Source organism: Talpa occidentalis, unplaced genomic scaffold, assembly GCF_014898055.3.
Source record: "Talpa occidentalis isolate TD23 unplaced genomic scaffold, MPIMG_talOcc4v2.1 talOcc4.12, whole genome shotgun sequence".
NCBI lineage: Eukaryota > Metazoa > Chordata > Mammalia > Eulipotyphla > Talpidae > Talpa > Talpa occidentalis.
In genome coordinates this window covers 44,772,988-44,845,076 of record NW_023601212.1, presented here as the reverse complement: position 1 = coordinate 44,845,076, position 72,089 = coordinate 44,772,988, and the positions used below count along the sequence as shown (strand labels likewise).

The 72,089-nt window shown below is 37.4% G+C and overlaps 2 protein-coding genes and 1 pseudogene across 2 annotated transcripts in view; all 3 read right to left on the bottom strand.

Annotated features, from left to right (window-relative positions):
- Nucleotides 1–1,497, bottom strand: part of LOC119240030 (olfactory receptor 7A10-like) — a 1,896-nt gene extending 399 nt beyond the window's left edge. The window contains exons 1-3 of the mRNA XM_037504399.1: nucleotides 1,457–1,497; nucleotides 1,071–1,079; nucleotides 1–526 (exon numbers count right to left, since the gene is read on the bottom strand). The exon at nucleotides 1–526 is cut by the window's left edge and continues 399 nt beyond it. Coding sequence (XP_037360296.1) covers nucleotides 1–526; nucleotides 1,071–1,079; nucleotides 1,457–1,497 — 576 coding nt within the window. The remainder of the gene's footprint in view (nucleotides 527–1,070; nucleotides 1,080–1,456) is intronic.
- Nucleotides 1,498–21,060: 19,563 nt separating this feature from the next.
- LOC119242221 (olfactory receptor 7A5-like) lies at nucleotides 21,061–21,999 on the bottom strand. The gene has a single exon (XM_037507966.2). The coding sequence runs from the start codon at nucleotides 21,997–21,999 to the stop codon at nucleotides 21,061–21,063; it is 939 nt and encodes a 312-aa protein (XP_037363863.1).
- Nucleotides 22,000–46,454: 24,455 nt separating this feature from the next.
- On the bottom strand, nucleotides 46,455–66,419 carry LOC119242220 (olfactory receptor 1571-like; annotated as a pseudogene).
- Between the last annotated feature and the right edge of the window lie 5,670 nt (nucleotides 66,420–72,089).

Here is a 72,089-nt window from a genome sequence, read left to right as displayed (position 1 = left end):
GATTTCCAGTTGTGTACAAAAAGACAGTTGTAAAACCATTAAGGTATGCAGTAGAGAATCTAGAATAATCAACAACCAGGAGGCAAAAAGCAAGACACCACAGAACTTGGGGTTCATGATGACCATGTAGTGCAGTGGGTGGCAGATGGCCACAAACCTATCATAGGCCATCACGGTCAAGAGGAAGTTGTCTAATCCTCCAAAAACTATGAAAAAGTATATCTGGGAGATGCAGCCTTCATAGGTTATGACTTTGCTCTGCATCTGGATGTTCAACAGCATCTTTGGGACAGTGGTAGAGGTGAAACAGATGTCAGTGAAAGACAGGTTGGAGAGAAAGAAATACATGGGGGTGTGGAGGTGGGAGTCAGTGATTATGGCCAGGATGATGAGAAGATTTCCAATGAGTGTAATCAGGTACATGGACAGGAACAACCAAAAGAGGAGAGGCTGGAGCACTGCTTCTTCTGAAAGTCCCAGTAGGATAAATTCTGATATACGAGTTTGGTTTCCAGATTCCATGTAGCTGATGAAATCGCTGGAATATAAACAATAATTGTATAAATTTAGACATAGACATTGATGACTGAATTTACACAAATTAGCTGGCTTTATTTAAGCGTATTTCATTAATAAATCACTCAATATTGTACATGAGACTAGTGTCTGCAATCTAAATTTTTTTTAATTATATATAAATTTTGCAACCTCTCTAGATACTGAAAATATTAGATCCTTAGATCTAATCCAAACATTTTTTAAGGCAAATTTTGACTATAAATATGCTAAGGCATTTTTGTTGTTGTTGTTCAACAATTGTTTAATGTTTTTCCCCTAGTATTGCTTAATGCACTGGAAATGGCAGTGAAATTAATTTTCAAAATATTATCCTTAACACGGTTTTCTTCTGGTTAAGTGTCTAGTAAGGTGACAATAAAATATCAACAAATAAGTAAACAATAGTTATTATATTAATTAAAACAATACAGCTTGATGAAGATGTGGAGTGACAAGGAACTGTTGTTTAAGCAGTTTTTCTAGGTCTGGACCAGGAGATATATCAGATGAGCCTGGGACATCTTGCAGTGCCAGAAAGCAACAAGCACACAACCCTGCATGATAAGAATAGACCAAAGGGACACAGAAGGTATCTGCAAGAACTTCCAAGGCCCAGAACTGGAACAATTTGAGCAATGAAATAAGAACAGCAAAATAAGGGGATGCACAAAAAAATAAAATAAAAATTGACTGAAAAAAGATATAAAAATATCCATGATTCCTTGCTTATATAAACAAAAGATAGTAAATCAATTAACTAAAAAATATTAAATAATCAAATAAATGCATACAAAATAGAGACAAATCTCAGGCTAAGAAATCCAATTTATGTAGATATTCCATTTTGAAAGAGGTGGAAATATTTGCCTTTCCATGAAGTGTGGGTTTACATGATAACTTCCTCACAAAGAACACAGTTTGAATGGGGAAAAATGCCATAAATAAATCTGACAGAGATTCAGTGAGGTAATATATGTCACAGTGAACAGTAATAAGTCATATTGATAGCATGCACACATCATATTAAGGGAGGATACAATACAATGCTTTAGTGGATTATTGTCTTCTCCCCAAAAGCCATAATTTCAGTAAACTCTGAATAAAGCATTAGGCAAATCCAATTACAGGGACATTTTACAAAAATGCCTGACCATTTCTCAAATCTTTTCATTCTCACTGTACAAGGGAATTTTAATGAACTTGACAGCCTAACGAAGCCTAAGGAGAAATATGATAAATGTAATGTGTATCCTGGTTGGGAGAAATTCAGTAGGTTAAACTGGGTATGGACTTTATGGAAACTTTGTACTATCTGAAAATTTTAAAATTTATTCCTAAAAACTTTTAAATAATTTATTGTCCGAGCCCGCGGACTGGTCAACGAGGTTCTCGAGGGGAGAGCAGCGACCTGAAGAACAGGGGTACACCACGGAGGGAGACACGTGCACTCTTCCTTTAGCTATCGCAGGTCTCGTTTACTTTCGGTTTCGGCAGGGCTTTATAGCTGGGGACCGGAAGCGGAAGAAGCAGGCCAACAGTGCCTAGCCAATGATCAAACACATATACGGATCGCCAGAGGCCGTCATGCGCACTGGGCCAAAAGAAGCTAATCCCGGAAGGGCACATGCCCTTATTTGGTGCGCCGGAGGTCGTCATGCGCACTGGGCCAAAAGAAGCACAGCCAATCACAGAAAGGGGGAGTATCCTGATGCCACGAGGTAAGGCGCCAACAATTTATTGCTATGTTTAATATATTTTAATAATATTAGAATCTAAACCCTTTGGAAACAACAGGTCCTGTGCTTAACTCCAGATTCACTGCATGCCTTGGACATGAACATCATAGCTGTAAGTCTCACACTCTTTATCCATAAAATAGGAATTACAACAAAAAACCCATCGATTTATCAAAATAATTAAATAGAATAATGTAAAAAGGCTCACCTGTGCCTAGCATTGATTAGCTAATTTTGCACATACAGAGTCTCCACTGCTCATAGAGTCATTCCTCATCTCCCACCAACCTAGACTGTGATTTCTGCTACTCCTCTCTCTAGGGCATGGACACAGGCAACACTCTGTCGGTCACACTGAGCTAGGTGATCTTTCAGTGGATCTGATCAGGAGTCCCATTTGCTACGCGTCCTACACTAACTCCACTAATTGCAAAATTAAGTAGCAATGCAATAACCAAGACATACATCTCTGTTCTCTGCCTTGTTGCCTCCCTGGTCCAACTCATATTTAACTCTTTATGCCCTGCCCTCATTATTTCTCACATAACAAGAACTACTTGTCATTTCCTATGCACACCTTACTCTATCTTTAATAAATATAATCTCTATATAACTTAATAAGTCCTACATTTATTTCTCTGCTGCCCCTTACCTTTTTTTTTATTTTTTACAGGAATAATTCCACATCTGCATCAAGTCTCAGTCCTTGATAATTATTTTAAGGTTGTCTGTAAAGACTTCAGCTAATCTCCCCAAGGTGAGTCAACTTCTTTTGCATCCACAACACCAGGATTTCAGTGCCTTATGAGGAACGTGTCACTATTTCCATGACCCTTCCCCTGGTTTAAATCTGTTTCCCTTGAGAAAATATGTAATATCTTACCTTCCATGCATTAAGTAGTCAATTTTTTTTAAATCAACTACAAGGGTGAAAGATGGGATGTTAAATATTTTCATCAGTGGGAAAAAGGAGAAGCAGTAAGGAAATGTTTTTAATGGATGGAGGGAAGTCTCTTAATTGAGAGTCAACACCAGAGGAGACTGATTAAAAAAAGAAAAAAAAACCCAAGGTATCTAAGTATATTCAGCATCTCCTACCAGAATCACAGATGGTATTTGGCACATTTTATATCATTAAATTTACCTTTACTGGCTGTTGTCGATTTACTCCACCAAAGTCAATACTGAAAAAGAATCTGTTGTGCCATTCCACATCCCCCAGCACCCGTGAAGATGCTGTGCTCACCCAGAAGCTGTCAGGGAGCAGGGCCTCCCTGGTGGCATAAGGGGTTAAGATGTAACCTACAAAGCTATCCGCAGCCACTGCAGCACAAGTTCAATTCCCGGCCAGGGAGCTACCCACATGGCGCAGCAGACCTCTCTTGACTCACCTGCTGCTCCCCTCAGCAATGTATTTCAGTCAATCTGCTTGTTCTGTCCCCTACTCTGTCTCTGGTGAATCCTCTCCCCCTCCACTCCTCTGGCTTGTACCCCAGATCTTGTATGTATAAATAAATAAATTTTTGGAAAAAAAATAAAAGAAGTTGTCAAGAAATAGTCTGAACTCACTAACCCACATTCTTTCTTGGCTGATGGATGAAGTGGGAAGTTCTGTCTCCAGGAAGGTCAGGCAGATGGGTCCACTCATGACCCTTGGATGTCACTGTGGTGCTTTCTTTTCACCCGTAATTATTAAAGCAGACTTAAGAGGGCACCGTATGTGCATTAAATTTAAAGCATTAAATTTCCCCTTACTCTCTCTTGTCTATTTACTCCACCAAATTTCTGTGACTTTAGAGGCTGGATTCCCATGAGCCTCATTAATCAGGTTTTTTTTTTGTCTCTTTAATCCCAGAGAGATTCAGTTCTCTGGGGATAAGCGAGAAAAACAATACAGATGTGCCATTTTTGACCCTTGGGTGATATGTTGCTTATTTATTTATTTGTATTGAGGTAGCATTGGCTTACAAGACTGCATATGCTTCAGAAATACATGATCCCACCCAGCACCAAGTCACCCACAGTCCTCCTTCATAGTCCATTGGGCCTCCTCCCCCTTGAGAGAGAGCCTCTAATCGTCTAGTCCAATGGACCCCTTCCTCTGAGAAGGAGGTCATGTGTGGTCTCTGGCATACAGGGGGCTCCACAGTGATCTCTCCTTGCATTTCTGAAGTGAGTTTCCTTGTCTAAAGAGTCATAGAAACAATTGAATATTTTTCATTGACATTTTAGGGTTTATTCAAATATTCCTGACCATAGCAATCACATATAGGCTCACTGCCATATTTTAATCATGGCTTCTATGTTGGCTAATTAACAATATTTCTATAATAAAGGGAATGCCTCTTCTGTCAAAAGGGCATAGGCAAAGGTGATTGAGAATGACCTCACAAGAATGGGTCCGGGAATGTGTACCCACATTGGAGTTGAGCGATGCAGGAACTGGCCAACACACATCAACTTGTATGTTTTTCTATCCAAGGCAATGATTTTCTTACAAGACTGAAACACTCATGGTGCTCAAAATATTTTTCATAAAAGTGTTTAATATAACATATATGTAAGTATGTATCATTTATATATCAACTATATGACATCTGTATATATATCACATATATATTTAAAGAACTCATACAACTCAATAGCAAATACATAATAGCAAAAATATATTGAGTCACTTAAGCTCTTTAAATATGTTGAACATGACCCCTTGTCAGATATATTTTGTAAATGTTTTATCTAACTGTATAGATTGCCTTCTCAATTTGATGATGTTTTCTTTTGCTCTTCAGAGGCTTTTAAATTTGTTGTCCCATTTGTTTGTTTATGCTTTTTTTGTCTTTGCTATAGAAAGCAAATAAAAAATTATTGTTAAGACCAGTAGTTAAAAGCTTACCTCTTATTATTCTGCAGAAGTTTTATGGTTTCAGATCTTATGGCATCCTTAACCCATTTTAAATTGATTTTTGTGTAATGTCAATTAGTGGCACAGCTCACTCTTTTGAAGGTGGTGCTCAGTTTTCCTAATAATATTTATTGAAGAAACTATCCTTTCCTCTTTGAATATCTTTGGTAATTTTTGTCATAAATTAGTCAATTATAATTGGGTGAGTTTATTTCTGGGTTCTAATTCTGTCCCAGTGATTGATGTGTCTGTTTTTATGCTAATATTATACTGTTTTGACTAATATAACTCTATAATATAGTTTGAATTCTGAATGTGTGATGTCAGTCATTTTTCTAAAGATGCTTGAGTATTTTTTGTTCCATACAAATTTTAGGATTAAAAAAATTTCTGTGAAAAATACAACTGAGGAGAGAGGGTTTTGGTGGGAATAGAAAGGTCAGGGGTCCCAGTGGTATATGGTGCAGGACTATTGTGCAGAGGGTTCTAGAAACCTCCAAGTTCTGATGGTGAAGCTTGCCTCCATAGGTAGGCTTGAATAACCCTGGTGTAAAGCCCTGGAATCCTGAAGAAGAGGAAGTCTCATGGGAAGCCTGGTGAGACAGTGGCCTTGATTCTGAAGACTGTCTGACTGGCTAAGTATTGCACACTTATGGAGAGTTCAACAAAGCCAACCATATTCCACCTGGTTATTCTGCCCTATGAGATTATGCAAATAGATAAAAAAGATCTGAAATTACATTTAGTTTATGATTGGATAAACTAGAGGGATGAAAGTAGAGGCAAATTATGTCTCCATAACTTTTTAATATTAGTCTCTGGGCCTCTTCAGTCAGGACTGGATCCTAACTATTTTGCATAGATTTGCTCACTATCAGACAAATGTCTACTAGTGATCCAAATGCTTCAAAAAATTTGTAAATGTCATCATTTTGAGAAAGGGACTTCCATAAAAATGAAAGGTCATATCTGCCAGTGGGATATATGATGCAGCAATGAAGGGCTGTTGTATTACCATACAATCAATCCTTCCATAATAAAATCCCCAACAGCCCAGGTCAGCAGGAAGTAGGCATATGATTACACCACCTCTTTCTCCCACAGACATGGAAGGTCAAACTGCCAGGAGGGGAATGATACATTAATTAAACATTTGTCTCTATTTTTGCCCCTCCCATTTCCTTTATTTATCCTCTAGCTTAACAACCTTATTTTCTTACATTCCAGGAAAAAAGAACATGCTGGGAAAATAGCACCAGAATTGCTCTCACCACCAGTTGAGCAAAAGCATGTGGATGCCAACCTACTTCTCTTCCAAAATCTCCAGATGCTTGTGTCGTAAGGATGAGATGGTAACTTTTGCCCATTCCCCTTCCCTGCTTTACTTCCTATAACTCTGAAAAAATACCCCTGCACTCTGTCAAAAAGCAGGACGGTGGTCTTTCAGACACTAGTCTGCTGCTGGTCTCACTTTGTCAACAAGTTAAACTACTTTCCTCTCCTCGAACTTTGTTTCTTTTTATTGATCAAGGGAACTAAACTGGCATTCATTATCAAAAATTCTCCATAATCCAACTCTGGCCTGTGCCTATGAATTTTTCCATAGTTGGTTTAATGACTTATTAATCATTTCTACCTCACCTCTCCTGTGTGGCTTTGTGAAGCATCTGTTCTAAATTTTCTACTCTAAGCTTCCATCACCAGCACGTAGCCCAACACAGAACAGCTGTGATGCTCCTCTCCTCCACTGGGCCTATAGACTTACCCTTTAAATATCTCCTAACTCTGAATTCTTCTTTCTGGCACTTGTCCCTTGGAAACAAGTCTCTAATAAAGCCTCCCATTTCAACTATACCCAGTGCTCACTGGTGAGTTCTTTCTCCAGAAGGCAAAGGACCCATTATTTGGCTGGTGGCCAATAAGAGAAATATAATAGAAACTAGCTGAAAATGTGATGGTTTAATTTGAAACAAACAAGTGTTTAAGAATATTGAAAGGGATAATATTTTAATTTTAGTTGTGCTTCCTGATAAGAATTAACTCATGCTAGCTAACAAGAATAATGGTTGACTCGGTATCAGGAGGTTTTGTCACTATTATCAAGAAATAATAGGCCAAAGACTTGCATTAAACTCAAGTCACCACACCAAGTTTTGACCCAGAAAAGTTAGCTTGTAGTTCCCTGGTCAGGTAGAACTGAGATAGGTCGCGTCCCCAGACAAAGAGAGGGACTTCAGGAGAAACTTTGCTGTTTCTCTTGCTTTTATTAGGCTGATAAGCAACATGTTAAATAAAGCCAACACCAAGGACTGACACCTTCTTCCATAAATGTCCTGGCCATAGTGTTTTTTGTTTAAACTAATTTCTTCCCCAACTCCTCCCCTGCCCTCAACCAGTGCCTTTCTGAGCTATTGTTCTACAGACCTTGATCCTTGACCAGTTCAAACCGAACTGCATAAATCCAGTCTCCCTGTGTTACTCACCCAGGTGGTGAAATGGGCCCTAAAGTTGCTGAGCTACAGCTGATTGGTGCTCACATTAATGGGAAAAATGAACCACACTTGGATGGACAAATGGACATTTGCCAAATCCACTGTCCCGACTTCCTCAGTCAATAAAATTTAATTTCTTTGTTATCAACCCCTAGCTCTAAACCGTATATAGACTCCTAGTCCTGGGACTTAAGAAATCTCTCTTACGTCTGGAGAAGTCACCTCAGAGCCTCTTTCCTTGTTCCTTCTAATAATAGACATAGGCTCCCTGCCTGTCCTCATCAGTGTCAGAGCAGCCAGTCCTCTTTTGCCTCTTGACCAGAGGGTCTCAAGAGCCCAACTTGGGAGCAGGTGTTCCCCTACCCCTTGTGCATCCTTCTTATTTCCAATAAGCAGAGCAGTGGACAGAAGCTACCTTACTCCCAGCTTATCCACTAGTGGTGTTGGAGGTTGGGACCAGACTGAGAAACCAGAGACTGCTCCCTTGTCTGGGCACAGAACCACTTAAAAAAGTAGATGGATGCAGATGCGATAAACCCTTTCAGCAGGAAAAAAAATTGAAAAGTGAATGGGATAAACAAGGGAAATAAAGAGAGGATGATTCAGGAAAAATTCCCTTTTTGTTTATTTGAGAATGATTGGATTGGAATTTCTACCCCTAGGATACACTGAAATTACAAACTCTTAGACAATGAGTTCTGTTGAAAGTTTAGCAAAGGTAACTATATTCTGAATTTTTTTTAACACAACTTATGTAATTTCCAACATCTTTTTTGGAAAATTGAATGTTTTACTAAGTTTAACAATGGGAATTCATTGAATATATAGCTCATTCTAATGAAATTAGTTTTGCCCCTTTCTAGGAAGGGAACTCAAGATATTTGGATCTATGAATCAAATGTATTTTGCCAACTAGAAAAATTGAAGTGCATATTCTAAAATGATGAAGTTATTTGTAAGTTTTCTAATCTAGTGGAATAATGGTGTTACAATTTTTACACTAGTCTACAGTTTAGAAACACTACATGACATGCACCTCAAAGACATCTTTACAGACATATCACCCAAAGCAGTGATAGTGAAGGCAAAGATAAACAGCCGAGATTACATCAAATTAAAGAGCGTCTGCACAGCAAAAGAGACAATAACCAAAACAAAGAGAAACCCCGCCAACTGGAAGAACATTTTTGCATCCAATACTAATGATAAAGGACTGATAACAAAAATCTACAAAGAGCTAATGAGACTCAACAAAAACAACGAAAATAATCCAGTCAAAAAATGGGCAGAAGAGCTAAAAAGAAACTTCTCTGAAGAGGAAATATGGCCACCAGGCATATGAAATGGCCACCAGGCATATGAAAAAATGTTGAATGTCACTTGCAATCAGGGAAATGCAATTCAAATCTACAATAAGAGGGCCTCCCCAATGGCGCAGCGGTTGAGTGCTGGGTTGCGAAGCTGCCCGTGGCCTCTGCGGCTCCGGTTCGATCCCCGGCTGCTCCCCGGCCACCTGAGGAGGGTCCCACATGGCACACAGACCTCTCCTGCCGCCCGCTGCTCCCCTCAGCAGTGTACTTCTGTCCTTCTGCCTGCTCTGCTCCCCGCTCTGGCTCTGGTGAATTCTCTCACCCTCCTGCGCTTCTGACTGTACCCAGTGCATGTATAAACAAAACAAACAAACAAACAAAAAAAAAATAAATAAAACATGCCTCTATTAAAAAAAATGTTTAAAAAAAAAAACTACAATAAGATATCATCTCACACCAGTGAGAATGGCACATATTAAAAAAACTAGCAACAACAAATGTTGGCGAGGATGTGGAGAGAAAGGAACTCTCCTGCACGGCTGGTGGGAGTGCAAACTGGTCCAACCGCTATGGAAAGTTGTGTGGAGATTCCTCAACCTACTAAAGATAGAGCTTCCATGTGATCCAGCAATTGCACTCCTAGGTATTTACCCAAAGGACACAGAAATATTAATTCCAAAGAGCACCTGCACCCCTATGTTTATAGCAGCACAATTTACAATATCTAAGCTTTGGAAACAACCCAAATGCCCAAAAATAGATGACTGGATCAAGAAGATGTGGTACATATACACCATGGAATATTACTCAGCATTCAAAAAGGATAAACACATGCAATTTGCAGCAACATGGATGGAGCTGGAAGAGATCATGCTCAGCAAAATAAGCCAGAAAGAAAAAGAAAAATACCGGATGGTCTCACTCATAGCAGGAATCTAGAAAACTTAAATAAGGGACCTGGAAAAAGAATAACTATAAGAAAGAAAATATCAAAATCAACAACTATGAACCAGAGACACTCTGTGGGGGCTGGGGGATGGGGAAAGGAGGGATTGGGGTCAAAATAAGGGTGTTGTAATTGTATGGGGAATATGAAAATACAATTTAAATAAAAAATAAAATAAAATAATTCAAAAAATAAATAAATCTTAAAAAAAGAAATTAAAAAGTTAATATTTTAAGGCTTAAGAATTCATATGAATGTATGAATTTAAAGCTAGTGAAAATAGGCAGGAAAACAACTCTCTGTCAGAGAAGTTTATGTGGTGAAGCTGGATGAAATCAAATGGCTTGCTGTAGAATTTAGAAATAAAAGAAGGTGTAATATGCATGGTATATTTGTAGGAAGACAAACTAATTTCTTTCATCTGCTAAAATGACAGTTATTCACTTTTTATATAGATTGTAATTGCTTAGATAATCTAAAGAAAGATCTGTCTCTTTACTCTCAGGCTTCCTTGTCTGGTGGGAACAATACAATGGTTTCCACAGAGACCCAATGGCCCAAGGAGAAACTACACATTTTGGACAATGAATGCAGTTATGTTCTCCAGAGAGCAGCAGAAACTTATTACTAGGTCCAATCCTTGAAGGAAGAAAGTTTCAAATGACAAAAGAAAAACTGAAATAATTCAACAAGATCAAGAATACGCTGGATATTTTTGGTTGATTGGGTTATCTTTTAAACTCTATACCTTTCTGTCACACATAGGGAAAGTGATTAATTTATTGTTCTTTTGTTGTTTAGGGACTCTTTCCTATTTTATAAAAACAATGTAGCTTAAAAATAAAGATGGTCAGATACGCACTTTGTGACAGTGAAACTCATGGAGTTGCTGCAACAATGACAGCTAAAATCTAAGTTTAGCTTTATATTTTCCAGATGTGTTGCTAGGTGCTAAGGAGGGCACTACAGGTCGGCAGTGACTGTCCAACAACCACCTTCTCCCAGACAGTAGATGGAAGGCGCAACCCTGATCACAAATGCTACAAATAAATGATGATTATACTCCAGAGAAGGGAGATGCTGAAAGTGTTGTGAATGTTTTTGGGTGTCTCCCACCCTGACCTAGCAGGGAAAGGAGCAAAACCTATAGCACATCAGCTTTTCAGTAAGAATTAGCTTACTTTCTGTCCTGGGAAGCAGTCATGCAGGGATCTGCTGCCTGGATGACCCAGCATTTCAAACTTACCAGAGACAGATTCCATGAAAGAAGTCTTAAGTCATTGGTACCTAACCTTTGTATCTCCAGGGTCCATTTAGTCGAATCAGGGAAGTGATTAAACAACATCATTTTATCTCCTCTGTGCATAGAGTATCGATATTTCTTTAGGTCAAGATAACTTAGAAAATTGAAAGGTCTAAGTCTCAGGAGCAATAACAGATACCAGAAGCAACCTAGCACAGTTCAGAATAATAGAATATGTATGTGTGAATATTTATAAACACACACACATAATATATGTATGAACTGATAGGAAATATTTATTTAACTATGTTTGAATTATATATATATATATATATATATATGTAAAGAAATCAAGAGATCAGAGTTCAAGTGAACTGGAGAAAATTAAAGCATATATATTACAGGTGAGACTACAAACTGGTTCAGTCATCTTGAAAAATAGTATAGAGATTACACACACAAAAATATACAACTGCTACGTGATCCAGAAATCCCATTTCTGTATATAGTCAAAGGTAATAAGAAGAGGATATTGAAAATATATGTACATTCCTATGTTTATTGCAGCACCACTATCCATAACCAAGCTATCATGCAAATCTAAGTGTTCCATATGTGCATGAATGGGTAAATAAGATACAAGAGTGTACCCATGAAATATATACAGTAGATGGAAGTAGTCCTCAGCCATGACAAACAGGGACATCCTGCCATTTAAGACAACAGACTGTGTGGATGGATCCCCTAGGCATTATGCTGAGTGACGTAAGTCAGACATGCAATAACAGAGTGGAGAGGGGATGCTTAAGGGTGCAAACGCACATGTCAAGTTGGTCAGTAAGTACTGGAAAGAGAAGAGCATCACAGCACTGGTGGTGAACAATATTTCATGATAAACTTTGAGTTGCTAAGAGGCTAATTCTTAATTGCTCTGGTTATAAAAAACAAATATTAATTCTGTAAGGCAAACATAGAAGATGTTGACAAACACTACAATAGCAATCAGTATAATATTTAAATGTGTCAAATCAAAACTTCATAACCTCAAATTTACACAATGTTTTGTGTCAATTTTAGCTCAGTTATAGAATGGGTACAATCACAAAGTAAAAAAGTGCCAGATGAAATAAGAAGACATAGGTATAAGAGGAGATAATTAATCGATAGATAAAGAAAAAATTCTATTTCTAAAATATTCAGGGACACTCTGAATACCTGAGAGATGAAGACACAAAATTTATAAACTATCAAACATTTCCCCCTAAAAATTTGTGCATATTTAAAATAATTAAAAATACACAACACTGGTAGGAATAATTCCTATTTTTGTTTGAAAGAATGCAATCAAAATAGTAAAACTCAAGCAGTAGGATAAACTGTGCGAAGAACTCGTACACTTTACAATAGAGAAAGATGGAAGCAAATTAAAAATTAAAAATTAAGTTTCAGAGAATAAAATAATTGCAAAGTCAAACTCTTCAATGCTCCCAGTTGACCTATTAAATAAAATTTATTTTTTATTTTAGAGGGTGAGGGAAGTACCATGAAATGTGTGTCTCATGAATTGCTTTGCTAGGTAACCTCTACCTCTATTATCATGGATTTTTCTGAGTTACAGTTCATGTTCAAATACACACAATAATATTCTCACACCAATATACACCTTTCCACACCTCATACACTATTTTCCTACTTCCCTTAATTGCAAAAACTGCCTGGATATGTTCTAATTGTACTGGAACCACTTTGAACTTCCCATTCCTATCACACTCACATCCAAGGGAATGTCTTACCATTACTTGTCAATAATGAACCTTGTATAGTTGAGTTCAGTGGACAGTTCTTTTTGTTTTTAAAACAAATTAAAATACTTAATTTAATTGATTAACTTACTTATAAGTCTATCATTTAACCAAGCAAACAAAATGGCAATCTCTAATTTCATTAATATCTCTATGATCTCACCGCAGCTGACCTCTCCTGCCTCACCCGCTGCTCGCCTCAGTAGTGTCTTTGGTCTGTCTGCCTGTTCTGTTCCCTGCTCTGGCTCTGGTGAATTCTCTCACCCTCCCTCACTTCTGAACTGTACCCCAGTTCTTGTATAAAATAAAAAAAAATAAGTTTTTAAAAAAAGTCTCTATGATCTCAAGTAAAATTTCTATTTCCATTCTCTGACACTTTGCTAAAGTGTCTCCTGGGCTTTCAGACTCACCAGGATGGTGTCTCTGAGTTCAGACTCCTAATTAGAGGGTTGACGATGGAGACTGAGTCTGTCTTTCCAGATAGCAGGACAGGAAGTTGTGAAGTGTTGGTGCCTGAGCCAGATGACCGACTCCAAAAGCAACAACCATGTCCATCATACCTCGGGCCGTGGAAGCTGAGGGCCTGCAGCATAGGAGCTATTTATAATCCTTCATGTCTGCTCATTAGGCACATTTTCTTATTGCAAGCCAGTCTCTTGTACATGATTTCCCTATAGGTCAGACAGGAATAACAGTTTTTCCTAATGACTGTCTGATGCCTAGAAACTGGAAGTCAAGCAAATCCAGCTTTTATTATTCTTTCTTTATGATCTCTCTGGCTTCCAGAATTTAAACCTCTCAGGACTGATCCTAACCCAGAGTTCAAGGTGTTTTTTTGCAAATAAATAATACTGAGAACTGTGCCTTGACTAGATCCCTTAGATCATCAAAGCATTGAAAATGGTGGATCAAACCGTGAGCCAATAACAACTTTGAACTGAATAAAAAGTGTAGAAATGCTCTTGTCAAATGCATGTTTTTGATTTATATTTAATTTTGTTTAAGACTTATTCAACCATAGTATTTCTTCACTGGACATTATACTTGAAAAGCCTAACACTTCCATATATGTATACACATGCATGATTTCTTTAGATTGTTTTCTTTAAATAAAATATTTCATTTTGAAGAAAAGAAAGTGGAAGAGACACAGACATTGATATCTCCAAGAAATTGTTCTTCTGCTCTTTAAGAGAGATGAGTACCTTTTTTATTAATTATTTAATTGATATATTTTGTTCATTGGTCATTTTTGTATGTTTGATTTGTCCTCACAGATGTAATCTCCATAAAATTTCTACCACCAAGACACCGGTAAATCATTGCCATAGTCTCTTGTGTTCTTCCCTTCCCTGTTTTTTTTTTTTTTTTTAAGATTTATTTATTTATTTATACAAGCACTGGGTACAGTCAGAAGCACGGGAGGGTGAGAGAATTCACCAGAGCCAGAGCGGGGAGCAGAGCAGGCAGAAGGACCGAGGTACACTGCTGAGGGGAGCAGCAGGCGGCAGGAGAGGTCTGCACGCCATGTGGGACCCTCCTCTGGTGGCCGGGGAGCAGCCGGGGATCGAACCGGCGCTGCAGAGGCTGCGGGCAGCTTTGCAACCCAGCGCTCAACCGCTGCGCCACCGGGGAGGCCCCCTTCCCTGTTTTGATACCTCTCCTTCCCTTTCTGAATGTCTCAGCAAGTTTTTTTCTTTTTTTCCCCCCGATACTTTGTTTTTCCTCCTCCCCACCCCCCCATTCCTTGTTTGGTCTCTCTATCTTCTTCCTACATACCATACAATATTAATCTTTTTCCTTCTGACTTATTTCACTGAGTATAATCCCTACTAGCTGCATCCATGTTGCTGCAAATGACATGAGTTTATCATTTTTGATCTCTGAGTTTTTTTCCAGTGTGTAAATATACCACATCTTCCCAAATCATTCATCTGTGTTTGGGCATTAGGTTATTTTCATATCTTACCTATTGTGAATAGTGCTGCAATAAACATAGGCATTCAGGTTTCCTTTAAAATTATTATTTTTGTGTCCGTAGGAATAAATTTTTAGGAGTGAAATTGCTAGATTGTATGGTAGATCCATTGTTAGTATTTTAGAGTCCTCGATACAGCTTTTAGAAATGTTTTAGACAAACATCAATGACAGCTATCAGTGACATGGTGTATGAGGAGATGACATATTTGGAATTCTCTGATTTTTTGGTTAAAGAACAATAGATCCACAAACAACATATAACTATAAGATATACATAAAGATTATAACTAAGTAAATGCAAAATTAATCAACACATCTGCTGTTGAATGCCAGTTGTATCTGAATTTGCATTGTTACTGTATCTTTTGTGTCAGATATATCAGCTGCATGGAATAAGAAAATCAAAGATCTGTTTCTGAATTTATCCTCCTGGGGCTTTCAGAAGAGGTATCACAGCAGTCTCTCCTCTTTGGAGTGTTTCTGTCCATGTACTTGGTCACCTTCACTGGCAACCTCCTCATTATAGTGGCTCATCACTGTCCCTCACCTTCACTCTCCCATGTACTTCTTCCTCTGTAACTTCTCCTTTGCAGACATCTGTTTAACATCCACCACTGTCCCAAAGATGCTGCTGAATCCAAGAATCAGGGAAAAGTCATTGCCTTTTTAGAATTTTTTGGTGGCTATTACAGCTTCCTCTTATCAGTGATGGCCTGTGACTGGTTTGTGTCCATCTGCCACTCCCTTCACTATATGGTCATCATGAACCCCAAGTTCTATGGTGTTCTTCTGGCATCCTTGTTGCTGAGTGCTCTCATGTCTTTATTATAAGATAAAATGATTTTATGTTCAGGCTATCTTTATGTGCAAAGAAATCCCTCGCCTTTTCTGTGAACTTAATCAGGTGATTCAACACCTTCCTCAATGGTGTAGTCATGTTTTTGACACAAATTATAGGTGCTATTCTAATCGCCAGCATCTTCTCTTACTACAAGATCATAACCTCTATTTTACGAATCTCATCAGCTAGTGGCATGTATAAAGCCTTTTCCACATGTGGGTCTCACCTCTTACTTGTTTCCTTGTTCTATGGCACAGGCTTTGGTGTGTATCTCAGTTATGCTGCTACTAAAAACCTCACAGTGCAATAGCCTCAGTCACGTACGCCGTGGTCACACCCATGATGAACTCCTTCATCTATGGTCGGAGAAACAGATATAAAGCAGGCCCTAGAAAAGCTCTGGAACCGAGAGGCACTCCCTATAGGAAAGAATTAATTGCCCCAAGAAAGTATGAGAAACAGGAGGGGAATTCAATCTCTTTAATTTTTCATGTATGAAAATTACCCATTTCTTCTTTATCTTATAAAAATTTGATCTCTCATTATATTATTTGGTTTTAGTGTAGAAAACAGTTTTCACTGTTTATGTTTTCAGCAACTTACCAATAATATAGGAAATTTAGTCTCTTTTAATATTATCAGAAGGACCAGAGGAATAAATGTATAATGTTTCCTCTCTCAGATGAAAGTAGCTACTCTGTTGATTATCTAGTTCTGGAAAAAATAATTTGCTATGATATATCAATTATCTAGGTTTGTTTTAATCCACTCCCAAGAGGGATCACATAATTAAATTTGTAAGAATCCACATTCACCAAAATATAATTGTCAACTTATTATATTGGAGGTGTAATGAGAATTGTCATCCCTGATTTTTCAGGCATTGGTGGTGTCGATGTCCATATTTTGGCTATTGTGAATAATGCTCTTAAAGATATTGATGTAAAAGTAAGGGATCTATTCCTTGCCTTCAGTTCTTTTGGGTCTATAGCTAGATATATAACTAGAAATAAAATGACATTGCCATTGTTAATTCTTTATCTAAATTTTTAAAAAAGATTTATTTATTTATTTTATACAAGAACCAGGTTACAGATCAGATGTGTGGGAGGGTGAGAGGATTCACCAGAGACAGAGTGGGGAACAGAACAGGCAGACTGACTGAAATACACTGCTGAGGGGAGAAGTGGGCAAGACAGGAGAGGTCTGCCTGCCATGTGGGACTTTCGCCAGCTGGCTGTGATAGAACCTGTGATGCAGAGGCTGCGGACAGCTTCACAGTGCAGCGCTCAACTGCCTGCATCACCAGGGGAGGCCCTGTCTAAATTTTTGAGATGTCCACACTGTTTCTTATAGCAGCTGTATCACTTCCCATTCTCACCAATAAATTCTCACCAGGTTTCCAATTCCTATTAATACTCTCTATTCCTTCCCTATTCATCTCAGGTGACTATAAAACCTAAGAATTCATCCATCTCTTCTAGGTTATTGAGCTTGTTATATAAATAGTCATAGTTGTCTCTTCTTACCCTTTGAATTGTTCAACGTCTGTTATAAATTCTCCTCTTTCATTTCATATCCTTTTGTTTTAGTTTTCTTTTAAAAAAAGATTTATTTATGCATACATAGAAGAACTGGGGTACAGGCCAGATGTGTGGGAGGGTGAGAGGATTTACCAGAGACAGAGTGGGGAACAGAATAGGCAGACTGACCGAAATGCATTGCTGAGCGGAGCAGTGGATGAGACAGGAGAGGTCTGCCATACCATGTGTGTATCTCCCTGGCCTGATGGGATCGAACCTGCACTGTAGAGGCTACGGACAGCTTCACAGTGCTGTACTCAGTGGCCTGCACCACCAGGGAGGCTCTATTTTTGGTTTTCTAGCTAGAGACTTGTTTATTTACTTTTTTTTTTTTTAAGAACTAGCTTTTGGCTTCAGAGATCTTTAGGACTGGTTGTTTTTGACTTTTATTCATCTTATCTCTGTCTAAATTTTATTATTTCCTTTCTTTTGCTGGAATGTGGTTTTCCTAAGTAATTTATGACACATAAAATCATTCACTTGAACTCTCTTTTTTTACAGCATTGATTATTCTTGGCTGATATTTAGGTTTATGGAGCATGTCATTCCATCTTTCTTTTCCCATATTGTTTCTTCAGAGAAGTCTGATATTATACTTTCTGGGGCTTCTTTATACACTATCTGCTTCTCCCATCTTGCAACTTCAATATTCTGCCTTCAGTGTTATTTTTTATTTCATCAATTTATATATTTAGTTCCTTCTCTTTGTTCAATAAGTTTTCCCTCTATTTTTTTCCTTTAAATAAGTTCTCTGTTTCCTTTTCTCACATTTGCTTCTCTAAGATACTAATTATTCTTATATTACCTTTCTTCATGGAGTCTGATAGCTCTCACTGTTTCTTCATTTTTCAAATTTCATTGCCCTTTTCTCCTTCTACCTTGATTTTTTTGTGCATTTGCATGTTCAAATTCAATGATTCAATTTTCTAATATATCTGTTTATTTCCATAGCTTTCTCCAGTATTATTTATCTTTTCTATTGATCTTTTTACATCCTGGAACTCCAATTTTGACCTTCTGATCATTGATTTTTGTTTCTATGGGCATTCACTTGTTTTTATAAATTATCTTGTATATCTTTGTATCATTGTATCCTTCAGCATTTCCTGTGTCTTCTTCAAATTTCTTTTTGATGGAAAGTTTGAACCATGTATTTGGTAAGAATAATAGATCTTCCATGTGTTTGTAATTGGGTTCTGGAGATTTTTTTCTTTCCTTTTGTGTATTCCCCTGAGGGATCATTGGACCACTTATTGTGGGTTTTCTTTGTCTCCACATTATTTACTTTTAGGGCCATTTTGCTTTGGGTAGGACTTCTGCTAAGTTTGGTCTGCCTCTTGCAGGAGGCCAATGTCTAACCAGTTGTATGAGGGCCACTGGTGCCTTTTGGGTCTTTCATGGAGCTTGATCGACTTCCTGAACTGGTTGGGGTATTTGCACTGTGATATGCGGTGCTGGTGCCTCATGTAGACTTCACCAAGGCTTTCTCCACACCCATGCTGGGCCAGGGTCTTACCAGTGGCCCTGAGGGCCACTGGAGCTAGGAATGGACCAGTGTGGTTTTACCTGATAGCCATGTTATGCCAGTGTCTTAATGGCAGGTCTGGGGCTATTATTACCTGATGCAGATTTTGTTGGGTATTTCTCTGGCAATTCCCCACTCCCCATGCTGGGTCTGTGTCTTGTTAGTGGGTTTTGGAGCCATCAATAATGCACTTCTTGAGAATTGGGCTGAATTAGAGCTCTCAAATTATCTCCACATCCAAAATCTTGAGAAATATTGGATATGTTAGCCTACAGAACAAATGGGAATTGAGATGGCAAATGCAATAAAGCTGGTGGTCATTAAATTAACATGAAGAAAGTCAAGTTTTTTAAATAAAAAATATTAATGCAATAACTGTGTTATAAGTATGTAAGAGGAAATTAAAGAAGATATTAAAAAGTACCTCAAGAAAAATGACAGTGAGGACACAGCATTCTAAAACTTGTCAAACACAGCAAAGCAGTACAAGAAGGCCCACAACAAGAAAATAGAAAGAGCTCAAATTAATAACATTTTGTCTCACTTCAAGCAACAAGAAAAAGGACAAATAAAACCAAAAGCCAACAAAAGAAAGGAAAAAATAAAATCACAACAGAGAAATGAAAATGAAATACAAAAGTATATGTCCAAATGATCAATGAAACAAAAAGTTCTTCTTCAATAAAACAAAACAAAACAAACAGAACACAGTAGACAAACCTCTAGCTAGGTTCACTAAGAAAATAAATGAGGGGCCTCCCCAGTGGTGCAGCGGTTGAGCACTGGGTTGCGAAGCTGTCCGCAGCCTCTGCAGTGCCGGTTCAATCCCCGGCTGCTCCCTGGCCACTGGAAGAGGGTCCCACATGGCGCGCAGACCTCTCCTGCCTCCCGCTGCTCCCCTCAGCAGTGTACTTTGGTCCTTCTGCCTGCTCTGCTCCCCGCTCTGGCTCTGGTGAATTCTCTCACCCTCCCGCGCTTCTGACTGTACCCAGCGCTTGCATAAATAAATAAATAAATAAATAAATAAATAAATAAATAAATAAATCTTTAAAAAAAATGGCCATCCTATGAAAAGCAATTTACAGATTCAATGCTATTCCATTAAAAATTTCAATGACATTCTTCAAAGAAATGGAAAATTTTTAATTGTACTATCACTTGAATAGGGAAGAAATAGAAATCCAGAATAGACCAAATAGCTGCAAGATGTTTGTTTCTATTGTAAAAACTGGAAAAATATGTAAGAGAATAAATTCTACTCTTCTTCCTCCATGGAATAAGGAAAAGACTTTTAGAGTAACCAAATATACTGAAAAGACACGTTATCAAAAACTCTGGATTCCATCCAGCTAGAGGAAAAGAAAAGGAAGACATTTAAAACCTTTCTGCAGATAGTTGATTGAATTTTGAATTCAATAAGGTCCAATTCAAAATGAATTTCAATTTCTGTTGTGAAGTGGGATATTTATGATCTGTGAATATATTGAATCAGGATACAAAATGCTGAGGGAAGTCTGAATGTGCTCTGTTGATTAAAAAATTAAAAGAAAGCAAGAATGCACATCTTGAGGAATCATAGGTTTTTCATAATAGCTCGAATGCTGCAACAGAGATAATGAATTTTATCACATTAAAGAGATACTTTGTATTGATGTACGCATATGGATTAATGTAAATTTAATCTGATGGCAATTCCAGTTCCAATTATATATATATATATATATTTTTTTTTTTTAGAGTGTTTTACCTTAAACCTTGGTGCACACATAGACTTTGACACCTTATCTCTGTATAATCCAGGAATAGGTTCTTTTTGTCTGCAAAACATATCATTACATCTTTATTACTGCATTTCTCCCAATAATTTTATAGGTACCCCTTTTTCCTGTATTAAATATTTTACTGAATACAATTCACATGGTGATTTTTTTTTATTCCACATTGAATATAGGCTAAAAATTATTAGGGAAATACAGAAAAATTTTGTTTATCATGTATTAAAAAATAAGAAAGCTAACTACATATACAAGGTAAATGCCATATTATCTATGCATTTTCTGATAAAATGTCATGATTCAGTTCTTGAAGTTCTTTGAGCCCTGCTGCTTCTAAGCATGGAATCCTGAGGCAGTGATCCTGTCATGTCAGGGCTGTTTCCCATCTGAAGAGTTTAACAAGGGCCTGCTTTATGTCCTTGTTCCTCAGACTGTAGATGAAGGGGTTCATCATGGGTGTGACCACGGTGTACATCACTGATGCAATTGCAGTGTCCCTGGAGTTTTCAGTAGCAGCAGAACTGAGATACACTCCAAGTCCCGTGCCATAGAACAAGGAGACAACTGAGAGATGAGACCCACAAGTGGAAAAGTCTTTATACTTGCCACTAGCTGATGAGATTCTCAAAACAGAGGTTACAATCTTAGAGTAAGAAAAAAGAATACCAGTGAGAGGGATGATACCCAGAAGTCCTGTTGCAAAATACACCAGTAGATCATTAATGAAGGTGTCAGAACAAGCAAGTTGGATCACCTGATTAAATTCACAGAAAAAGTGAGGGATTTCCAGTTGTGTACAAAAAGACAGTTGTAAAACCATTAAGGTATGCAATAGAGAATCTAGAATAATCAACAACCAGGATGCAAAAAGCAAGAGACCACAGAACTTGGGGTTCATGATGACCATGTAGTGCAGGGGGTGGCAGATGGCCACAAACCGATCATAAGCCATCACTGTCAAGAGGAAGTTGTCTAATCCTGCAAAAAGCATGAAAAAGTACATCTGGCTGAGGCAGCCTTCAAATGTAATGACTTTGCTCTGCATCTGGATGTTGAGCAGCATCTTTGGGATAATGGTGGAAGTGAAACAGATGTCAGTGAAAGACAGGTTGGAGAGAAAGAAGTACATGGGAGTGTGGAGGTGGGAGTCAGTGATTATGGCCAGGATGATGAGGAGATTTCCAACGAGGGTAATCAGGTACATAGACAGAAACAACCAAAAGAGGAAAGGCCGCAACACTGCTTCTTCTGAAAGTCCTAGTAGGATAAATTCTGATATATGAGTTTGGTTTCCAGATTCCATGTAGCTTATGAAACTGTTGGAATAGAAAGTATGATAATGTAAATTTAGACACAGACATTGATCATTGAGTTAACACAAATGAACTTATTTTATTTAAAAAAATATTAATATCACCCTGTATTGTCTATGGAACTAGTGTCTGCAACCCAAAAATTTCTGAATTATAAATGTTACAAATCCTCTAGATGTTGAAAATTATATCCTTACATCTAATCCAAACATTTTTCAAAGGTACAATCTTCTCTGTTTGTATGCTTTTTTTTTCATTATCCAATTTCATTTCTTTTTAAAATTTTATTTTGTGTATGCTTTTTTTTTTGTTGCTGTTTTTCTTGTTCAGTAAATTGTCTTAAATATTTACTTTTTCCAAGTATTGCTTAATCCACTGGGAAATGCAGTGAAAGTAATTTTCAAAATCCTAGCCCTTATCAATTTTCTACTAGTTAAGTATCTAGTAAGGTGAAGTATCAGTAAATAAATGAAAAATAATTAGCAATTATTTTATTACGTAAAACAATGCAGTTCAACGCAGATGTGGAGTGATAAGGAATCATTGTTTAACCACTTTTCTAGGTCTGGACCAGTAGATATATTAAATGATCCTGGGGCATCTTGCAGTGCCAGAAGCAGCAAACACCCTGCATTATAGGAATAAACCAAAGGGACAAAAAAGTAAATGTTAAGTAATCAAATAAATACATAAAAATAGAGACAAATCTCTCAGGCTAAGATCCAATCATTTATGTAGATTCCATTCTCAAAGAGGTGGAAAATAATTGCCTTTTCTTTTTTTTAAAGATTTATTTATGCATACAAGAACTGGGGTACAGGTCGAGGTATAGGGGGTGAAAGGGTTCACCAGGGACAGAGTGGGGAACAGAACAGGCAGATTGACTAAAATACACTGCTGAGGGGAGCAGCCCACATGGTGCAGCAGACCTCTCCTGACTCACCTGCTGCTCCCCTCAGGCAGTGCATTTCAGTTAATCTTCCTGTTCTGTTCCCCACTGTCTCTGGTGAATCCTCTCACCCTCCGCTCCTCTGGCTTGTACCCCAGATCTTGTATGTATATATAAATAAATCTTTGAAAAAAAAAGTTGTCAAGAAACAGTCTGAACTCACTAATCCAGATTCTTTCTTGGCTGATGGGTGAAGCTGAAGTTCCTGTCTCCAGGAAGGCCAGGCAGATGGGTCCACTCTTGACCCTTGGATGTCACTATGGTGCTCACCTTTGCCGAGCATTTATCAGCGAATTTTTGCATATAAGTCTCCACTGCTCATAGGGTCATTCCTCATCTCCCACCAACCTAGACTGATTTCTGCTACTCCTCTCTCTAGGGCATGGACACAGACAACACTCTGTTGGTCACACTGAGCTGGGTGATCTTTCAGTGGATCTGATCATGAGACCCATTTGCTACGCATCCTACACTAACTCCACTAATTGCAGAATTAAGTAGCAATGCATTAACCAAGACATACATCTCTGTTCTCTGCCTTGTTGCCTCCCTGTTCCAACTCATTTTCAACTTTTTATGCCCTGCCTTCATTATTGATCACATAGCAAGAACTACTTATCATTTCCTATACACACCTTACTCTAGCCTTAATAAATACACTTACTAACTTAATAAGTCCTTACATTTATTTCTCTGTTGGCTCTTACCCTTTATTCACAGGAAGAATTCCACAGCAACTTCAAGTGTCAGTCCTTGATTATTATTTTAAGCTTGTCTGCAAAGCTTTCATCTAATCTCCCCAAGTTGAGTCAACATCTTTTGGATGCACATCAACAGGATTTCAGTGCCATATCAGGAACTTGTCTCTATTATCATGACCCTTCCCCTGATTTAAACTGTGTGTCCCTTGAGAAAATATGGAACATCTTACTCTTTTCTTCAACAATATTCTGCCTATCAACATTAAATAGTAAATATTACTTTTTATGGGATGTTAAATATTTTCATCAGTGGGGAAGAGTTAGAAGCAGTAAAGAAATGCTGCTGATGGATGGAGGGAAGCCCCATAATTGACAGCCAACACCAGAGGAAAAAAATTGAAAAAAAAAAAAAGCACAAGATATCTAATATATTTAGAATCTCCCATCATAATCACAGATGCTAATTCGACAGGTTTTGTATCATTAAATTTCCCTTCTCTAGCTCTATTTACTCCACCAAAGTTAATGCCAAGAAAGAATCCCTTGTACCATTCCACATCCCCCAGCACCTGTGAAGATGCTGTGCTCACCCAGAAGTTGTTTGGGAACAGTCTGAACTCACTAACCCAGATTCTTTCTTGGCTGATGGGTGAAGTTGGAAGTTCTGTCTCCAGGAAGTCCAGGCAGATGGGTTCACTCATGACCCCTGGATATCACTGTTGTGCTTTCTCATCACCTGAAATTGGTAAAGCAGACTTAAGAGGACACAGTGGGAACATAGTTTCTGTGAATTTAATTTTGTAAAGATTTATTTTTTATTTATACAATAGCTGGGGTACAGGCCAGAGGCGTGGGAGGGTGAGAGGATTCACCAGAGGCAGAGTTGGGGGTAGAACAGGTAGATGGACAGAAAGCATTGTTGAGGGGAGCAGCTAGCCTGACAGGAGAGGTCTGTTGTGCAATGTGGGAATCTCCCTGGCTGGCCAGGAATTGAACCCGTGCTGCAGAAGCTGCGGACAGCCTCCCAGAGCTGTGCTCAACCCGCTGCTCTATCAGGGACGCCCGGTTTCTCTGACTTTAGAGGCTGGATTCCCATGAGTCTCCTTAATGAGGTTTTCTTTTGTCTCTCTCATCCAAGAGAAATTCAGTTTTCTTGGGATAAGAGAGAAAAACAATACACATATGCTGTTTTGACCCCTTGGAGATATGCTGCTTATTTATTTACCTATATTAAGGTAGCATTGGTCTACAAGACTATATATGCTTCAGAAATATATGATCCCACCTCTTCACATGTATGTAATCATACCACACCCAGCACCAAGGCACCCATAGTATTCCACCATGGTCCATTGGGCCCCTTCCCCCTTAGGAGATAGCCTCTTGTCTTCTAGTCCATTGTTTCCCTTCCTCCCAGCAGGAGGTCATGTGTGGTCTCTAGCATACAGCAGAATCCATAGTGATCCCTCCTTGCTTTTCTAAAATGGTTTTCTTCATCCAAAATTTTAAAGAAAAAGTTGAATATTTTTCATTGACATCTTAGGATTTATTAAAATATCCCTGACCATAACAATCACACATAGGCTCACTGGCATATTTTAATCATGGCTTCTATGTTAACTAATTAACAATAGTTCCATAATAAAAGGAACGGCACCTCTGTCAAAAAATCATAGGCAAAGATGATTGAGAATGACCTCATAGGCATGGGTCTGGGAATGTCTACCCACATTGGAAGTGAAGGATGCAGGAACTGGCCAACACACATCATCTTGTCTGTTTCTCTATCCAAGGAAATGATTCTCTGACAAGACTCAATTTTTCATGGTACTCAAAATATTTTTCATAAAGGTGTTCAATGCGACAGTTATATAAGTATGTATATATCATATGTATATGTCAAATATATGACATCTGTACATATCATATATATTTAAAGAACTCATGCAACCCAATATATTGAGTCACTTAAGTTCTTTATATATTTTGAATGTAACCCTTTTTTTTTGGTAAATATTTCATCCAATTTGCATAAATTGCCTTCTTAATTTGATGATGGTTTCTTTTGCTGCTCAGACACTTTTAAGTTTGATGTTCCAAATAAATCATTGTCAATACCAGTAGCTACAAGCTTACTGCCTATGATTCTGTAGGAAATTAATGGTTCAGATACTATGGTGTCCTTAATCCATTTTAAGGTGATTTTTGTATTTATAAGATAGTAGTATAGCTCTCTCTTTTTGCACATGCTGTTCAATTTTCCTAATGCTATTTATTGAAGAAACTACCCTCTCTTCTGAATATCTTTAATGATTTTTGTCATAAATTAATTATAAATATGTGGGTTTATTTCTGGATCTTTAATTCTGCTCCAGTGATCAATGTCTATATTTTAATGCTAATATTATTTTATTTTGGCTAAGATACCTTTGCAATACAGTTTGAAATCTGAAAGTGTGATGCCATTCTTTTTTTTCTAAAGAATCCTGCAGTATTTTTTGTTTCCATAGAAATTTTAGGTTTTTAAAAAAATTTTGTGAGAAATGCAGTTAAGGAGGGAAGTTGGATTGGAATTAAAGATGGCAGGGGGCCCAATGGTCTATGGTAAAGACTATGAGTGCTTTGGTGGTGAGTGTGTTTTGGTGACATACATCAAAGGAGGTCAAAACATGTTCCTCAAAATCATGTACATCATTGTAAATATGAACATGTCAAGTCAGTAAAGAAAAAAAAAAAACAAAAAACGAAAGTTTGTTTTTTAAATAAAAATTTAAACAACATTTAAATGGAAAATTTTTAATAATTTTTTTTTTACTTTAAATAGGTAATTGGAATTTTTGATAGGGATTGCTTTGAATATATAGAGCACTTTGCATAGTATGAAAATTACAGCAATATTTATTTTTCCAATTCATGGTGCTGAATGACTTTTCATTTCTTTTCAGTATATAGATATTTAATCTCCTTGGTTAAAAATATTCTACATTTTTATGAAATTATAATCAGAAATTTTTACCTAACAGTAAAAGACTACATTTTATTCTCTAGTCCAACAGCCTGATAAAACAACTGGAAGAGCAAAGTCTCCTCTGGAGTCCTGACCCTCTCTTCTCTCTGGGGATGCTTCCTATCTCACTTCTACCTGACCAGAGAACTCCATGCTAACATTTCTGGGTCAAAATTTGTTGTGGTGACTTGAGTTTAATACAAACCTTGGGCCTATTATTTCTTGATAATAGTCACAACACCTCATGATACCAGGTCAATTGTTATTCTTGTTAGTTAGTATGAGCTAACTTTTACTAGTAAGCATGAGTAAAATTAAAGTATTGTACCTTTCATTATTACTAAATACACGCTTGTTTCAAATTAAACCATCATATTTTAAGCTAGTTTCAATTACGTTTCTGTTACAGTCCACCACCCAAAAGAGTGGGTCCTTTGCCTTCTAGAGAAAGAACTTACCGGAGAGCAGTGGGTGTAGCTGAACCAGAAGAGTCTTTATTAAAGACTTGTTTCCAAGTGACCAGTGCCAGAAAGGAAAATTAGGAGTTAGGAGATATTTAAAGGGTAAGTCTACCAGTGAAGGAGAGGAGCATAGTAGTTTATATTGGGCTATGCCCTGGTGATGGAAGCTTAGAGTAGAAAATTTAGAACAGAACCTTCACAAAGCCACCTATAGTGGGGGTAGAAATGATGAACCATTCATTAAACCAACTATGGAAAAATCCATAGGAACCAATCAGAGTTGGGATATGGAGAATTTTTATTCCCTTTTCCTTACCAATAAAAAGAAACAGTTTGAGGAGACACTAAGTTGTTTAACATTATTAAGTCATAGATAAATTCTTTACACATTTAAGAAGTTTGAAATCATATGAAGTATCTTTTCTGACCACAATGGAATGAAACTATAAATCAATAACAAAATAAATGGTAAGATTCTCTAGTGTGTGGAAATGAAAGTACGCACTCTTGAGAAATGATTGCATCAGGGAAGAGATCAAAATGGAATTTTAAAAAAATCTATTAAAATCTGAACAAAGACATTCTTTATCAACACTTATGGCATTCAGCCAAAGAAATTAATGAGAAATTTTATAGTAATTGTGAACATACTAAAAATGTTCTTTAACTCCATATCTACCATCATCCTTCCCTCCCAACACACCTCGGTCCTATCAAGCAAAAGAGGAAAACCATCTTATTAGGTTTTCCAGTCATTTTCTGTGCTTCAAAGTGGAATGCAGCATTTACTCCTGAGGTAAAACCAGTCTTCCAAAACCCACCAATGACCCAGAAACCAGATAAAGAATTTAAAAATTGCATGTCTAGTAGTTGCTTCTCTACAGTGCAGTCTTTAGAAATCAGGAAAGTGATTAAACCCCAGCATTTTCTCTTCTCTGTGCATACAGAGGATCAGTATTTCTTTAGGCCAAGGTATCTTAGGAAATTGAACTATCTAAATCTCAGGACCAAAACCAGACACCAGAAGCACCCCAGTACAGTTACAAATAATAGAATATGCCTGCATATATACACATATTTAATATATATTTAACCTCATAGGAAGCTTTTATTGGTTTAACTATATTTTTGAGATTACATTTATTTACTGTAATGTATATGACTTGAGTGTGTATGTTCATTACTCTATATATGTGTATATATATAATATATAATATATATATATATATATATTACCACATCATTCATGGTTCCATTCATATTACCACCAAAGCATTCATACTTCTCTACCATAGTGTGTTTGTTGGGGCCCAAGGGTGCCAAGGGATCTCAGTTGTTGACTTTTATGCAGGGAGGAATTTATGCAGGAGTCAGTGTAGGTGAGTTAGAAATGAAGCTTTATTGTAGGTAATAGCACACTCAAGATTGAGTGCTGGCAGATTCAGATGAGAATCCTGCCTTGGGTTTTCATGCTGTTGATATAAATACTTGCTTGCTTTGAAGCAAGCAAATACTTGCTTGGCTCCCATCTGGGAGCCCCTGAATGGGTTTTGACTACCTATATTTAACAAAAGGGGCTGGAATTTACAAATTGGGGTAGTAATATTTGGCCAATTTTATCAAAAGTACCTGGCTCCTAACCTGCTGTTAGATAAGATAGAAGTTTTACAATATTGTCAACTGATGTGAGATAAACTAATAAGATTTGAGTCACTGGTTCTGAAATGTGCACATCCATTTTGCAGAAATACTGGAGGGGAAGCAGGGGCTGCAGCCATGTGCTAAATTCTTGCTCCATCCCACATAGAGCACCTTCCTATATTTGCTCCCCATTGTTGGAGTAAGGAGCAAATTTTGACCCCCCAGAAATGATGTCCTGAATGATCTCTACCCCTGATGTTTTACACACTACACCCCTATCTCCATATGAAGAGATCTTAGGCAGAAAGGATTCCAATTCCCAGCATCTGTGAATCTGACTTCCTGAATGGGAACTAGGGTTGGAGTTAAGTAGCCAATTTTGGATTATCACTGAACATATGTGAGCTATGTTGATATGTTGTTTTTCCTCCAGCTTCAACTTGTACCCAGAGACTTGGAGGAGAGACATGGCAGGGGATATGTGAAGGAAAAACATGTAGAGAGACTCATGGGTTTGATACATATGGAGAGAATGTCCTTGGCAGAAAATGGCAGCTGTTGTTTTGATTTGTTCTTTGGCTTTGCATTTTCTCTCTCTTATTAGTTCCAGTTCTCTGAGTTCTCTGAAAGTTCAACCCCCTTTCTTCTGGTTCCCCACCAGAAGTCTCTCTTAGACTTGTGACAAACTTTTGGACCTCAGCAGCTCTACTTCAGGCCTACCCTATTTGGATGGACATTTGTCCATGAGAAGATAGGTAATTTTAGGAGTATTATTAGGAATATCCTTTCTTCTCTCCTCTCTCTATGCAACCTAATTCCATTAAAGAACTTTCACACTGAGTCTGCTTATTTGACTTTGTGCAGCAGATGGCTGGACCCGTTTAGAGCATGTACCCTTTAATAGCTTGGGGTGCCTGGGTTCCCCTTTGTCACATGCTGAAATCACTATCCAATACTCTGTTTCTGGTAGCCTCAATATTGGAGTAAGATGGGCCTCCCCGGTGGCACAGCAGTTGAGCTCTGGGCTGCGAAGCTGCCCTCAGCTTGTGCAGCGTAGGTTCGATACCTGGTCACTGATGAGGGTCCCACATGGCGCGCAGACCCCTCCTGCCATGCCAGCTGCTCCCCTCAGCAGTGTATTTCGTCAGTCTGCCTGTTCTGGTCCCCGCTCTGGCTCTGGTGAATTCTCTCACCCTCCTGCACTTCTGACTGTACCCGGTGCTTGTATGAATAAATAAATAAATATTTTAAAAAAATATTGGAGTAAGATTTCTAGGATCTGTTTTGGATTAGTTGTGTATGTTTCTTTTATTTTGATTCCCTACAGTCTACATATGAACAGAATCATCTGGTGTGTGTCTTTCTCTTTTGACTTATTTTACTTAGCATAATTCCTCTACATCTACCCACATTGTTGCAAATAGCAAATACATTTTCTTTGTATAGCTGAGTAGTATTCCATTGTGTACATACACTTCATCTTCTTTATCCACATATCTGTCTGTGGGTGCTTAAAAGTATATATATATCCAAATTAGTGTTTTTGCATTCTTTGGGTAGATGCATAGGAGTGAAATTGCTGGGTTATATGGTAGGTCTATTTTTAATATTTTGAGACACCTCTAATAGTTTTTCATAGAGGTTGGACAAGTCTACATTCCTATCAGCAGTGTAGGTATCTTTTCTGTATAGCCTCACCAGCACTTGTTTCTGCTCATTTTGAAACAGGTATCATATGACACCTTACTGTGGTTTTGATTTGCACTGCCTGATGAAAAGTGATGATTAGCATTTTTTTCATGTGCCTGTTGACCACTTGTATGTCTTTAGAGAAGTGTCTAAGTCTTCTTCCCATTTTTTGATTGAGTTATTTGTTCAATTTTTGTTGAATTGTATGAGTTCTTTGTACATCTTGGATAACAACCCCTTGTAAGATGTACGCTATGCAAATATTTTTTCTCTCATTCAGTGGGTGTCTTTTCATTTTTAACAATAGTTTATTCACTGTGTAGGAGGGTGCCTAATCTTCTCTAATCTCAGAATCTAAGCCAGGTTAGATTCAGTTCATACTTGAATGGGAGAAACATATATGAAACCTTTCTCTCTCTCTCTCTCTCTCTCTCTCTCTCTTTTCTTTTTCCCCAAAAAGGACACAAAATGCTATAAATTTCCCTCTAATGCATTTCTGTAGCTCTTTCTCTGATAATCCTGGTTTGGTCATTTGAATAAATCCAGGAAGACTTGCTGGAGGATAAAAGGACATATGGATCAGAGCCCAGTTGTCTCAACCAAGCCTTCCCTAGAGGAGTCATAGTGGTTGAGCCACCAACAGATTAAAAGATGAGTCAAGTTTAGATGAGATGCATGGCTGACCCACAGCTATCTATAGACTGATGAGGGGATCTACAATGATCATGATATGAAATTATTTTAAACTGTATGAAATCATTTAAAAAATTTAATCATTTTCTTTTAGAATGGTTTGTTATGCAATAGCTTACAGAACTTGCAATATTGTGCTAGTTCTTATCACTGGAATTTGTACTACTATTTGAAAATAGCATTCACAATTATTCAATTATTCAAACTATTTCAGATAACTATATTAAAAGCTATTCCATTAAGTTCCCTTCCAGTTAATCAAAAGAGGATTGAAGGACATGAAAATGGTGTAGGAAAACTTGTGGCACTTATTCTCTTATTTGGGAAGGATTTTAGCTAGTATGTAATCCATACTTTATGCTCAGGAATTGCTTATATACATATAAGTGTATATGTGTATATATATATATATATATATATATATATACATTTGTGCTATATTGTCGTGTGACACATTGTAATTCTCTCTCTCCAAATACATGTATGTGTAATAGAGATGATTATATTGATATTGTTCATTGATTATTCCTTTAATGTTTATGAAATTTTAGAAAAGGTAATATATTTCTTTTAGAACAATTAAAGAAGTAATATTTGTAGGAAACACTGGAATTGATTTTTAAAACTGGTTAATGTGAAAAAAAGCATAAATACTCCAACTAATCTTTTACCCAATATATAGTGACTCTTACACATCATCTCTGTACTTCACATCATCTGTACTCTGTACACATCTTCTCTTGTACTTCAATGAGTAGATGTAAAGTATGAGAAAAGGCTTACATAGAAATATGATGCATGATAAGAATTTTACTTTATGATATTTAAGACCACCTCTGACTCTAAACAAAGTATGTTGGTCTATATATTGAAATTTATTTCCATGTAGAATTCTCTCACAAATATATATTTGATCATTGGTTTTTGCCAGTGACTAAGATAAAAAAAGATAATAGTAAATAAGTTAAATAAAATAATAAGAGTGTAATGGAAACCAGATGTAAAACAGAAAGCTTGTTAAAGTCTATATTATCAATAAGAACAATTAAGATATCACTGTACAAAAGAATGATGAAACTAGAGGTCAAAATTGTGCTTCCATATTTTTTATAATAAAATTATCTAAATACCTTAATAACTATGTATATTATTTTTCTCATATTGACAGTGCAACTCATGATTGTGCTTTCAGTAGAACAATAGAAAAATCTCTTGGGATTTTCTGTTATAGGAGAAGAAATTATTTTTAAGTAATCATATTGAATCAAGAGATAAAAGGTCCCAGAATGTTATTAGCTTGTGTAGGAACTTCTGGTTCTGTGGCTTTGTGCATTCACAGGCACTTCCTCAGCTCCAGTACAGTTGACATTTAATAGTTTGTATCTAAAAGAATCTTTTCTTGAGTCTTTATGTTTTTGTTTCAGAATGTTGACAAGGGGTTCTATAAGGGCATGGCCATGATGCAGACTTCTGAAGCTATTGGAGTGTAAGCAGTGTAGCAACAGAAGAAAGGGGCACTCCTAGTCTTGTTCATTAAAATGGAAATCACTAGAGATGAGACACAGGAGCAAAATGCTTTATATTTGCCAATAGTCAATGAGATTGTTCATATAGAGGAAATTATCTTTGACTATGAGTAATGTGTCCAGTTGAGGGGAGCATCTGTCATCATGCCAGCTCCAAAATACATTACCATGTAATTAAAAAAAATGTCAAAATTAGCAAATTGAACCACCTGCTTAAGTTCATAGAAAAAGTGGGGGACTTTCAAAACTACAAAAGGACAGCTACAAAGCTATTGAGCTGCATACAAGTAATTCAGGACAATCATGATCCAGGACACTGGAAACAGTGGGGAAGTCAGGGCTTCATGAAAACCATGTATCATGGTGGTGGGTAGCAGATAATTACAGACCAACCAAAGATATTACATTCAAAAGGAATTTGCCCAATTTTCAAAAGAGCAAAACATTGCATCTGAATGAGGCAACCTCATAGGTTATAAGTTCACTCTATGTCTGGATATTCTCCAGCATCTTTGGGATATTGGTGGTATCCTCAATTTCTGTGGTAACTTTAACGTAAAAGAAATCTTTATATCCCTTGTTCCTCACACTTCATTAATTTGATTTTAAGGCACACAGGAATCAAACTGGATTCCTTTTTTATTTCTAGCTTTTGTTAGTATCCTAAAATCTGTGCTATAATAGTTACATTTCTATATATAAGAGCTCAGGAACCCATGCTGTAAGAATTGCACATTCCTGTAGAACACACACACACAGAGCACAGCACACACACCACTGTATAGGGGTTGTATTAATATGGGGCTCTCCTCTCGCTTGCCTCAAATCTTACTGTTTATGAATAAGTGGATACAACACAAGCTGCAGACATTTAATGTTTCCCGAGAAATGCAGAAGTAGTACCCAAATTCCAGGTGGTAGCTTGACATGGTCATATCAACATGAGAATACATTTGGATATTACCATTTAAAAAAAGAAAATAAAACAAAATAAAACAAAAAATACTTGATAGGACAAAGAAATGAATTGCACATACATGAGGGGTAAAAATAATCTAATAAGCTCAGGTGGTCCCTGAGAGATTGTAATGAGGAGAAAACTTTCAAGACAGTACTCTAACCTCATCTTTATTCCTCCAGTTTGCAGAATAACTAAAGACATAGCAAAATAATTCATCCTAAAGATAAAGGAAAAATATCTATGATTTCAGAACACTCTACCGATTATTGAACATCCCACTAGAAAAAATATGATCAAGGAGAAAAACCCACAACACACAAAATGAAGTATACAACATGCAACAGAAGTATGGGAATTTTAAAGAATGAAATGGTAACAAAATTTTCTAAATGCTATCGAATGCGAAATATGTGGAATCAGAAAATGGAGTTTGAATCTCAGATGCACCAAATGTTAGCTGTGTTAAATTGGAAAGCCAGCTAAAACATACAAAATGCTGATACCCTCTTTCAAATTCTGGGAAGAAATACATCATCTTGTGGTGTGGGTATTAATCAATATATGTACTGAGATTGGCACAGGTCCTCCAGGTAAGTAAACAAATAGTCATTACTGGTAATGAGATGAAGTTGTTTTGTTTTTCATATCTTCATATATCTTAATTACTTCCCCAGCACTCAGTCCCCAATTATTGCTTTATTTTAGTTCTTTGTTTTCTCTCCTACCTATCACAGTCTAACACCTCTCTGACAGTATTCCCACTGGACTAGAGAGATTGTATATTGTAAAGTTGAATTTGAACTCCTGAACTAACCCTACACCTCAACTATCTTCCCAGTGAGAACAACTCGAGAATTCCACACCTTGCACACTAGGTGCCATCACCAGCTTTACCCTTCAACTTCTCAGCCCTCAAACACATTGTTCTCCCAGCACTGAAATTTCACTTGAAGCTCTCTGAAGCCACAGCTCTGATCCTCAGTGCCTTGCTACGTCTGTTTCCTTCCATTTGGATCTCACCCCTTGGTCTATTTGGAATTCATCAACCCCTCTCCATCTTCAAAACTCCATCTCCTCCGTGAGACTCTCTGTCTCACATTCATAGACCTGCTTTACCTTCTTATTGTTACCATAGAAACAACAGATACTCCCTCATGCATTTAATTTACAGGTAGGGGTTATCCATTGTATTTTAATGTTATTCCATGTCTTTTTTCCCTAGGTAGACCTAGTGGCTTGAGACATGTAGCAATGTTAATATACCCACCACACTTGCAACCTACCCCTGACTTGGCTAATTTGGAAAGAGCAGCTAAATGAATATATATTTTATGGGCTAAATAAAGAATGTGGTTTCATGGAAACCGCAGCTGATGAGAGATGAAGATGGTAAGAAAAGAAGCAGGGAAATGATAAAACTGGTGTAGAGATGTGGATAAAGAATGTTTCTGTATTTTGAGATCAGAACCCATTAAGGGATCAGCGCATAGCTTGTAAAAAGTTAAATAGAATAAAGTATAAAAGAAAATATCAGAGTACATAATACAGTGTAAGGGTACATACAAAATTATTTCAGATTTTTGCTTTTTTTTAAAGTATCTACTTTTTAAATTTTATTTATTTATTTATTTTAAAGATTTATTTTTATTTATTTATACAAGCATTGGGTACAGTCAGAAGCGCGGTAGGGTGAGAGAATTCACCAGAGCCAGAGCGGGAGCAGAGCAGGCAGAAGGACCGAAGCACATTGCTGAGGGAGCAGCGGGCAGCAGGCAGGAGAAGTCTGTGCCCCATTTGGGACCCTCCTCAGGTGGCCTGGGAGCAGCTGGGGATTGAACCGGCACTGCAGAGGCTGCAGGCAACTTCGCAACCCAGCGCTCAACAGCTGAGCCACCGGGGAGGCCCTTTGCTTTTGTTTTTGTGTGTGTGAGAGAGTATATGTGCACACAGTTGTCATTTCTGGATCTGTGAACGTTTGTTCTGGATCATGGTGTGAAAGTAATGTCTTACTGTAGAACATAGGAAAGACATATAGAACCCATTTAAGCAAAGGCAAGAACGGTTTTAAAAGACCAGTGTTTGCTAAGGAGGAAAAAGGTAATATGGACTTTCAGCAGAACAGAGGAGCTAAGTTCCAGGTGACCTTACCTTGACTCAGGGACCCTACACTGACTGGCCCTCTGTTGATCCACCTAGATGCCTGACCTCAGGTGCTATTCCCATTCCTACTCCATATTCATTTCACTACACACTTGCTTTTACTATGATCCAATAGCAGATGAAGTGACCTTTTTCTCACTTTTTTTGGTGGATTTTTTCTTTATTTTTTGGCTTTAGTATTTTTTTCTTAAGATTTATTTATTTATTTATACAAGCACGGGGTACAGTCAGAAGCATGGGAGGGTGAGAGAATTCACCAGAGCCAGTGCAGGGAGCAGAGCAGGCAGAGTGTTAAAATACACTGCTGAGGGGAGCAGTGGGCATGGCAGGAGAGGTTTGTCTTGCCATGTGGGACCCTCGTTGGTGGCAGGGGATCGAACAGGCGCTGCAGAGCCTGCGGGCAGCTTCGCAGCCCAACGCTCAATGCTGTACCATCAGGGGAGGCCCTTGGCTTTAGGTTTTGACCTCTTTTTTTTTTTTTTTTGGTACACAGACCTTGTTTCCTCAACCAACAGAGCAAGGCCTCCCCAGAACATACTTGGTAAAATCTGCACCCATCTCACTAATCTGCCCCCGTTCTTCATCTGAATTACCCCAGAAGACATTGAGCCACACACATATTTGTTTCATTGTATTCTGCCTCCTCCATTATATGTAATATCCAAGTCAGCAAGAACTCCACCTTGTCTGTGGTTTCCTAAATGTGTGCATTTACTTAGAAAAATAACTACAAGGAAGTAGTAATTAAGCAATACAATTACAGGAGCAAAACCAGGTAAAGGCAGTGGAATTAAAATAAATATATTAGTTGAATTGAAGTTTAAGGCTACTTGCAAAAGAAATACATAAAATAACAAAATTAATGACATAAGCATGGGATCTAAATTGGAAAAAATATCAATATAAATTTTTACAAAACAGTGAAGGGTGCAGTTCAATGTATATAATCATAAATGGTGTCCAGGATGTTTAAGAAAAAATAGCTGTAATTATTGTATGTGGAAGGTAAGAGATGACTGCTTTTTTATGTAAGTTGCATTTTCATTTATTGTTTCCATTCATTGTGAAGAAACTTTTGAATTTGATATAGTCCCATGTATTGATTTTTGCTTTTGTGTGTTATGCTTTTGGTGTCATATCCAAAAAAAAAATCATTGCCAGACCAATGTCAGGGAGGTTCTAAACAGACTTTTTTCCAAAGCAAAATTATATTCAATAATAACTTAGGAAATTTGAATAACTAAGGGCTTTAGTTATTAGTGTATCCATATTGGTTCATTGATTGTGACTGAAGTAAACTAATATTTAATAATAGAGGGACTGAGCTGTGGAGGAATGGAAACTCAACTTTATCTCAGTTTTTCTTGTATATCAAAAACTATATTAACATCTTATTAAAAATCTAACTCCTCCCATAAAACAACAAAACAAAGAAGAACAAAGGAGATATTCAAATTGCGGACAGACACATGAGAAAATGCTCATCATCATTAATCATCAGGGGGATGCAAAACCAAACCACAATGAGGCATCACCTTGCACCTGCTGGAATGCCTCTCAAGATTGTGGACTTGGGCACACAAGTAGGAGAGGGAAGTACTGTGAAATGCAAATCTCATGAATTGCTTTCTAGGTAACATCTACCTGTATTAACATGGATCTTTCTAATAAATACTGTTCATATTCAAATACACGCAATAGTGAAAATTAAGAAACATATATGCTTACTTCAACACACACCTCTTTATACGTTATACTCTGTTTTCCCACTTCCCTTAATTGCAAAACTGCCTGGCATTGGTGAAACCACTTTAAACTTCCCATTCCTCCTTCAGTCTCATGCAAGGGGACGTCTGTTACTTTTACTTGTCAACAATGGACTTTGTATAGTTGAGTCCAGTGGACAGTTCCTTTTTCTTTAACAAATCAAAATAGTTAATTTAATTGATTTAACTTAGTTACAAATTATTTAACCAAGCAAACAAAATGGCAATCTGTAGTTTCATTAATATCTCAGATGATCTCAAGTAAAATTTGTTTCTATTCTCGAACACTTTCCTGAAGTATCTACTGGGCTTTCAAACTCACCGGGATGGGGTCTCTGATTCCAGACTCCTAACTAGAGGGTCAACTAGAGGGTCAACAGTGGACACTGAGACTGTCTTCCCAGATAACACGACAGGAAGGCATGAAGTCTTGGTGCCTGAGACAGATGACGGACTCCCAAAACAACAACCGGTCCATCATACACTTGGCAGTGGAAGTTGAGGGCCTGCAGCAGAGGAACTATTTATAGTCCTTTACATCTACTCATTTGGCACATTTTCCTATTGTACACCAGCCAGCCTCTTGCACATGATTTCCCTATAGGTCAGACAGGAATGACAGTTTTTCCTAATGACTCTCTGATCCCCAGAGACTGGAAATCAAGTGAATCCAGCTTTCATTATTCTTTCTTTACGAAATCTCTGATTCCAGAATTTTTTTTATTTTTTATTATTTTTAATTATTTTTTTAAACTTTTTTTTTTAAAAGATTTATGTATTTATTTATACAAGCACTGGGCACAGTCAGAAGCACGGGAGGGTGAGAGAATTCACCAGAGCCAGAGCAGAGAGCAGAGAGCAGAACAGGCAGAAGGGCGAAGTACACTGCTGAGGGGAGCCGCTGGCCGCAGGGGAGGTCTGCGCGCCATGTGGGACCCTTGCCTGTGGCCGGGAATCCAACCAGCCCTGCAGAGGCTGCGGGCAGCTTCACAGCCCAGTGCTCAACCTTTGCGCCACGGGGGAAGCCCTCTGGCTTCAAGAATTTTAACCTCCCAACACTGATCCCAATCCTGAGTTCAATTTTTTTTTTTTGTAAATATCTAATACTAAGAATTGTGTTTTGACTAGATCCCTTCGATCATCAAAGCATGGAAAATGGTGGATCAAACTGTGAGCCAATAACAACTTTGAAAGGAATAAAAGTGTAGAAATGCTATTATCCAATACATGTTTTTGATTTATATTAAATTATTTTTGAGATTTGTTCAATCTTATACTATTCATTGGATTTATACTTGAAAAGCCTAACACACTTCCATAAATGTACACTCATGTATGATTTCTTTAGTTTGTTTTTCTTTAAATACAGTCTTTTATTTTGAAAAAGGAGGACTCACAGAGCCTGATATCACCACTCTAACAAAGCAGAGAACTGGATACCTTGGAATAAACCCTTGCATGCTATTCTCCTGATTCCATGAATATTTTGCCAAAACAATTGGGCATTTATGCAATATAACAAGTTATGCACTTTCCTTAGGTATTATAAAATGTCATTCAGAAATAAACCAACACTCTCTGACTTCACTTGTATCTGGTATGTAGAAAACCAAGCCAATACACAAAATAAAACAAAAATAAATGTTCAGACTAAAAGACCAAATTGGTGATAACCAGAAGGGAAAGAGGGAAGGGGAATGGGTAATAAGGAATTTTGTGGTGAAGTTGATGTTGTATCTGCAGATGTTGATTTATATGCTGCACACCTGAAGCTTCTAAAATGTTAGAATGCCAGGTTACTTAAATAAAAGGTGACAGAGAGAAACTGATTGGAAGTTGAAAAATACCATACATTTCTTACATCATTGTTCGTTTTTGTACAGTATTTGATTTCCCCTCTCAGGTGCATTCCCTGTAGCTCTCCCAGTACCATAATATCATCATAGTCCATTGTGCTGTTCCCTTCCCTGTTTTGATCCCTCTTCCTCTCCCTCCCCTTCTGTATGCCTCAGATCTATAGTTTGCCTGCAAATATTTTGTTGTTGTTGTTGTTGACACTTTCTTTGGTTTCCCTATATTCCTCCTATAGGTGAAACCATCTTGTAGTTTTCTTCTCCTTCTGATTTATTTCTCTGAGCATAATCCCTTCGAGCATCATCTATGTTGCTGTGAATGCCATGAGTATATTTTTTGATTGATGAGTAGTATTCCATTGTGTAAATATACCACATCTTGTACCAGTCACCTGTTTTTGTGCAGTAGGGGAAAACATACATATTTTATAAGAAAACAGATTTTTTAAAAAATATTTATTTAATTATACAAGAACTGGGGTACAGGCCAGAGGCATGGGAGTGTGAGAGAATTCACCAAAGACAGAGTGGGGAACAGAACAGGCAGACAGACCAAAAACACTGATGAAGGGAGCAGAGGACAAGACAGAAGAGGTCTGCTGCACCATGTGAGTATCTCTCTGGCCAGCTGGGAATTGAACCCGCACTGCAGAGGCTGTGGACAGCTTTATAGTGCTCTGCTCAACCCACTGTGGACTGGGGAGGCCCAACAAAACAGATTTTAAGAGAATTTAGCATGTAATTTGTCACATTTAAAACAAGCTTTTACTTCCTTAAAGAAATAGTTTTCCATATGGTTTAAAACATAAAGTGTTAATTATAAGTCATATATCTGATATTTTTATGCCATATGCCTGGCTTAGCAATGACTATAAAAGCCCATTCTATGTGTTGGTATTGTTATAAACACCATTCTCCATTGCATAAAGGGACTTGTGAGGCTTAGTCATATGTCCAAAGTTATACTCTTATACTCCATGGGACAGCATCAATCACACTCATTCTGCTCCTAGTGTAACCAGTGACATAGTGAGAAAAACCACCTATCCTATCTATGCTTCAACTTCAGTGTGCATTATGAATCTCCCAGAATTCCAGTGCAAATGCAGTTTCTGATTTAGCAGGTGCTACTGGGCCTGGAGTTCTTTATATTGAACAATTTCCTGAGTGATATTGATGCTGCAGGTTCCCATTTGTGGACTCCTCCTTGAATAGCAAGACTGTGGTCTTCTGTTACAATGTAGTTACTTTGGGTCTTTTGATCCAAAAATGACTTTGCATATAAATTTAATAGAATGGTGTGTTCATTCATTAAAGGCTGTTGTAAATGCTGTGTTAGATCTTTTTAGTTAGAGTCCTTGAATGACATCAGCTAATATACTTCTGAACAAACTATTGTCTTTAAAATATACGCTGCTTTAAGTCAAAACAATATACCTCCAAAAAAGACTTTAGGATAGGTGGAGGAAGAACTTCAAATTTGTCCGCATTCTAATCCCCAGATATATGGAACAGTAATGGAGAGCTAAGGTAGCCAATGGAATAAGACTGTTAATCAACTGACCTTAAGATGAAAAGGCTGATCATTATTATGTAGTGGGACTAATGTAATCACTTTGGTCTTAGCATGTTCTACCTGTTTTTACCTGCTTGACTGGAGTGTAGGAGTAGCTGATTAGTTTCTGGCTCTCTAACTGTTGGAGACAAGTTCCCAAAACATCTCTGAAGCCCAAGTTGTGGACTCTTTTGCCTTCTATGTATTTTTTATGGCTTCTCACATCCAAGTCTTGAATCCATTTTGAGTTAATTTTTGTGTATGGTGTGAAGTAGTGGTCGAGTTGCATTTTTTTCTGCATGGGGTTATCCAGTTTAATGAACACTATTTTTTTTTTTTTTTTTACTTAATATCATTTTTATTCTTTTTTTTTTTTTTTTAAATATTAAATTTTATTTTTATATTCCCCCATACAATTGCAAACGCCCCATTCTGACCCCAATCCTTCCCCTCCCGCCCCCCACCCCCCAAAAAGTGTCTCTGGTTCATAGTTTTTTGTTGATTTTGATTTTCACTTTCTTATATTCATTTTCCTGGTCCCTTATTTAAGTTTTCTAGATTCCTGCTATGAGTGAGACCATCCGGTATTTTTCTTTTTCTTTTTGGCTTATTTCGCTGAGCATGATCCCTTCCAGCGCCATCCATGTTGCTGCAAATTGCATGTGTTTATCTTTTTTGAATGCTGAGTAATATTCCATGGTATATATGTACCACATCTTCTTGATCCAGTCATCTATTTTTGGGCATTTGGGTTGTTTCCAAAGCTTAGCTATTGTAAACAGTGCTGCTATAAACATAGGAGTGCAGGTGCTCTTTGGAATTGATGTTTCCGTGTCCTTTGGGTAAATACCTAGGAGTGGAATTGCTGGATCATATGGAAGCTCTATGTTTAGTAGGTCCAGAAATCTCCACACAGCTCTCCATAGTGGTTGGACCAGTTTGCACTCCCACCAACAGTGCACAAGAGTTCCTTTTTCTCCACATCCTCGCCAACATTTGTTGTTGCTAGTTTTTTTAATATGTGCCATTCTCACTGGTGTGAGATGGTATCTCATGGTAGTTTTGATTTGCATTTCCCTGATTACAAGTGATGTTGAACATTTTTTCATATGTCTGTTGGCCATTTGCATTTCCTCTTCAGAGAAGTTTCTTTTTAGCTCTTCTGCCCATTTTTTGACTGGATTATTTTCTTTGTTGTTGCTGAGTCTCATCAGCTCTTTGCAGATTTTTGTGATCAGTCCTTTATCATTAGTGTTGGGTGCAAAAATGTTCTCCCAGTTGGTGGGGTTTCTCTTTGTTTTTGTTATTGTCTCTTTTGCTGTGCAGAAGCTCTTTAATTTGATGTAGTCCCAGCTGTTTATCTTGGCCTTCACTATCACTGCTTTGGGTGATGTGTCTGTAAAGATGTCTTTGATGTGCAAATCCCGTAGTGTTTCGCCTATATTTCCTTCTATGTATTTTATGGTTTCAGGTCTTATGTCTAGTTCTTTAATCCATTTTGAGTTGATTTTTGTGTATGGTGTGAGGTAATGAACACTATTTTTTGAAGAGACTTTCCTTTCTCCATTGTATACTCCTGGATTCTTTGTCATAGATTAATTATTTACATGAGCATGGGTTTATTTCTGGTTTCTCCATTTTAATCCATTGGTCTATGTGTTTTTTTATTCCAATATCAGACTGTTTTGGTTACGATGTGTTGTAGTACAATTTGACGTCTGGCAAGAGGAGTGATTACCTCACTCCTCTTCTTTTTTGCTAAGAGTGCATTGCTATTTTTTTTTTTTTTTGTGGTTCCATATAAATTTAAGCAATGTTTATTTCTTTGAAGAATTATGTGAAACTTTGATAAGGATTGTCCTTGTTGCCAAGAAGGATGTTTTAATCAATGTCAATTCTTCTAATTCATGCACATGAAATATCTTTTCATTGCCATGGATTTTCTCCTATTTCTTTTAGCATGCCTTATAGTTTTCATTGAATTTGTGTTCTGCTTCCTTTGTTAGGTATATTCTGAGGAATTTAATATTTTTTGATGCTCCTGTAAATGGAATTGTTTTCTTGATTTCTTTCTCTTCTAATTTGTAATTTGCACATAGGGAAGCAGCAGACTTACTATGTATGTTGATTTTGTAGACTGCTACTGCTGCAGGGGGTCTTGTTGCCCCAGCCAGATAGCATACTGTCAAACAGCCAAGAGAAAAGGCCTCACACCATGGGACTGAAGATCTGGCATCCCTTTGCTTTTTGTTCTTGGTCATAGAGAGAAAAAAAATTATCAGAAAGTATATTAGACAATAAATTATATGTATCAGCATACTGTCAGTAAATGGCATGGAAAATTGTCTGTTTAGAAATTAGTTGTTGGGCAGTTTGGCCCACTTGACAATGGAAGATGGTTTGTTGTGCATGCCTGACAAGCAATCCAGCACAACAGTTGTAGTGGGTCCTTCTTTTGCCTTCTCTTGAAGTTTCTTGGGAAAGTTTTTAAATGATGCTATTTGAGTTAGGAGTTTCTAAATAGAAAAAAGTTCTGATAGCTGAGTAGCAGCAGGTCCCCAGCTGAAGGCCATGCGATAAGAGGAGTCTTTTCTTGCTTAGGCTTTGGCTGATAGGGATGTACTGGCGGCTATCTACAGTCTTAGGTTATTGTTTAGCTGAAACAATGAGTTTTAGTGTAAGGCTTAGTTTTTTATTAACCTTGAAGGTTTCCTTCTTACTGAGAGGAGAGCACGTAGTGGCCAAAAGCTTATGGAAAGAGAGATGCACTGATTGTTTCTGCTTTATTTCTATGCACATGATAATGTAATCTCACTGCTTGCAAAAAATGTATAAATAAAGGCCTGCTGAGTCTCTCTGCAGAAGATACTAGACCTCACCAAGTGTCAGTGTCTCCTCATTCTACCTTGTCCCCTTCCCCTCAGCCCTTTCGTTTTCGCCGATGCCTTCCCATCCTTTCAGGAACCCCTGACATGACATTTTGCCGGAGGCTGGTCCCCGACATGCTACTTTATTGGTTTATAGTTTCTAGTAATTGCCTAGTGGAGTCTGCAGGTTTTTTTTTAATGCATATTGTCATGTCATCTCTAAATAGTGATTGTTGTGCTTTTTTTCCAATTTGGATTCCTTTCCTTCTTTTACCCAATTGCTCTAGCTAGGATTCCATACCATGTTGAATGGGGAAAAAAACAAAAACAAAAACAAAAACAAAAAAACCAAAACCACAACTGTTTCAAATCATACATTGACAACATTTTAAAATTCAAAATAGGGCCTCCTTGGTGGCCTAGGGTTTAAGTATCGTGCTTTCATGCTGTCACTGCTGTAGCCTGAGTTTGACCTCCAGCCAGGGAACTAATCCACATATGGCACAGCAGACCTCTCCTGTCTCAACTGCTGCTCCCCTTAGAGTTTATTTCAGTAAAATCTACCTGTTCTGCTCTCCATTCTGTCTCTGGTGAATCCTCTCAACCCTCTTTCCCCTCCTACACCTCTTGCCTACACCCCAGTTCTCTGCAAAAATAAATAAATAACTCTTTAAAAAATAAAAAAGTAAAATAAAAAATACACAAATAACTGCAACAAAAAGCCAAAGGAATGGATTGAGGGACTACATAGACATTCACCAGAGAAGACTTAGGGATGGCCAAAAGGCACATGGAAATATGTTTGTCCTCAGCTATTATTAAGGAAATGCAAGTCAAAATCACAATATTGCCTCACATCTATTGAGTGGTTATTGTCAAAAAGACAAGAAACAAGTGTTGGCAAGGATCTGGAGAAAAGGGGTCCATCAGAAATAGTTGGATCCCTAGGTATAGGGTATTACCACTATGGAAATAAATGTTAATTGCTCAAAAATTTATGAATAGAAATATCATACGATCACTCTCTCCCACTTATGCAGACTAAGTAAACTGATCCAGAAAGATAGCTACACCCTCAAGTTCAGAGTAGCATAGTTTATAGCGAAAACATAGGTGGAAACTATCTAGTGTTCATTGATAAATGAGTGGATAAAGGTAAATATATATCATATACTGGAATATTACTAGGATATAATAAACATTACTAGTATTAAGCTAAGTAAAATAACTAAGATAGAAAAAGACAAAAAGACAAATATATTTCTTTCATAGCTATAATATAAACTGGTAAGATAAAAAAAAAATACTTTAGACACAGAGAATGGTAGCTACCAGAGGTGAAGAGATGGTAGAGTTGGGTGAAATGGGTAAAGGAGTAAATTTTATGAGTGAACAATGAAAATCAGACTTTTGGTGATAATCATAATTTAGTCAATACAGATGTCACAATATAATGCTGAACACCAGTGTTATCTAAATGAAATTCATTTAAAAATTTGAGATTATGAATGTGTCTGTGTTTGTGTACACATACGTGCACAGGTATGTTTATGTGAGATAAAATATGCACGCACACACACAACTTTAACTTTGGCCATTTCTTTGGATCAGCCAAGATATCAACAACATATCTTATTTATTTCTTGCAATGTTTATATGAAGTTATGTTTATTATCCCATGTTACCTTCAGAAATCAGAAAATTGAAGCTCAGGAAGATTGTTTTTAGCCATTACATAAAAAAGCAATTGAAGTTTACTGTGCTATTTCTTTATTTTTATTTTATTTTTTAAAAAGATTTATTTAAAATACACTGCTGAGGGGAGCAGCAGGCGCAACAGGAGAGGTCTGCCGCTCCATATGTGACCCTCGTTGGCCCGCCTGGATCGAACCAGCACTGAAGAGGCTGTGGACAGCTTCAGAGGCTACAGACAGCTTCACAGCGCTGAGCTCCACTGCCTGTGCCACCAGGGGAGGCTCTATGCTATTTCTTCAATTGAAAATCCAGTGCGCTCTGCAATTTGTTTTTGAATTTGAAGACAGCATATACAGACTTTCTGTTATTTCAATGAACTGTATTAAAAAGTGTCTCTTGGATTTCATTTCTGACAAAAATATAAAACAGTAGTCTAATATTTTCATCTATTATAAAATTATATAAATTGCCTTAGTCATTTAGTGTAGATTAATTTTTCCATAAGAGTAGTGCCATTCATGACAATTATTTTAATAAAACAGAACAAAAATTAATTGGTGTGATATAATGATTTGAGAGAAATTATTCTAGAGAAAAACACATTTACACACTAAATAAATGGAAATTTCCAAATAGCTCTGATTTTTGTTTGGAAATAAATTTAAGGAAATAGGAAAACTAAAAAAAAGGAAATAATGTTCAGTATAATAGAGAAAAGAAAGTTTACTAAAGTGAGTTCATAAATTAAATGGAAAAGTTGAATTAAAAGACATGGAAATCTATGATATAAGTGAAAGATCAAGTTCTATGTCAAATCTGATTAAGCATAATTTTTGAGTCCGAGTCTCTGACTTCTGAAATTATGGGTATTTCTTTCCTACAACTACTGTCCTTTTGTAGTTTCCATCACAAAGAATCTTTTCAGGGCCCTTTTATGTCTTTGTTCCTCAGGCTGTAAATGAAGGGGTTCAGCATGGGTGTGACCACAGTGTACATCACAGAGGCTATTGCACTTGAATGTGAGCTGTTGGTAGCAGCTGAGCTAAAGTACACTTCTAGAACTGTGCAATAAAATAAAAAGACAACTGAGAGGTGAGAGGCACAGGTGGAAAATGCTTTATATTTGCCCTGAGCTGGTGAGATTCTATGTATGGAGGAAACTACCTTAGAATAAGAGTAAAGGATACCTGCTAAAGGACCACCACCCAACAGAAGAGCTACAAAATATAAAACCATGTTATTGAGGAAGGTTTCAGAACAGGCAAGTTGGACCATTTGATTGAGTTCACAGAAAAAGTGGGGGATTTCCACATCTGTGTAGTATGGCAGCCATAAAAACATTAAGCATTCTAACAAGGAATTCAGACCACTGATGACCCAGGGCACCAGAACCAGCAGTCCACAGAGTTGGGGTTTCATAATGACTGTGTAGTGCAGGGGGTGGCAGATGGCCACAAACCTGTCATAGGCCATCACTGTCAAAAGAAAATCATCTAGTCCTGCAAAGAGCAGGTAAAAGCAAATCTGGGTGATGCAATATATCTGGGTGATTCATAAGTTATGAATTTGCTCTGTGTCTGGATGTTCAACAGCATCTTTGGGATGGTGGTGGAGGTGAAACAGATGTCAGCAAAGGAAATATTGGAGAGAAAGAAGTACATGGGGTTCTGGAGTTGGGAGTCAGTGCTGACAGCCAGGATGATGAGCAGGAAAGCCCAAATATGAGGGCTTGTGATTCTTGTTCCTCTGGAAGTCCCAGAAGAAGAAATTTTGAAATTTGTGTATCATTGCCTGGTTTCATGATGGAGGTGACTTCAGAAAAGGGGGAAAAATACATTATTTTTGCACAGTTAGATTATTCACATATTTGAAATATTACCATTAATATTTTGCAGTCAAGAAATTAATTTTAATATTTTGTCATGGATCAGATTCTTTTATGGATTACTAGTGCTACTTATGATAAGGAAACTATCCCAATAAGCTCTTCCCCTCACTGCTTATGTATTCTATAATTTTAGTAGTCTCCATGTGTATGTTTGTGTATGTGTGTGTGTACATATATACGCCATGATAAGGAAACTTTGTCCCAATAAGCTCTTCCCCTCACTAGTTATTTATTCTAATTTTAATAGTCTCCATGTATGTGTGTTTGTGCATATATATATGATATATATCACATGTATCATATATGATGTATATCATATATATCACATATATATCAGGAATATATATTGAGTGGTAACTGTGTTTTAGGCAAGGTCTAGGTAATGAGTATTAGGTGTTGAAGAACAGAATTCTCTAAATTTAATGCTGTAGGAGGAACATATTAGCAATAAATAAAATTATATGGCATTTTAGATGACAATAGGTGGTATGAAGCAAAGGAAAGCATGGACAGAAATCAAATAGGGTATACAAATCTTTATTTAGGCAAAACCTGCAAACATAATCACATTTTATTTTTTCATTTTTTTATTTTATCTTATTTTTTTAAAAAGATTTATTTATTTATTTATACAAGCACTGGGTACAGTCAGAAGCACAGGAGGGTGAGAGAATTCACCAGAGCCAGAGCGGGGAGCAGAGCAGGCAGAAGGACTGAAGTTGACCTTTCTCTGGAGGCAGGGAGCAGCCTGGGATCAACCCAGTGCTCAACTGCTGCACCACAGGGGAGGCCCCATAATCACATTTTAAAAGAGACCTCAAATAAAAGGGGGAGGGAGCAATAAGCCTGTGTAGGGAAGTGTGTGCCCAGCAGTGGAAACAAACAATGCAAAGTCCCTGAGAAAGGTGCTTGTTTAAGTGCTCAAGTGAAAAAAAAAAGTGAAGTCATGTTGCAAGATGAATGTGCTTAAGAATGTGATGAGAGGTCTCCAGATGTGTGAGCAGTGCAGTACCCTCTCTGGTATTGCTAAAATCTCAGGGCACAGGGACTCCTTTGTCTATAATATGTACCTCTTTTGTCATTTAAAAAAAGATTTATTTATTTATGAACAAGAACTGGGGTACAGGCCTGAGGTGTAGGGAGTGAAATGATTCACCAGAGACAGAGTGGGGAACAGAATAGGCAGACTGACTGAAATACACTGCTGAGAGGAGCAGCAGGAGGGACAGGAGAGGTCTGCTGTGCATGTGGGTAGCTCCCTGGCTGACCTGGGATGGAACTCATGCTGCAGAGGCTGTGGACAGCTTCATAGTGCTGTGCTTAACCCCTTCCACCGCCAGGGAGACCCTATGTACTTATTTTACTCTATTAATCCTGTCATGACTATATTCCATGAATCAAAACAGACCCATTCTTGTGATCGAGTTCTGGGCACTTTATTTTAGGTCACCTTGGAGTATATGAGTTAAAATGTCCATCCTCTGAGGACTGCCCTTACTCCTCAAGTCACACCCCTGTAACATGCACACACACAGGATGCCATGGCCTCATGGATTATGTTTTTTCCATGTTCTTTCCAGACCCAGCCTTCTGATTATGCTAAGAATAGATACAACTCAAATTGCCCAGGTCGATCCAATTTACACTGGAATGCAGAAGATTTCTTAAGTCTCTCACGGACAAAGAAACTTAGGTCTCTGTATTAGGATGGACACTTTCTATCATTTATTTAAATGAGCAAAAAACATCTGTTGAGAAATGGGGGAGAGAGAGAGAAAGAGAGAGAATGAGAACTAGCAAGTGAGAGAGCAATTAAATGGATGGGGACTGAAAGAATCCCCTGGTAGATCCTGAGGAAGAAAGATCTTCCTGGTTCTAGTGAGAGTCCAACCTTGATTGCATTTCTTTGATGCTGAGAAAACAAAATGAAATGAAGCAAAATAAAATAAACTCATCCATATGAAAAAATGGTAACATCTTTATGGTGTGAAAAGTCTTACATACTTACACCAAAAAGAAAATGAGCTAAAGGAAGTATACAAAGTACAGCAAAAGTTTGGCATTTAATATCAAACAGTATAAGACTTATTATGCCTATGTCTATTCTACAGTTATTTGATCCATTAGCTTTTATATGGTCTAGTAGGGATGACGTTAGCTCTTATTCACTTTTCTTACATATGATTTTTTAATTGTGTTGTTTTTAGACTTTGAATTTTCATCTTTTTTTGGCAAACCCAATAGGCATACTCTAATATGGTTTCTGGACTTCATCAAACATTCAAGGTTTGCCCACACCATCCCCCATAAATCCTGCCCACACCAGGAGAATTCCTTTTTTTTTAAGATTTATTTTATTTATACAAGAACTGGGGTACAGCCCAGATGTGTGGGAGGGTGAGAGGATTCACCAGAGACAGAGTGGGACACAGAAGAGGCAGACTGACTGAAATACACTGCTGAGGGGGGTACTGGGCTAGTCAGGAGAGGTCTGCTGCACCACGTGGGTTGCTCCGCAGCTGGTGGGGATGGAACTAGCACTGCAGAGGCTGCGGACAGCTTCACAATGCAGAGCTCAACTGCCTGTGTCACCAGGAAGGCCCCGAGAATTCTATCTTTTTATATTGAATAATTTTCATCATGTGATAATGCCCAAGGTCAATATGTTAACCATTTTTATTTCATTGTCCTCAATCTTTGCCATTAAAATGAATGATCCAAAAGATGAAGGTGTTCACCCTTCTTTGTTCACTTCAGTAAGTTTTCCACACAGGTGCATGGATATATGTGCACAAATACAGAAGTAAATTTAAGAACATGAAAGTTTATATAATGAATAATGAAACCAGGTTAGAATGAGTAGTTTCAAAGCAATTGTATGAAGCAAAGTTGAATGGTCATACACTGACTGAAATAAGATTAAATAGCAACAATCAGTGATATAAGCATTGATTAATAATTGAATTATCAAAGAACCAGAAATAAAATTATACAATATATAATGTTCTTAGGATGTTCTGATTCACATCAGATATTCTGCATTCTTCGCTGATGAATAAGTTATTAGGTCTTAATGTATATGGACACTTACCAAATGACAAGATTGTATATCATTAAAGTTGTAAAAAGTTGAATTGCTAGATAAAACTGGCATAAGCAACCAATATCTGGAATAATATGAAATTGGTCACATTCATCACAGATCTTACAGAAATTCAGAGGGATTATCACCCTCTGCATGAGAGTAACTGATACATCATTGATTAATATGGACATAACTACATATAAAAATTACAGGTGGATAAAACCATCTTACATAAAGTAAGAAATGCAGAGGTAAGAAGGTAGATACATTTAAATAAAATTAAAAAATTGAGAGACAATGATCTATAGAAACTATTTGAAATGCTGATAACTGTTGAAAATAGATACATAAGGGCATATAATAAGAATACACTGTCCAAGATTGTAGCCAAATATGTGAAACTTGCTGAAACTAATAGCTTAAGAAAACAGCAAGAAAAAACATTCATACATACCAACCTTGCAAATAACTTAAAATCACATTGATTAGGATTCAAACTTTTAAACTGGTTATAAAGGGTACATTTAATTTTGCTGGCAGGAAAGTGTTACAAATTCAAAAACAACCTGAAGATAGCTATGAATACTATAAAGAATGATATTTAATTTGGTAGTTCTTACTCGCAAATAGTGACATTCTGGGATTGATCATTTTCTGTGGTGGGTTCTTCCCTCTCTAAGATGTTTAGATGATTGAGCATCCCTGACTCCACCTGCTCCTCCAAGCATGAGAGTGAAAAACATCTCTGGACATTATGCAATGCCTCAGGTGGACAAAATTGCTTCTTGTTCAGAACTATAATTAATTTGAATACAACACTCTCAACCTATTTTTCTGGCATTGATATAATAGCATCAAATTTATGAATAGCTAGACCTACTGTGAAATATTAATTAGGAACTCAAATTAATGCCTTCATTATTTAATCAAGGAAGGAAACAAACACAATGATTTCTTGAATTGGCTGTCAGGTGACCACAGGTAAATGTCTTCCACTTTCTCTGACCATCTCATGAAGAGTGAAATGGGTGGTTGGACTTACCTAGAGGGAAGCTCTGAGAGGAAGGGCTCCAAATGGAAGTGTGAATTCCTCCTTGGGTGATGTATGATGTCTTAAGACAAAACAGCTGGAACGATCGAGGCATCAGTTCCACAATCGGAATTGGACTCTAAACAAACACACAGATAAAAACCCCCATGTCATTCCAGCCCAGGTTTACAAATGCAGAGGGATGGGAGGTGAAGAGATATTTACAGCTCTCCACATCTGTTCACTAGGCACAGTTTCTCCTGTTACTCCAACCTCTGAGCACATGATCTCCCTGTGGAAAACTCTTCTGAATAGCAAGCAATTTCTTCCTACTGACTCTCTATTCCCATTAGACAGTCTAGACAGCAAGTAAAAAAAAAAAAAAAAAAAAAAAACAAAACCCAAAAACAAAACAAAACAAAAAACTTGAGCAAATGGACAAGTTCTTAGCATCATTCAGCCTTCCAAGAGTGAAGCAGGAAAAACAAACACTTGAAACAGATCAATTCTCAAATTTTCAAAAACATTAGAGGAGAGAACACTTCCAAACATTTTATGAGATCAACATTATCTTGATACCATAAGCAGACAAAGACTTCACAAAAGAAACCTATAGATCAATATATCCCATGAACATAAATGTAAAAATTCTTAACTATATGCAAACAAATCAAATTCAATAATACATTAAAAGGTTAATACACCGTAATCAAGTAGAATTTATTTCAGTGATGCAAAGACGTAAAAATACAAAGTTCATACCAACAAAAAGAAGCATGAAAATCACATCATCATTTTACTAGGTGCAGAAAAAACATTTAACAAGAGTCAACATCCATTAATGATTTAACAAAAAGCTCTATGAAATTTACATAGAAGGAATGTACCTCAATATGAAAGACCATACTCAATGGTGAAAAACTAAAAGCTTTCCTCTAAAATCTGGAACTAGACCTCTTACCACCATTATTCAGCATAGTATTAAAAGTCCTAGCCAGAGTAATGAGGCAAAATAAGAAAAACAATTTTATACAAGTTGGAAAGGAAGAAATACTATCACTATTTGCAGATGACATGATAATATATGTAGAAAACCCCAAAGATTCCAATAAAAAGTTATTAGGAATAATTAACAAACACAGTAAAGTGCCATGCTACAAATTCAACACACACAAAAGTGCAGCATTTCTAGATGCAAACAATAAGCTAGTAGAAAGAATATCAAAAACTCAGTCCCATTTGCAATTACATCAAAAATAATAAAACACCTAGGATTAAATTTAACTAAGGAGGTAAAGGACGTGTGCACAGATAATTAAATAACATTATTGAAATAAATAGACAAAAATAAAATTTGTGACAAAGGAGTCAAGGATATAATGGAGAATAGGAAACTGGATTGCCACATGCAAAAGAATGAAAGTAGAACACTCCTTCACACCAAACACAAAAATTAATTCAAATGAATGAAGGCACTGAATGAAAAACCTGAAACCACAATATTGGTAAAAGAAAACTTAGGTTGTAAGCTGATTGACATAAACTTAGTAACATCTTTGTAGCTGTAGCCCCAAAGGAAAGAAAAACAAACACCAAAATATCAAATTTGTGCACACAATATTAATGATAAGGGACTCATCACAGATCTACAAAAAACTGATAAATCTCAACAAAAACAAAGTAAACAACCCAGTCAAAAATGAGCAGAAGAACTTAAAAGACATTTATCCAAAGAGGAAATGCAAATGGCCAACATGCATATGAAAAAATGTTCAACATCCCTTATCATCAGGGAAATGCAAATCAAAACCACACTGAGATACCACCTTACACCAGTAAGACTGACACATATCAAAAAAACAAGCAACAACAAATGTTGGCTAGGATGTGGAGAAAAAGGAACTCTCCTGCACTGCTGGTGGGAGTGCAAATTGGTCCGACCACTATGGAAATCTGTGTGGAGATTTCTCAAACAGCCAAGAATGGAGCTTCCGTATGATCCAGCAATTCCACCCAAGGGACACAAAAACATTAATTCAAAAGGGCACCTGCACCCCCATATTTATACAGTGCTGTTTACAATAGGTAAAACCTGGAAACAACCCAAATGCCCCAAAATAGGTGACTGGATCAAGAAGATGTGGTATATATACTCAACAGAATATTACTCAGCAATCAAAAAAGATAAACTCATGCCATTTGCAACAAAATGGATGGAGGTGGAAGGCATCATGCTCAGTGAAATAAGCCAGAAAGAAAAAGAAAAATACTGATAGTTTCACTTATTAGAGGAATGTAGAGGATCCAAATAAGGGATCAGGGAAGAAAAAAGTTATTACAATAAAGTGAAAAACAAATTCAACAAGCAAGTACAAACCAGAGACATTCTGCAGGGGGTGAGAAGGGAGTAGGATCAAAACCTGGTGGAAAGAGCAGAAGGGACCATGGTGATGGTACACGGGTGAATGGGGGGTGGGAATTTCTTTTTTTTTTTTTAATTAATAAATTTTATTTTTATATTCCCCATACAATTGCAATCCCCCCATTCTGACCCCAATCCCTCCCCTCCCGCCCCCCACCCCCCAAAAAGTGTCTCTGGTTCATAGTTTTTGTTGATTTTGATTTTCACTTTCTTATAGTTATTCATTTTCCTGGTCCCTTATTTAAGTTTTCTAGATCCCTGCTATGAGTGAGACCATCCGGTATTTTTCTTTTTCTTTTTGGCTTATTTCACTGAGCATGATCCCTTCCAGCGTCATCCATGTTGCTGCAAATTGCATGTGTTTATCTTTTTTGAATGCTGAGTAATATTCCATGGTATATATGTACCACATCTTCTTGATCCAGTCATCTATTTTTGGGCATTTGGGCTGTTTCCAAAGCTTAGCTATTATAAACAGTGCTGCTATAAACATAGGGGTGCAGGTGTTCTTTGGAATTGATGTTTCTGTGGGGACTATAACCGAGGTGAGAAAGCATACATTGTAAAAAAATGAAGAATGATGTAAAAATATATATAAAATAAAAATTAAAAACAACAACAACAACAAATGAACTTAAATAAAAATAAAAGATTCCGCACAGTAAAAGAAACCATAATCAAAATGAAAGACAACCTACTAGAATAAGAGATGATGAATGGAATTACACATCTGAAAGGGGTTCATATTCAAAATATATAAAGAATTCATATAAATCAACAACAAAAACAAAAACATTACAAAACATGCAGAGGAAGTGAATGGACATCTTTCAAAGAACATAAGCACAGGCCAACAAGCACATGTGACACAACATTGCCTATCACTAGACAGACAGGGAATTGCAAATAAAGCCACAATAAGATATCATCTCACACATGTGAGATTGGCCCACATTAAAAAACAGAAACAACAAGTACTGGTGAGGATGTGGTAAGAAAGAACCCTCATGCACTGTTGGTGGGAATGTAGGCTGGTCCAGCCTCTCTGGAAAAAAGTAGGGAGATTTCTCAAAATATTAAAAATAGATCAACCATGTGATCTAGTAATTCAATTCCTAGGTATTTATCCAGGGAACTTAATTTGAAGGGATAGAAGCACTCCTATGTTCATTGCAGCTTTATTTATAATAGCCAAGCTATGGGAACAGCCTAAACACCCAAAGATAAATGAGCAGATGTGGCCTAGCTACACAATGGAATAGAGCTCAGCTATATAAAAAAGACACTCTTGCCATTTTCAATAACATGGATAGAGCTGAGGGGGTATGCTAAGTGAATAAGTAAGAAGGGGAAGAAAAATATGAGATGTGTCACTTTTATGTGGAATACAGAAAAACAAAACAAAGGGTTAGATAAGGTTAAACCAATAATAAACCATAGAAATGTAACAGTAAAAGTGAGGCTCCCAGATAGTGAGGGGATAGAATGCAGTAGGGAGGGCCCAATGAACTATGTGGAGGACTATGGGTGCCTCGGTGTGGGTGTGGTATGGTAACATATACCTGATGTGGATCCTGTGTCTCCAAATAATAGACAATAGGCAAACCAATGTTACCAAAATAAAAATAGATAAAAAGAAAGGTAACAAATGATACTACAACAAAAATTTTGATGAAGAACATTAAAAAAATAATAAAATATTATGACCTATAAAAATGCAAGAAACTGTAAGTTTTGACAAAAATATGGAGAAAAAGGAAATTAATTGCACTGAATTGTCAGTAGGGATTGATGCAGCCACTGTGAAAAACATGGAGATTCCTCAAAAGATCAATAACGGAAATACTGTATGATTCAGCATTTCTATTTTTATTTTTCTGAGAATACAAAAACACTCATTAAAAAACAATATGAGGGCCTCCCTGGTGATGCAGGTGGTTGAGCACAGTGCTGTGAAGCTATCCCCATCCTCTGCAGTGCTGGTTTGATCCCCACCGGCCTTGGAGCAACCCATATGGCGAGCAGAACTCTTCTGACTCGCCTGCTGTTCCCCTCAGCAGTGTATTTCATCATTCTGCTTGTTCTGCTCCCTGCTCTGTCTCTGGTGAATCCTCTCACCCTCCAGTGCATCTGGCCTGTACCCCAGTTCTTGTATAAATAAAATAAAATCTTTAAAACAAAACAAAACAACAACAAAAAAAAATATGACTACGAGGTTATTTGCAGAATTATTTACAATAGCCATGACATGGAAACAACCCCAGTGTCCAGGGTTGATGGGTGGGTAATGCTGTGGTACAGATGAACTCTGGATGACTATTCTTGCCAATATGGTGGACCTTAGGGACATTAAGTTATGTGAAATAAGTCAAATGGAGGAAGACAGATAATTTTTGATTTAATCCTCCACACATGTGGAAGGTAAAGAAACAGAACAAGAACAAACTCTTAGATTATAAAACCAAAATTGTGGTTTCCAAAGGAAAAGGGATTACAAGGGGAGTCAAGTGTCTAATGGAGGTTGATATTTTGGTGGATGAAAAGTAGGTTTTTGGTGGTGATCTTAATTTAGTACATACAGATGTTGAATTCTAATGCTGTATACCTGAAACCTCTATGATTTTATAAACCAGTGTTACTGGTTTATATATATATATATATATATATATATGTATATATGTATCGATATATATACATATATATATGTATCGATAGATAAAAATAGATGATATAGAGATAGATATATTATAGTAATAGAAGTATGTGCATATGTATATGCATGTTAATTTATATTATATATAAATATATAAATTTGCTATTTATATGTAAACAAACCTTTTATTGATCATATAAAAAGGAGTTTGAATTTTATTTGTTTTCTGTCCTCTGAAATGGAACTTTTGTCCCAATTTATGTGATTTTAATTATTTCATATATATTTATGTCAATATGTTTACTTTTGCTTATTTTTGAGCTTACACTAATTTCTTCACATTGTTTTTCACTCAATATAATCCTGATATTCATTAATGCCATTTTTTATCTACTATATAAAATTTCAGGGTGTGAATGGACTATTTATTCATCAGCTACAATTGATGGTCATCATATTTTTTCCATTCTCAAACATACTGAACAATGCTGCTATAAACATTCTTGAAGACAATAAATGAAAATGTGCAAGAATGTCTTCAGGTTTTAACACTTCAGGTTTAACATATCAATGGCATTGATAGAATATAAATTACACTGATGTTTATATTTACTAAGCAATGTCACATATATTTGACCTAACTTTACAACTTGCATAGTTATATTTGATGGTATTTGCATTGCAAATACCCCTTAGGAAGATTATGTCCTTATGACAGCAGATGCATACTTGGCCTTTAGAAATTCATTATGATTTTACCTTAAATATTTGTCTGCTTACAAATTGGCTATGACTTATTATGATCTTCCCCAGATGAGCTATCTATAACTTCTCTGAGATTTATCTGAGGCTCTGACTCTCTGATTTTAGGCTAGTTTGTTGAAAACTCTCTGATGATTTAAGGAAAGTTATGATACTTTAGATTGTTTGTATTTTGCTTGTTAGAATGTGTGATGATTACCACATTTCTTTCTGATTTCCACATTTTAACCAGAAACTGGAATTAGTCACTTTTTAAAATGTGGTAGGAAGGGCCTCCCTGGTGGTGCAAGGGGTTAGGCTGCAATCTATGAGGCTATCCACAGCCACTGCAGCACAAGTTCGATTCCTGACCAGGGAGACACACAGCAGACTTCTCCTGACTCGCCCGTTGCTCCCCTGGGCAGTGTACTTTGGTAAATCTGCCTGTTCTGTTCCGTACTCTTTCTTTGGTGAATCTTCTCACCCCCCATATCTCTGGCCTGTACCCCAGTTCTTGTACGTATAAATAAATCTTTTAAAAATAATAAAAAAATGTGGTAGAGAAAGGAAAGAGAAAATTTCTTTTTTTATTATTTTATTTTTTATTCTTTAATTTTTATTTTTTTATTTAAATTTTATTTTTATATTCCCCATACAATTACAGCTCCCTTATTTTGACCCCAACCCCTCCTTTCCCCATCCCACACCCTCCATAGAGTGTCTCTGGTTCATAGTTGTTTGTTGATTTTGATTTTTTCTTTCTTATAGTTATTCTTTTTCCTGGTCCCTTATTTAAGTTTTCTAGATTCCTGCTATGAGTGAGACCATCCGGTATTTTTCTTTTTCTTTCTGGCTTATTTTGCTGATCATGATCCCTTCCAGCGCCATCCATGTTGCTGCAAATTGCATGTGTTTATCTTTTTTAAACGCTGAGTAATATTCCATAGTATATATGCACCACATCTTCTTGATCCAATCATCTATTTTTGGGCATTTGGGTTGTTTCCAAAGCTTAGCTATTGTAAATTGTGCTGCTATAAACATAGGGGTGCAGGTGCTCTTTGGAATTGATGTTTCTGTGTCCTTTAGGTAAATACCTAGGAGTGGAATTGCTGGATCATATGGAAGCTCTATGTTTAGTAGGTCCAGAAATCTCCACACAGCTCTCCAAAGTGGTTGGACCAGTTTGCACTCCCACCAGCAGTGCAGGAGAGTTCCTTTTTCTCCACAACCTCACCAACATTTGTTGTTGCTGTTTTTTTTAATATGTGCCATTCTCACTGGTGTGAGATGGTATCTCATTGTAGTTTTGATTTGCATTTCCCTAGACATAAGACCTGAAACCATAAAATACATAGAAGGAAATATAGGCGAAACACTACATGATATGCACATCAAAGACATCTTTACAGACACATCACCCAAAGCAGTGATAGTAAAGGCAAAGGTAAACAGCTGGGACTACATCAAATTAAAGAGCTTCTGCATAACAAAAGAGACAATAACAGAAACAAAGAGAAACCCCACCGACTGGGAGAACATTTTTGCACACAACACTAATGATAAAGGACTGATCACAAAAATCTACAAAGAGCTGATGAGACTCAACAAAAACAAAGAAAATAATCCAGTCAAAAAATGGGCAGAAGAGATAAAAAGAAACTTCTCTGAAGAGGAAAAGCAAATGGTCAACAGGCATAAGAAAGAGAAAATTTCTTAAATGTCTAGTAGAAGCAATACTTCAAATAACTCTTTTCTATCCAAATTGATTTTATTCCTGAATCTTGGATAACACAATATTCACATTCTGAAAGACAGTATATTTATAACTACTTTACTCATATTCTTATGAATTTGAAATCAAACTGTACTGATTAGACAAGAGTAGCCTTGGCTACATTTGAAAATATTTTGAAGTATCTAGAGCTCACCAAGGTCTGTGGGGTGCCCACCTGTTGAGTGTGATGCCAGGTCCTGACACAGAGCTCACCAAGGCTATGCCATGTCTGCAGAGACCAGGTGTGGTGGTTGTCCTCAGCATCCTGTCCAGGAGCTCACCTCGGTCTGCAGTGTTACTGTGAGAAGGTCATGCTAGTTCCTTTGCTGATTATAGGGTCCCACTGGGCCACTAAGTCTCACCTGCCTGACCTGATCTTCTGTTACTGGTGTTCCCCTCCTCTGGATGTTAATCCTAACATTCACTGTAACATCTGTTTTTCTTTCCAGCATTATTAGCTTTGTTCTGCTGCAGTCTAGCTGTGACATGTGGAGGAGGTGAGCCTAGAGGCTTCACTCTGCTGCCATCTTGCCCTGCCCCCTAGCTGACTTTTCAAAAGTATCTTGGTGTCAAGATACTAATACCCATGGTTTTATAGCAAAGAAACCCAAGTGTGTGCCTGAAATATAGCTGTTCCCTTGCTGGTGATGAGGATTTTTATTTTCTAGAGACCAGATGGTGTTTCCTACCACATGTCAATATATTAGATGAGCACAAGATAGAATCAGGACAAGATACTCAGTGTTGGATCTGGAGAAAACTTTAACTCAAGGTTGGAAGAAGTTGCTGGAATGTTAGACCTCTGGAAGATCAGAGATTTCATGGTGAAGAAACAATAAAAGCAGGATTTACTTCACTTCTAATCTAGTCTCTTGGGAACAGAGAGACTTTAAGAAAAAAATCTGTTCTTTCCAGACCAGTGTACTCAGGGAAATAATGTGCTCAGAGTCTGAACTAACAAAAGGAAAATATGTCTAATGAGCAGACACAGGGATCTGTAAATAGCTCCTCTGTCACAGACCCAAAGCTTATGTGACCCTGAGGTATACAAGGTGTGACTGCTGTTGGATCTCTACCCCTTGTGCAGGGCCAACACTTAGATCTTTCTTGTTCTTTGTCTAGGAATGGAGTTTCAGTCTCCATTATCATTCATGCCAGAAGGAATTAAGGCTTCACACCAAGATGTCCCTTAAGTGAGTCTGAAGTATTTCAGAAAATACTGTTATTGTACATTTTCTTTCAGAAGTTAGTCTTAGATTTTTGTTTGATTTTGCTTAATACACTTCTTGTTATTTCACAATATTCAACAGTGTTGTTTTCCCTGACATTGTGTTTATTATTTGAATTCTTATTTCTTTAAAATTTCTCTATACAAATGTAGGCATTTATAAAATAAAATGTGAGCAATGTAGGTGAAGACCCTGCAATTTGGTTCTCACATTGTAATGTAGAAGGCAGAGTCTGTACCTGCAGGACAGATTGTCTACAGGGACCATTTACATGAAGGAAGGAGATGCCACAGGTAGGATTTTTGATCTGAGGAAGAATTTGCATGTTGAACAAGGAGCAAACCAGGATGAGTGTATCTGTTATATGGGGTGGGGTGGTGGTGGAGATGAGCCCAAAGTTTTAGAATAGCAAAAAAGAATTTCACAAAGCAAAATCAAAAGGAGAACAACCAACTATTGGTCATAAACTCCAATAAATACTGATAGTCATAGCAATTAGAGCAGAGACTCAATATGAAAACTCTGATAAAATAAGTGGAACAATCAAGGCTCAGTCACAAGTCCCCATCAGGTAATCTAGGCACCATGATGGTTATTCTCTTGGCAACCCTGCTTTTCTGTCAGGCTCTTCATTTATATTGGTCTTCCTTCATTAGCAGAAACTGTAACTGTTTAAAATGATTCTTGCCTTTACTGAGTGTATTCCAAAAATTTTAACTGTGATATGACTTTCACTTTGTGATCCAGCATGTTTTCCTCCAAGTCCAGCAATGCACATGCATATAAAACACATGTACAAGTGCACACACAACTGAAAAAAGAAAACCTTATAAAGTACTTAGTATGTACACTTACTACATATGATGTATTCTGATACTTTCTTTGGTGCTTTATTCTATTAAATTAGTCTGAATCATAGTAGGTGTTGCAATATGAGAAACTTCCCTCCAGTATGTCCTCCATATCCACTTTGTTGTGTTGACAGCACTGCACTGACAAACGGGAGTCATGGAGCAAGCTGTTGGATACAGGATGCTGCCAAAGAGCAAGATTCTGGCCTTTTTATTGATAAAATAACACAGCATTATTTGTAAGGGGAAGGGGAATAAAATAAAAGTGAGGGGTGAAAATAGAAAATGTGCTCTGTCATCTATAGTATTAGGGGTTGTGACTCTACCCTCCAGGGCACTTCTCATTTACTTGATGACTTGTTTTTTTTTTTTTTTTAAGATTTATTTATTTATTTATACAAGCACTGGGTACAGTCAGAAGCGCAGGAGGGCGAGAGAATTCACTAGAGCCAGAGCAGGGAGCAGAGCAGGCAGAAGGACCAAAGTACACTGCTGAGGGGAGCAGCGGGTGACAGGAGAGGTCTGCGTGCCATGTGGGACCCTCCTCCGGTGTCAACCCCTGCGCAGGGGAGGCCTGGCCCTACTTGATGACTTGTTATTGTAATTGAGATCAAGACCTAGTTCCCTAGCCATGGTTTCAATCTTATCAACAAGGCATTACACTGATCAGCTTCTGGGATCCCTTATCATACATTTGTCCTTGGCCCCTGGGCATTCCTCATCAAACCTCATGATGTATAATTCAGGAGTATGTTTATGTGTGCATCAGTCATCAGTGTCCTGGGCATTGCTGGTCATACCTCAGGATGCATAACCTTCCCAGGGTGATCAAGCTTCTGCTCTTGGTTGATTTGAAAGGCACCTTGTAGGGTTGTGCTCTATAACTCATTGACTGGGCAGTTCTGACCTTGTATAGGAATACAGAACCATAGGTAACAAAATGGTGACCAAACAGGCCAATGAGGATATCAGAGCCTCAACTTAACATTTCTATTCTGTACTTAACTCTCATCATGGCTATTTTGATGAAGACCTATTCTTTTATTCCTTCATGCAATACACATTTATTCAGCTACTGTTCCCAGTTAACTTAATTCTGGGACTGGGGTGTGGTGAGTATATAAAGCATGGCTACATGTCTCAAGTCTGTTTGTCTAGCTTGGAAAAAATACATATAATTATATAAAAAGATTGCAAAACGATAGACATGGTGCAGAGGGGAGCAGATGAAAAAGACATTGAGCTTTGGAGCCATGGCTGCTTGTGAAGCTTCAAGTGAATTTTGATGGTGGTGTAACGGAACTGGGGAAGGGCAGCCAGTAGGAGGGTGAGGCTGGTGGACAAGTTATGAAGATGGAGCCTAGTGTTCTAAGAGGTGGAATTTTGTCTTCATTCTCCACTAGGAAGTTACTAGGGGGTTTAACTCGGGAGTTCAATGATGAAATTTGTAAAATAGAAATACCTTTCTGGGTGGGTGTGAATATTGGCTAGAGGGGTGTCAACCTGTGACAGATGGGAGAGACAAGGAACTGAAAGTTGTGGGATTGGGGACTGTGTGATAGGGAAATAGTGAAGATATTTTCAGGGATAAGACAAAAATAACCCTCATCTCATCACCAGTGATAACAGTTCATTAACTAACACAAAGGGCCTATGGCAAACTCTTTAAATATATTGATTAAATTCCATCACCCAGGAGGAAGGATACCTCCTCCTCACAATTTAGGTGAGGAAATTCAAATTCAGAATGATTTGGTTGGCTTTTAAATTTCAAATGGCTAAAATGTGATAGAGTTTCAATTTAAAACCGTATTTTTCTGATTCCAAAAGTTTTGCATTCAATATTATTAAAACTGCATCTGGGGCCTCCCCAGTGGGGCAGTGGGTTGAGCGCAGTGCTGTGAAGCTGTCCAAAGCCTCTGCAGTGTGGGCTCGATTCCTGGCCAGCCAGAGAGATACCCACATGGCATGGCAGACCTCTCCTTACTCCCCTGCTGTCCCCTTCAGCAGTATTTTTGGTTCATCTACCTGTTCTGCTTCCCGCTGTCTCTGGTGAATTCTCTCACCCCCACACTTCTGGCCTGTACCCCAGTTCTTGTATAAGTAAAATAAATCTTAAAAAAATACAACAAAAACTGCATCTGTAACATCTCCCCACTTTGGGTATATGTTTTATATTCCTTTTTGTGAATTCCAGATTTATTCCCATTGCTTGTTTTTCTGGTGGGATGTTCAATCACTGAGGTGTCTTGGCACTATAATGATACTAATACTGTCTCTTTAAGATAAGTTAGTTTTTGCAGACTTACTAGTTATTCTCTACAGCAAGGTGCCAAAAGTGAGTTTTGGATGCTGCCAGGATGAACAAAGCATTCTCTTCCTCACAGCTTCTCTGGTACCACATGAGCTTAGTAGATTCGTTGTCTGCCCACTTTGTCCATTTTATTTACTCTTTCTTTAGTACTCAGATTTTTGTAATATTTTGTTAAATACAGAGCACAAGATGACACCCAATTGGTGACCCTTGTTAGTATGTTCATGGGCTGCTTTACAACTGGAATTTGAAAATTATTTCTACATCTTTTAGGGGCAACTTATCTGATGTTGACTGCTTGCCCTTTATCCATTATTTTCCTAATCAGTATTGTTGGGGATGAGAGGGAAGAGTTTGGTACTAATATGATGACAAATAGACTGTGTGTATCTGTTTTGTGTCTGTGTGAGTATGTGAGTGTATCATAGGACATAATCTGTCAGAGACCAGCTCCAGCTAGAAGTCCTGTCAGGGATCTCAGAAAGGAGAGGATGGAGTCGGTGAAGTTTTTTTGGAGGGCTGAGGGGAAGTGGAGTGAGGTAGAAGTGAGGTAGACACAGACACTTTCTGGTGCAAGTATCTCCTGCTTAGGGTCTCAGCAGGTCTTTATTTATACCTTAAGGCCAGCGGTGGGATTACATCAGCGTAAGCATTGAAGTAGAGTAAAGACAATCAATACATATTTTCTCATGATAATGTAAAGACTCCCTTGGCCTTGCACCTGTAGGCTATTTCTCTGGTAACCTAAGAACAATTGGTTTCCTAGGTACAGTTCAGTTATTAGCATGATCAATCATACAAGACAGCACAACATTTGGCAACAATTAAACTTTCTCAATTACAAAGTGGGTGTAAAATTACTATTCTATATTCAATTACTAAAATCAATCTATCTCCTAGCACTCAATTAACTTGGTTAATATATTAATTACTTTAAAGTGGTCTAAAACATCTCATCAAATCTATGTAAGTTCTACTGAAGTCTAACTCTTAACTAGAAATTCCTAACCTCCACATGGCCTGCGAACTATTGACCTCTTGTAAACACCAGGAAATGTACTGCTGGTGCAAACATACACCCCCACCCCCGTGTCAGTCTAAGGCTTCCAAGCACAGTTGTTCAGGGCAGCTTGTTCTCCCTAGTTCTCATGCCTGGAAAGTTTCTTCCCTAGCTATACCTTTTGCATTATTTACTTTGATACTAATTCAGGTGTAAGAATAACAAATCAATTAACATCTAGGTCCGAAATGGGTTTTCATATGCCAGTTAATGACTAACTAACTTCTGCTTTAACCAAGAACAAAGAGGAGAGCTTTAGCAGGCAATGCCATGGAGACTCCCTAGTTTAGATCTTCTTTGGGAAGTGCAAGAACTCCCCTCTTCTGGGAAGTACAACTTTCCCTCTTCCAGGGAGCACAGGAACTCCCCGCTTCTTGGGAGTCTCCCTCAATGCCCGGACCTTGTCAAGAGACAGCATAGGAGGTGCAGCCTGCCGCAATATTCACCCTCAGGACAGAGACAACTGAACTTATAAATTTAAAAATGTGACTTACAACACAAATTAAAAAAAAAATAAAAATGTAACTTATAGACTCCAAGGTGTTAAAAAAAAACACTGTTTTTTTTTTTTTAAAGATCTATTTTATTTATTTATACATACAAGAGCTGGAGAGTAGACCAGTGGTGTGGGGGGTAGGGGGTGAGAAGATTCACCAGAGACAGAGTGGGGAACAGAACAGCACATCTATTGAAATTCACTACTGAGGAGTGTCCTTGGGGAGAGGAGTAGTCTGCTGAGCCATGTAGGTCAGCTCACTCCCTGGAGATTGAACTCATGCTGCAGTGACTGCCGATAGCTTCATAGTGTTGAGACTTAGTCCCCCGTGGCACCAGGGAGGCCCACTTCTAAGACTAAGAAGAATCATTTTTATTTATAGGTTCCTTAAAAACCAAACTAATAGAGCATAAGGAACAACACAAATAAGGGACTCGATGTCTTTAATTTTCAACAATAGGGATATCACAACTTTCTTCAGCATTCCCTGACACCATCTCTCATCATTGCTCTTTGCCCTTAAAACACTGATTTCCTTTTGAACCTTGAATATCTCTCTGAAACAGGTGCCTTCCCCAGGGTTTTCACACTGGCTACTCCTCTCTCCTGGAGGTCTTTGTTCAAATTTAGTCAGTCAGTATTATCAAATCTGCTAGTGAAAAATAACACCCTCTGACTCTGACATTCATATAATCAATTCTTTATAACTGCTTTCATTTTTGTCCTAGCACCTGTCACCATCCGATATATCATATTATGATTTCTTTTTTTGCTTATATTGTTTCTCCATCATTGAATTATAGGTAATTTTGTTTTTACAGCACCCAATAGTTATTGATTAGACAGTGCTTGCAACCTGGTTATATCTGAACATTTATTCCCAGAAAATATGAGTTTTTCATTAAAGCCAGAAGACTTGATATCTTGGGGAAATAGCTGTGAGTAGGGACACAAGCTCCTACTCAGAAACATCATGGTGGGTCTTCTAAGGAAACCAGGAAAATGCAGAAAATATTCAAATTAATTTCTTAACTTCAAGCCATAAATTGTATCATTTCAACAAAATCATTAAAGCCAATTAATGTAAAGATGAGTCACATTTTTCTTTTTATTGGTAGTCACCTCCACCAAATGGAAGCAGGGAATAGTATAAAAATTTTAGATTTTCAGAGGACTGAACACTGAAGTCCTTTCTATTTGGGCTTTTCCTATCCATGTACCTGATCAGAACATTTGGAAACCTTCTCGTCATCCTGTCCATCAGTTCTGACACCCATCTCCACACCACCATGTACTTCTTCCTCTTCAACCTGTCCTTTGTGGACTTCCGTTTCCACCATCCAAAGATACTGGAAAACATCCAGATGCAGAATAAAGTTATAACCTATGCAGGTTGCTCACTCAGAAGTACTTTTATCTGATTTTTGGAACACTAGAACAATTTCTCCTATCTGTGATGGCCTATGACACTTTGTGGCCATCTGCCACCCCCTGCACTACATGGTCATCATGAAACCCTGGCTGTGTGGACTGCTGGTTCTGGTGTCCTGGATCCTCATGTCCTGAGTTCCTTCTGACATTTCACTGAGCATAATTCCTTCTAGCTCCATCCATGTTTCTGTGAATGACATGATTTTATCTTTTGTGATTGCTAAATAGTATTCCATTGTGTATATATACCACATCTTCTTGATACAGTCATCTACTTTAGGGCTTTAGGGTTGTTTCCAAGTCTTACCTACTAAAAATAGTGCTGCAATGAACATAGGGGTACAAGTGTTCTTTTGAATCAACGTTTTTTTGTCATTTGGGTAGATCCTTAGTAGTGGAATTGCTGGGTCATATGGTAGCTCCATTTTTAGTAGACTGAGGAACCTCCAGACAGCTTTCCAGAGTGGTTGTACCAGTTTGTTCTCCCAACAGCAATGTAGGAAAGTTCCTTTTTCACCACATCCTTGCCAACATTTGTTTTTGCTAGTTTTTATGATATGTGCCATTCTTACTGGTGTAATTTGATATCTCATTTTGGTTTTGATTTGCATTTCCCTGATTATAAGGGATATTGAACATTTTTTCATATGCCTGTTAGCCATTTGCATTTCCTCTTTGGAGAAGTGTTTTTTAAGTTCTTCTGCCCATTTTTTGACTGGATTGGTTATTTTGTTTTTGTTGAGACATGTGAGTTCTTTGTATATCTTTGTGATCAGCCCCTTATCAGTTGTATGGAGTACAAAATTTTTTTCTAATCAGTGTGGTGTACGAATATAAAACATAACAAAAACAAACAAAACAAACAGTTATAAATCAGAGACATCCTTCAGGGGAGGAGGAGGGAGAAGGAACAGAGGGAGGTCGGAGCACAGGGGACTGAGGCGATGGTGCATGGGTGCATTGGTGAAAGAAATTCTGTGGGGACTATACTTGAGGGGGAGTGGGGAAAGCAAACATTGTTTAAAAATGAACAATGACATAAAATACATATAAATAAAAAGAAAATTAAAAAATAGGTAAAATGAGAAAAAATAACTTCCTTTTTCAAGTTAATTATGTAGAAACTTATATTATTATTTTGAGGTCTTTATTTTCTATTTTAAGCTTTCAATACTATAAATTTTCCTCCAGTGTATTGATATTGTTCTCTCACAGAATCCTGGTTGAACTAGGTGAACAAATTCAAGCAGGCTTGTCTCAACAAGTTTTCCTTAGATCAACCTCAGTAGTTGAGACCCTCATATATTAACTGCCAAATCAAGAACAGCAGAGACTCCCCAGCTAATCCAAAGCTTTACTATGGTCTCAACAGATATCAGAACACCTCTGCACCATACAGACCCATTGAAAAATGAAATATATTAAACTATTCAATTTTAGAATGACTGGTTATAAAGCAATAGTTAACTGATAAAATGAGCAAAGTGAATAAAATGGAAAGAAATTATAATAACTTACATTTGTGTTGATATTTGAAGATAACATTTGTGATCATTCTCTTATTCAACTTTCTTTCAGACAACTGTATTAAAGGTGACTCCACAGAAATTATCTTCTAGGTAACCAGGAGAAGGAGGAAGCATGGGCATATATGTACAGGAAAACATGTGACCTTTATTCTCAAGCCTTAGAGGTATTTTCAACTTTCATCCTTTGATTATGAAGATTGATGGTATTCCTCTGCATAGAGATGTATAATGAATACTGCTGATATTGTTCATTAATTGACCAATAGTGATTATGAAAATTTAGAAAACAGGACATATTTCATTCAGGGAATTAAAAGACATTTTATTGTTGTTTTTACTCTCAGTCATCCCTGAAACTTTCAGGTGGAAACAGGAATAGAAATAGAATATATACTAATCTTTCAGACATTTTTGCTCATGGTGTTACTATTGTAAAGGGGATTATCTTCACTTTTAATTGTATACTTTTTAAAATTGAGGTAACATTGGTTTATAACACTGTATATTACTTAACAGATCTGGAAAATTGAGTGCAACGATTGGGATCAACATGGCAGTGGGGAAATGCTACAAGTAATTCCTCCCATAAAAAAAAAAAAGTTAATAGGGAGGAAAAGCGGCAGGTCCCTGTGAGAATTGGGTCACGGAAGATAAACGGGTGACTCTGGTGAACTGCCTGAAGTGGAAAATTACCATAAAAGAGGACAGAGAAGAGAGGAAAGCTCATAACTAGGCTACCCTTCCCCACCCACAAAGTTGACACTCTCTGAACAACAGAAAGGAGGAAAAAAAAAGCACAAACAACCAGCAAGGAGCAAACTACAGATCAAGTAGGACAGTGAGTAGAAAGGAACTATTTCAGACACTGTACCCTGTGAACTGGAACTGTGGAGAACCATGTGAGAATCACCACGGAGGTGAGTGAATGGCTCCAGGCACCATTAGAGGAAGATAAGGACTCCATGGAGACCTACAAATAGCCCAAGGCCAGTTGGTAAGCCTGTGTGGAAAAGTGGCGCTCATGAAAAGCATACTTGGATGGTGGATGCCCAGACACAGCACCCAGCTTGAATAATAGCCCATGTGTAGAGGTGCTCCCCTCTGCCCACCACCTGTTTCTCAGAGAACCACTGGGAAAAAGCACAGATCAGCAAGTATGGGTCTCTGGTGCCACCTTGTGACCAGAACAAAATCAACTACTAGCTGATTCCCTGTTGGAACTGAGTAAATACAGAGGGAAGAAACTGTAAGGGACAGTGCCCAGCAACACAGCACCAACACCCTGGTGGAGTTTTGTCATACAGTGCTGGTCTCAGTCTGGTAAACAGTTTCCAACACCCCTAAAGGAACACTCCAAAGAGATGCCCACCAACAGAGTGGCACAACATCCCAATGCATAGAACTAATTAGAAAGCAAACAAAAAGGAGAAGAAAAAATATAAATAACCAAGTAAGCCCTCAGGAGGAGGACACACCACAAAAAGAAATACAGTCACCAGAGCTCAACAGTGACAAGGAAGAACTTCTTGGCCTATCAGAAAGAGGAATAATGATTATCATGGATTAAAAAAAGAAAGAAAATGAAAGGGAAAAAATGATTTGAGGCAAATAATCACTGAACTGAAGAAACTGAGACCTTAAGAAAGGAAAAAGAGAAACACAGGATATTAAAAGATTATTAGAGGAGATAAAGAACTCTGGGAAAAGCAATGAAAATGGAATCAATGAAATGGAAGAATGGATCAGTACTATCAAAGATACAGAAATAAAAAAAAAACAAAAGAGAAAGGGAGAGAGAAGTGCAAATGAAGAAGTATGAGGAGACTCTTAGACAATTATCAGACTCTACAAAGAGAGGAAATGTAAGAGTTACAGGCATTACAGAAGGTGAGGAGAGAGACAAAGCTACTAAGAAATTATTCAAGGAGATAATTGAAGAAAACTTCCAAAGCATGAAAAAAGAGACGGATATAGCCATACAAGAAGCAAGAAGAACTCCCAATTACCACAATGAAAAGAAAACTATAGCAAGGGACATAATAGCAAGCTTGCAAGAGTCCAAGACAAGGAAAAAATAATGAAACTGAAAAGGGAGAAGAAACAGATAAATTATAAGGGCAAACCAATCAGTTTAACTTTAGACTTCTCCAAAGAAACATTATGGGGAAGAAGAGAATGGAGTAACATATTCAGCAAACGTCAAGACAGCAAATGCCAATCAAGAATACTTTACCCTGCGAAGCTCTCCTTCCTCTACAAAGAAAAAAAATGGACCTTCTCAGAGAAACGGAAACTCCAGAAATTCATTACAACTAAATCCCCACTCCAAAAAATTCTATAAGAAGTCCTATGCAAAAATCAACAGAGGAATGAACAAGAAGAACTGAATAAAGCAAGGAATAAAATCACAAAAAGGACCAAAAAATGGCAAATACAAATGCCAACATATCAATATTAATTCTAAATGTAAATATATTAAACACATCAATAAAAAGATACAGAGTAGCAGGCTGGATTAAGAAACAAAATCCAACCTTCTGTTCTCTCCAGGAAACTCATTTAACCACAAAAGATAAACATAGACTGAAAGTGAAAGGTTGGAAAACAATCCTACAAGCAAATGGACAAAAAACAAGGCAGGAACAGCCATGCTTATATCAGATGAAATAGATTTCAAATTAAAAAAAGTAAAAGAGACATAAATGGACACTACATTATGATCAAGGGGACAATACATCAGGAAGCTATAACACTCATCAACATATACTCATCAAATGAAGGGGCACCAAAATATGTTAGACAGTTATTATCAGCTCTAAAAATGGACATTAAAGAAAATACATTTAGAGTGGGGGACTTCAACACCCCACTCTCACCAGTGGACAGATCAACAAGACAAAATATAAACAAAAACACTAGAGCCCTAAATAAAGACATAGAACTCATGGACTTAACAGACATCTATAGGACATTGCACCTAAAAAAAATCGGAGCATAAATTTTTCTCAAGATTCTCCAGAATCGATCACATACTGGGCCACAAGACAAACATCAACAGATACATGAAGATCAAAATCATTCCAACTATCATCTCTGATCATAGAGTCATCACGCTAGTAATAAATCATGAAAAGAAAACAAAGAACCCTCCCACTTCATGGAGATTGAAATCCACACTACTGGAAGACCACTGGACTAATGAGGAGATCAAAGAAGAAATTAAAAAATACTTTGAGTTGAATGACAAGGAGGGCACCACTTTCCAGAATGTATGGGATACAGCAAAAGTAGTCATAAGAGGAAATTATGTAGCAATACAGGCTTACATCAACAAACAAGAAAGAACTGAAAGAAACAACCTAATCTCACATCTCAAAGAGCTAGAAAAAGAACAACAAAAAACTCTAAAGCCAGTAGAAGAAAGGAAATAATAAAAATCAAAACAGAGATAAATGAAATAAAAATTTAAAAAAATCCAAAAGATCAATGAAACCGAAATTTGTTTCTTTGAAAAAAAATAAACAAAATAGACACTCCACTAGCCAGGCTCACAAAGAAAAAAATGTAAGAAAATACAAAGAAATAGGATTATAAATGAAAGAGGAGAATTTCACAACAGACTCAGCAGAAATCAAAAGAATAATCAGAGAGTACTATGAACACTTACATGCAAACAAATTCAACAACCTAGAAGAGATGGACAAATTCTGAGAACAATATAATCATCCAAAGCTGGACAAGAAGAAATATAACACCTCAACAGACCTATTACAAGCAGCAAAATTAAGGCAGTAATCAAAGCTCTCCCCAAAAACAAAAGCACAGGCCCAAATGGCTTCACAAATGAATTCTACCAAATGTGCCTATCCTACACGAATTCTTTCAAAAAAATTAAAAAGAAGGAATACTACCAAACACTTTCTACAAAGCCAACATTACACTAATACCAAAACCAAACAAAGACTGAAAAAAAAAAAAAGAAAATTACAGGCCAATCTCCCTAATGAACACTGATGCAGAAATCCTCAACAAAATCCTTGCCAACAGAAT

Excerpts from the sequence above, each read along its gene's own strand:
- LOC119242221 (XM_037507966.2), bottom strand. The coding sequence starts at position 21,999 with ATGGAATCTGGAAACCAAACTCATATATCAGAATTTATCCTACTAGGA.